At 44.4% G+C, this 60,948-nt stretch overlaps 3 protein-coding genes and 1 non-coding gene across 13 annotated transcripts; 1 reads left to right on the top strand and 3 right to left on the bottom strand.

Moving 5' to 3' along the window:
• The first annotated feature begins 1,889 nt into the window (after nucleotides 1-1,889).
• Nucleotides 1,890-1,961, top strand: trnaq-uug (transfer RNA glutamine (anticodon UUG)). The gene has a single exon. It is a non-coding gene; the product is annotated as a tRNA-Gln (tRNA).
• A 7,543-nt stretch (nucleotides 1,962-9,504) lies between these two features.
• Nucleotides 9,505-25,174, bottom strand: plpp2b (phospholipid phosphatase 2b). Of its 2 annotated transcripts, XM_077024514.1 has the most exons (7): nucleotides 24,725-25,174; nucleotides 24,553-24,623; nucleotides 13,620-13,771; nucleotides 13,010-13,272; nucleotides 12,860-12,917; nucleotides 11,649-11,825; nucleotides 9,505-11,220 (listed from the first exon to the last, which is right to left on the bottom strand). In XM_077024514.1, the coding sequence occupies exons 2-7, from the start codon at nucleotides 24,611-24,613 to the stop codon at nucleotides 11,071-11,073; spliced, it is 861 nt and encodes a 286-aa protein (XP_076880629.1). In that variant the 5' UTR covers nucleotides 24,614-24,623; nucleotides 24,725-25,174; the 3' UTR covers nucleotides 9,505-11,070. The 2 variants fall into 2 exon arrangements, with proteins under 2 accessions (XP_076880629.1, XP_076880628.1); XM_077024513.1 differs by having other exon boundaries at nucleotides 24,553-25,174.
• Nucleotides 25,175-25,903: 729 nt separating this feature from the next.
• Nucleotides 25,904-38,808, bottom strand: LOC143528685 (interleukin-6 receptor subunit beta-like). Of its 5 annotated transcripts, none has more exons than XM_077024510.1 (14): nucleotides 38,744-38,808; nucleotides 38,130-38,229; nucleotides 37,892-38,012; nucleotides 37,013-37,170; nucleotides 35,823-35,977; nucleotides 34,866-35,025; nucleotides 34,494-34,576; nucleotides 29,721-29,949; nucleotides 28,530-28,724; nucleotides 28,256-28,357; nucleotides 28,013-28,156; nucleotides 26,698-26,829; nucleotides 26,408-26,504; nucleotides 25,904-26,193 (listed from the first exon to the last, which is right to left on the bottom strand). In XM_077024510.1, the coding sequence occupies exons 2-14, from the start codon at nucleotides 38,185-38,187 to the stop codon at nucleotides 26,127-26,129; spliced, it is 1,701 nt and encodes a 566-aa protein (XP_076880625.1). In that variant the 5' UTR covers nucleotides 38,188-38,229; nucleotides 38,744-38,808; the 3' UTR covers nucleotides 25,904-26,126. The 5 variants fall into 5 exon arrangements, 4 of the variants coding, with proteins under 4 accessions (XP_076880625.1, XP_076880626.1, XP_076880624.1 ...); XM_077024511.1 differs by having other exon boundaries at nucleotides 28,013-28,182; XM_077024509.1 differs by having other exon boundaries at nucleotides 28,013-28,182; nucleotides 28,256-28,355; nucleotides 38,130-38,218; nucleotides 38,744-38,800.
• A 1,663-nt stretch (nucleotides 38,809-40,471) lies between these two features.
• Nucleotides 40,472-59,019, bottom strand: mier2 (mesoderm induction early response 1, family member 2). Of its 5 annotated transcripts, none has more exons than XM_077024518.1 (13): nucleotides 58,114-58,264; nucleotides 57,615-57,787; nucleotides 47,662-47,787; nucleotides 47,156-47,270; nucleotides 46,881-46,981; nucleotides 46,639-46,708; nucleotides 46,406-46,557; nucleotides 46,076-46,157; nucleotides 45,663-45,757; nucleotides 45,322-45,452; nucleotides 45,036-45,137; nucleotides 44,566-44,705; nucleotides 44,090-44,227 (listed from the first exon to the last, which is right to left on the bottom strand). In XM_077024518.1, the coding sequence occupies exons 1-12, from the start codon at nucleotides 58,160-58,162 to the stop codon at nucleotides 44,609-44,611; spliced, it is 1,293 nt and encodes a 430-aa protein (XP_076880633.1). In that variant the 5' UTR covers nucleotides 58,163-58,264; the 3' UTR covers nucleotides 44,090-44,227; nucleotides 44,566-44,608. The 5 variants fall into 5 exon arrangements, with proteins under 5 accessions (XP_076880631.1, XP_076880632.1, XP_076880630.1 ...); XM_077024519.1 differs by having other exon boundaries at nucleotides 44,566-44,691; nucleotides 45,037-45,137; nucleotides 58,114-58,263; XM_077024516.1 differs by lacking the exons at nucleotides 44,566-44,705; nucleotides 58,114-58,264 and adding an exon at nucleotides 58,929-59,019 and having other exon boundaries at nucleotides 40,472-44,227; nucleotides 45,037-45,137.
• Nucleotides 59,020-60,948: the final 1,929 nt, after the last annotated feature.

Here is a 60,948-nt window from a genome sequence, read left to right on the forward strand (position 1 = left end):
GAAAGGTCTTTCCAGGTGATGGCAGGCTGGAAATGCAGGCTACGTTTTCTTTGCCTGGCAGGCATTTTCATCATAATTAGCAGCCATAGTTCTTGCAGAGTTTGTGTGACAATGTATTCTATATTTGCGACAGTACGTGTTAATAGTATGCATTACCAGTAATTTGTTCTGCATTTGTTAGACCATGTTGATAACTCATTAATAAAAAACTGCATTCAACAGTAACACGGTGTTCATTTACATTGGTTCATATTTGCTGTCATTACAGAATAGGAAAGAATCACCATAGCAACACAGATGCTCTTTCTTGTACAACACCACCAATCTAAATGTGGAGACTGGTAGAGGCTATAGCATAAGGAGAAGAATCAGTAGTGGTTTACACTGGCCTTAATTTAGCGAATGATGTCAGTTTGCTTTGAATGTCAGATCTCACATCCAGATTTAGGTTACCACACTGTTTTACTATTTGCTCTGTGTTAAAGCCAAGCCTGTTGGTCATTGGATGTGGATCGAACAAATGGATCAGTGTGTTTCCCTTATGCAGTGTGAGGTGTAAACACAGGCCTACAGTGCCGTGCATGGCTTCACCCTTCAGCATCTAACAGTCAAACACATTCAAGTTGCCAGCGTACCTAATCTCAACGTGGTCACGGACTCTCAGCAGTCAGGACGAACATGACCCTGCTGCGGTCTCATCGTCCTGATGCACGTAGCACACAAGGTTCGGACCGTCCAGGGGCCACAGGCTGGAGGTTTTGAAGATCATCACATTGTTGGATATGTTTGGTGGTTTTCAACCAGACCTCACTGATAGCGTTAATCCTGAGAGACTTACCATAACTCTGATTCTCACCGGGCTTAAAACAAACATAAACGTTGTCTATGTCTACGTCTATATTAACAAATATAAATACGATTCACATCTGATAAATGTATTTTATGAAGAAGCAGTCTGTCATTATGGCGAGACGAGTTCTTGGATAATCTGAAAAAAGTGCCAACAATGTTTTGGTTACACCTTTGTCAGAAGCAACAATCATGTTTACAGCTAAACATCAGATATATGAGGTCATGTCATTGGTGATCTTGTGAGATTTCTGTTTATGAAAAGGAGATCCTTTAGTCTGTTTGAAAGTTGAATCCTAGTGACTGCATTTAATCCTACAGTTTGGGTTAAGATGAAGAGCAGTGGTGTTGACAGGGTTAGGGTTGAGGTTTAATGTTACATTGAAGAGGAATGGTGTTGACAGGGTTAGGTTTTAGGCTCAGGGTTACAGTGACTGGTGATAGGTTTAAGGTTAGATTTTTCTATGAACAATTTTAAATTGAGTCTGCAATTTTATTATGTCTGTCATGAGAAAGGCGACTATATACGTTATTATAATAACCGTGAAAACGAAACTGAACGGTTAACAAAACAGTCTGAACAGGAATTCCAGGGTAATTTCTGTGGTAAATTGACAGGAAAATGGCCTGACGTGCAGTTAAAATGACGGTCTGCTCATAAAAGGTGATTCATATATTCATGTATGCCTTTATATACTTAATCCAAAGACCTTGAATGCGAAATAAAACTAAGAGCTCTGACTTTACAAACACCTGGGGGTATTACAGGCAATGCAAAGACGTTTCATTGTATAAATATGGATTTCTTTTTCCTTGCTTTAGTGTCCATAACAAGAAAAACATACTGGTAACTTTAATTCTACTCTGTACACAATGCTATATTCTATTCTGTATAGATTTAAGCTCAAAATATTTAAGCTCTGCATTCGGCCTTGGCTATGAACAAAAGTTACAGAACAGATAAGAACAGATAAGTTACCGAATAGATGAATTGCCTCTTTTGTACAAATATTGAAATAATGGCTGCTAGACCAGGAAGTGGTTCTATGGTGTAATGGTTAGCACTCTGGACTTTGAATCCAGCGATCCGAGTTCAAATCTCGGTAGAACCTTCGCTAAGTTTTTCCCCCCCGATATGTGCATGTGTGAATCAGTGTTTAAACGTTAAAAAAACGTTAACTTTATCGTAAGGATCTTAAATTGAGTCTCATTTGTGAGTGATTAATAAATTAATGTTCCGAATTAAGCCACTTTCAATTTTTTATTTCGAAATTTTAAGATTTTTAAATTTGTGTTGCAATGATTTCCCCCACTTCCCAGATGCGTCAGTATATCGCAAAAGTAAAGACAGTAATTTGAATAGAGAAATAATTCCGCATAAGGCGAAGAACACCAGACGATGCTGTCTCAAGCCTTTAAAAAGCATATGGACATTTTTAGTGTCATTTATCATTGCAGAACAAACCCATTCGCAGCACTTCTGAGATGGCCATGTCAACTGGACATCAGAGACCCACAGCAGAGGTAATTTAAATATAAATGTGTATTGTGTACAAGCAGGCATGTGTCTTTATGGATGTACAGGTGCAAAATGGCCCAGTGGTGTTAAATCATCCAACCAAACCATCTGGAGCCCTCTTGGGAAAAAAGATTATGTCAAAAGGGAAAGGACCAGAATAAGAGGTAAACTGTTCTCACTTTCGAGATGAGTTATGAGATGTAACCGAGAAAACGAGACTCTGTAAAGTCAGATATGAGTTTTTAAATATAAAGAGACATAAAACTAATTGTAACACTTGTAAAGTCATTTGTTTCCCTTGTGTTTTTATAGGACCGTAATAATTTGTCATGTCCTTCTTCCTAAAATTAGGTCAGCTGTTTGGGGATCATGGGGCTGCATAATAAAAATGTTCGAGATGGCTGCTAGCTGTACTCAAGTCACAACATGGCAGGGGAGCAAGTGTTGACAGGCAATGCTGAAAACAGCTGTACATGTAGGTTATGTCAAGGCACTGTGGACATTGCTCATCTCCTTGACAAAAAACACTATGCCTCACAACAGAGACAGAGGCTGTGTTCGAAATAGCCTACTACATACTACTCGTGTACTGATACCAACCCCAAATCATTATGCCATATGCAATTGTGACCACATTTTTTTTTTCAGTATGCAAAAATTACCTGGATGTCATACTACTTTATATTACTTAATATATATTATATATACTATATAATATATACTTGATGTATACTTAATATACTAATTAATATTCTGGTACGTGACCAGGGATCTGTTGGAAAGAGCCTACTACATACAGTATAGTGCATACTGCACCCAGTATATAATGTATACTGAATACTGGTTCCTGAAGCACCATGCAATATCGTATCTGGCATGTGACAAATGCAAGCCATACTACGAGGTGACATGAAGGTTCCTCCCACTTGGAAGAGATTTTCCACCACCGATGCATGATGAGATGCAGTTAACGACAAAGATAACTCTGGTCATGTACTGGAATCTTTGAGGTAGTACATCATCCAGGTATCTTTTACGTGTTTTTCACAGAAAAATGTATTTTGGTTGCATACTGCACATGTCCCCGTCAGTACGCAATTAGCTTGTAGTAGGCTATTTCAAACACAGCCCATAGCTTTATTTGTGGTTTACTGGATCCTGTCATGCAACGGTTGTGAAGTATGCAGTATATATATTTCCAACATTGCCATATCAAACAAGACCTTTTATACTCTATACTTTTTATCGGCTAACTTTATGTAGTATTTTAGTCATAAATGTGGTCTCACAAACACAGTAGAATTTGGAACACAGTGTATTGATTTAGGAAAATGTCCAGACACCTTTTAAAATGTGAAAAAATAAAGATAAAAAAATATTTGGGGGCGTGGCCAAATAGATAAACACTAGACTAAAAGACTAAAGCTACTGAGAAAACGGCCAAAGAACTAGACAGCCAAAAAAAAAAAAACACACACGAACATAGGCTATATTTTCACATTCCGACTGCTCAGGGTATTTGAAGTTTTTCCAACAAGTCCTCTGAGCACCACCATCGATCTTGATTGGAGGCACCATCTCTCTCGATTGGCTGATGCATGCCGCAATTAACCACGAGGTTTAAAAACAAGAAGCGCAGGCAAGCAGTTGACACAGACGACTGTGACAAGAAGCATGCTATGGGGAGTTTGTTAAACACACGTTTGACACATTTATTACCTCTGATCCTTAAAGTCATCCGCCATCTGCTGGTGAGGTTGATACCTGCAGACCAGGACCCCCCCCCCCCCCCCACCCCACCCACCCACACACACACACACACACGCACCCAAAACACACACACCCTAAACACATACACCCTAACACCCTTAAGGGTGGGCATGTATAAATACACACAAGAATCTGTTGACAGTGTCAGAGGCAGACGTGGTTGAAAGCCAGACATTGCTGCTCCTCAAGGGAGCGCAGCGTTGTCTGGTGCACGCTGGGACCACACGCTCCTGTCCAGGACACGCGGGCAGAAGGTTGCTACCCGTGCGCCTGTTTACCTTCGTCAGTTTAACGTGTCTCACGTGTCTGAATCATTTGTACCTGCAGCAGTCCAGAAGGACAGTGCAGTCGCTTCGTTGCCCCGTTGTGTCATATCACTAACCCCACATAATATTTGGTACGGTTAATCTGGCTGCCATGGGCGTGGTAGTGGGGGGGAAAGTGGACCTGACTACCCAGGACCCGAGTAGGGAGAGGGGCCAATTTTGCTCATGTGCCTCATTTACTGGCATTTATAGGGGCCCACTGACATTGAGAGTGTACAGGGCACAGAATTTGCTGCAACGATCCTGCTGGCTGCCATACATGCACATCAAGGTAAGTGGATTTAAATGATAGTGTCTTCACTAAAAACCCTTAAATGTGTCTCAGAACACTAGGAATGTTTTTTTGTTGGGAGTTAATGAACTGGATATTCATATCTCTCCACTTATCTTCCACTGAAATCCTCCCCTTCCTTCTCCCATAAGAGAATTCATCCGTTTATAAAAAGAAAGATTGAAGGCTGGGAACATAAAATAAGATTGGGAGAAAATAGTTGCCATATATCTTTATAATCCCTGTGTTTGCTTAAATTTGCTTAAAAATGTAAACATATAACAGCAAAGGTAGAATCGCATTAAATATAATATATAGGGGCCTAGACAATAGAATCGAGTAATATTTGTCATCTCGGGTAAGAACCCACATTCATAAATCGTAAAAGTAAATGTAGAGTTACTCTTCTGAATTCAAAACATGTATAAGCGTTCTTCAAGGTATTAGCAAAAATAGATAACAGGTTCTAAGATAAACATTACTGACCAAACGCCTTCTCACTATAAATATACCAGCAGTTTTAGAAATGTTATGTTCCTAAACTAATTGTATGCATGTCTCACTCAGACATGGGCATGTACCTCATTTAAGTTTTCAGATTAGTATTTTAAAGTATTCTGTGTTTAGATCTCAAATGTAGCTTTTAAAAAATTTAAAATATTGTTGGGTGGTAAAAAATGAATGTAATTTAGATGTTATACTTAATTTACAAAATGGATGTTTTCTTAAGTGCAGTGGTGTTTTTGAATAAAGTACAGTTATATACTGTTAAAAATGACCTGAAATAGAGGAACCACACCTGGAATTCCATGTCTCTAACTAAAGTGCTACATATGCCCCTTCATACTGAAAAGCCACACCAAATTCTTTCTGTAACGACCCACAAAATGCGGTAGATGTTCTCATGATCTTCTTTTATTCTTTCTACTTTTAAGGCTGGAGTTTGGACATACACCCAAGGTTAGGTGGCAGCCCGTACTAACCACATTACAGTGTCTCCAGCCTGACATCCACTGTCATTTTTCAACATGTTCAAATTTGGAACATTTCAAATTTGTCTTTTGTCTCCAGAGTGGCGTGTACTTGTGCGTGCAGGGGAGATTCACTAACGGGGGTTCACGGTCGTCTTCGAACAGTTTCTCACATAAATACCAAAAGCCCCTGTAACTGTACACCGGTGTAAATCGTTACGGGAAAGCCCCCAAACCAAAAGTGAACGAAAGCGAAACTCAGGCCACAATGACGGTGCTCCACCGTCCCAGTAGGGAACGCAGAGGGAGGACGCGCACAAGGCCCGTGGTGGAGTTCAGCCAGGTGGCCTGTGGAGGTTGTGCTACTTGTGGAGGTTGTGCTACGTGTGGAGGTTGTGTTATGTATGGAGGTTGTGTTATGTATGGAGGTTGTGCTATGTGTGGAGGTTGTGCTACGTGTGGAGGTTGTGCTGTGTGGAGGTTGTGCTATGTGTGGAGGTTGTGCTACCTGTGTAGGTTGTGCTATGTGTGGAGGTTGTGTTACGTGTGGAGGTTATGCTACGTGTGGAGGTTGTGCTACCTGTGTAGGTTGTGCTACATGTGGAGGTTGTGTTACGTATGAAGGTTGTGCTACCTGTGGAGGTTGTGTTAAGTATGGAGGTTGTGCTACGTGTGGAGGTTGTGCCATGTGTGGAGGTTGTGCTACCTGTGTAGGTTGTGCTACGTGTGGAGGTTGTACTATGTATGGAGGTTGTGCTACGTGTGGAGGTTGTGCTACATGTGGAGGTTGTGCTACGTGTGGAGGTTGTGCTACCTGGGGAGGTTGTGTTACGTGTGGAGGTTGTGCTACATGTGGAGGTTGTGCTACGTGTGGAGGTTGTGCTACCTGGGGAGGTTGTGTTACGTGTGGAGGTTGTGCTGTGTGGAGGTTGTGTTACGTGTGGAGGTTGTGCTATGTGTGGAGGTTGTGCTACCTGTGTAGGTTGTGCTACGTGTGGAGGTTGTGTTACGTGTGGAGGTTATGCTACATGTGGAGGTTGTGCTACCTGTGTAGGTTGTGCTACATGTGGAGGTTGTGTTACGTATGGAGGTTGTGCTACCTGTGGAGGTTGTGTTACGTATGGAGGTTGTGCTACCTGTGGAGGTTGTGTTATGTATGGAGGTTGTGCTACGTGTGGAGGTTGTGCTATGTGTGGAGGTTGTGCTATGTGTGGAGGTTGTGCTACCTGTGGAGGTTGTGCTACGTATGGAGGTTGTGTTACGTGTGGAGGTTGTACTATGTATGGAGGTTGTGCTACGTGTGGAGGTTGTGCTACCTGGGGAGGTTGTGTTATGTGTGGAGGTTGTGTTACCTGTATAGGTTGTGCTACGTGTGGAGGTTGTGCTACCTGTGGAGGTTGTGTTACGTGTGGAGGTTGTGCTACGTGTGGAGGTTGTGCTACCTGTGGAGGTTGTGCTACTTGTGGAGGTTGTGCTACTTGTGGAGGTTGTGCTATGTGTGTAGGTTGTGCTATGTGTGGAGGTTGTACTACGTGTGGAGGTTGTACTACGTGTGGAGGTTGTGCTACCTGTGGAGGTTGTGCTATGTGTGGAGGTTGTGTTACGTATGGAGGTTGTGCTACCTGTGGAGGTTGTGTTACGTATGGAGGTTGTGCTACCTGTGGAGGTTGTGTTATGTATGGAGGTTGTGCTACGTGTGGAGGTTGTGCTATGTATGGAGGTTGTGTTATGTGTGGAGGTTGTGCTATGTGTGGAGGTTGTGCTATCTGTGTAGGTTGTGCTACGTATGGAGGTTGTGTTACGTGTGGAGGTTGTACTATGTATGGAGGTTGTGCTACGTGTGGAGGTTGTGCTACCTGGGGAGGTTGTGTTATGTGTGGAGGTTGTGTTACCTGTATAGGTTGTGCTACGTGTGGAGGTTGTGCTACCTGTGGAGGTTGTGTTACGTGTGGAGGTTGTGCTACGTGTGGAGGTTGTGCTACTTGTGGAGGTTGTGTTATGTGTGGAGGTTGTGCTATGTGTGGAGGTTGTGCTATGTGTGGAGGTTGTACTACGTGTGGAGGTTGTACTACGTGTGGAGGTTGTGCTACCTGTGGAGGTTGTGCTATGTGTGGAGGTTGTGTTATGTATGGAGTTTGTGCTACATGTGGAGGTTGTGCTACCTGGGGAGGTTGTGTTATGTGTGGAGGTTGTGTTACCTGTATAGGTTGTGCTACGTGTGGAGGTTGTGCTACCTGTGGAGGTTGTGTTACGTGTGGAGGTTGTGCTATGTGTGGAGGTTGTGTTATGTGTGGAGGTTGTACTACGTGTGGAGGTTGTACTACGTGTGGAGGTTGTGCTACCTGTGGAGGTTGTGCTATGTGTGGAGGTTGTGTTATGTATGGAGTTTGTGCTACATGTGGAGGTTGTGCTACGTGTGGAGGTTGTGTTATGAATGGAGGTTGTGCTATGTGTGGAGGTTGTGCTACGTGTGGAGGTTGTGCTACGTGTGGAGGTTGTGTTACGTGTGGAGGTTGTGCTATGTGTGGAGGTTGTGTTATGTGTGGAGATTGTGTTATGTGTGGAGGTTGTGCTACCTGTGGAGGTTGTGCTAGGTGTGGAGGTTGTGCTACGTGTGGAGGTTGTGTTACGTGTGGAGGTTGTGCTATGTGTGGAGGTTGTGCTACGTGTGGAAGTTGTGCTACCTGTAGCACTGCAGTGTTAGAGGGGTCAGAGAACCTCCTGAGGCTCCACGGTTCACAGCATTTCCTGTGTTGGAGGGTTGCTGTTGGATACCCATTTCTTTTTCCAGTTAACTGTCATTGGCTCACTTGTTGGTTTTGGAAAATGAGAACAGCTAGGACTGGAAACATATTGATTTTGACCCGAATTCAGTGGGAAAATTGCACTTGTCTTTTCTTTTTCTTGTATAGTATAATAATCATGTTTCTGTTGCTTGCCTGCACTACAGCACGTAATGTGTAAGTAATTGGGAACACACTACATCTGAAGCCAGATCTGAGGAAAATGTTAGCATTGTGGAGAAAAATGTTGGGCTAGTTAGATTCAATAACTGATGAAGTTTTTCATTTACTTACTCTCTTTACTCACTAAAACAGAATTTGTCCTTGCTCACCTTAAACATGAGCACACGGCCACCTCAAGGTTATTAAAAAATAAATTCAACAGAAGCTCTGCAGCTGAATAAACAGCTCCCACTTTAGCCCCCCCCCCCCCCCCCCCGTGCATCCGTTAGTGTACAGATTCAAGGTCAGTGTAGTACAGCCCAATTGGGTATCTCAGTCCGGGCTTTCTTTGTTGAAGCCAGAGATACTGAATCTTCTTTAAGTTGGGCTGTACTCTAAAACAAATATATATAGCTAGAATCCAGTTTGTTCATGTCCCAAAATATGGAATTTTATTTCAAAATATATTTATTTCCACATATATTTTGCTTACTTCAGATTAAGGGTTCTTTTCTAGATCTCAATACAAATCAAAAGTAAACTTTATTGCGAAGGCAGAAATCAGCCCAGGGGTCTGTGGTGTGTAGTGAGCGTCCAAGGCAGGATCCCACTATGTTGGGATTTGTCTGAAGGTCCCCAAAAGTGATATAAATCAAGATGGGTGAGGTGATAATTCAGTCCCAAATAGTGATGCAACTATTACCAATTGACATTTTGGTACGGTACAGAGATACATCTACTAGGATCTCTTTCCATTTCTGTCTACCAAAAAGAGTTGTTGTTAAATTATGGTTGTGTGTGCATTGTCTGTGTTTTATATGCAAAGTTTTGCATAATGAAGAATGAAGACATGTTCCAGGAATACCAATACATTTATTGCAAAATCAACCAATCAAATCTAAAACACCATATTCACTCTACATAAACAGAGCATGGCCTGCACGTCAAGGTCAGTTTACAGAATCTTTTAGACAACATCTGTTCCCAGGTCAGTTCTTTCAGATGGGAGGAACTCCGCTAAAGTGCCCAGTACACAGGTTTGGCTTTCCTCCCTCATCTAGCTGCGGCCAACACGGAACACCCCGACGATAAATCCGGCCCCTTAGCAGGGCTCTGCTCATGAAGCACTGCTCTCAGAGTCCGCGCGGGGCCGATATCGGGACGTGTTGCGGGCCACAGCTAGAAGCCAGGCTGAAGGTGAACCCGAGGCACAACAGACAGCTCCCCTACTCATGCAGCTGTTCTGAGGTCAGCTATACACCCTAGCACATGTGAAGCAAAGCAATGGGAATGCATGTACACACAACTGTTATTCATGGAGAACAAGTGAATCTTGCAGGTTTGGCATTTGTGGTTTCACATGTGCATAGAAGTCTAAATATCTGAATCAAAATACCATCCAGAAGTCCTAAGGCAATCAGAAATGTTTAGCATGAGATTTCAAACGAAGCAGGTTTCATATTTTACAAAACAAACAAATAAGGTAGGATATCAGCACTACTGAAAACATTGTTTTTTTCTTGGGTTTTTAATGAGAAACCTTTGCCATTTTTATTGAACAAAATTATATAAATAAGATTACAGCTGCATATATGCAGATACCAATGCATTATTATTTTAGGATAAAAACAAAGACATGACAGTCACACTCACTGGCTTTGTTCTGCAGAGTACATCTGACATTCCGTCAACATAATATGCAAATGGTCATAATGAACACTTTAAACCAGACCAAGCGATTTGACAATATATGAAGTCAGATTAAAACATGCTGTATAGAAGGTGAAAGAGTAGTAACTCAAGAGACTTGAGCAAAAACAATTTAGTGGTATTAATCACGCATCAATCAGGTCTTTGTCATTCTGTTCACGCGACCCGACCGACTACAGTCCAACTCACCAGCTTCAGTCAACCCGACCACGGCGGGGAACAGAGGAAGCATTTAGTGTTGCTGGCGAGACAGCAACCAGAGCTCTGAAGGAACACTGAAACCAGACGGGCCCACATGCAAAGCCCTGCAAAGCAATTGCCCCAGGACGTGTCCATACACCCCCCCCATTCCTCTCCACCTTCAAACTTTGAGTTTAAAGATGTTGGATAGATGTGAGCCAGGCTCCAGCAGAGAACTCCTGCTCCAGTCGTTGAATTTAAGCACTTTTCCAGTTGAATTAAGGTAGTACAATTCAGCTTATCGTCATGACAGTTCTTAGGCACATGTTAAGACCCTTTTTTAAAAACTAATAAAAATAAAAAGGGCAATAAAGAAAATTATTGAAGAATTGAATAGTTTGCTCTCACACAAATGCACACAGTATAAGACAAGAAAGAAGCCAGTGCACCCCAATGATAGGTGTGTGTAGTCTGCTTCAAGCCCAGTGGTTTGTGGGAGACGTAGTCCAGTTTGTTAAGGCAGACTCTCTCATACAGGTCTACAGTAGCCGTAATGGTTGTTCTGTTCCACTTCTACCACCTGGACACTGGGTTTTCTTTCCAACATGTCGTTCTCAGCAGTCTCTGGACTGGAGCACCGAACGGTACGGCACTTAAAAAAGTCCGAAACAAAGCGTACCTGGATGAGACCATGACACACACACACACACACACACACACACACACACACACACACACACACACACACACACAGAGAGAAAAACAATGAGAGATGAGAAACAACCAAACATTAGACTCTCGATGTAGATTAGCAGAAATATTGAGAATACACCAAATCTGCTAAAAGGCAAAGACTATGGCCAATGCTGTTAAAATGTTGATGAACATGTGTATAATATATACCCATTTACATCAGCATACATCAGGTAAAATGGATCTAGATTTTTTAATAATAATAAATAATAATAATAATAATAATGTTGCCTTCACACTGCTCTAAATCCATTTTACCTTGATGTAAATGGGTAACTCCTGTGTCAGATCAGCCCAAAAGATGCACTCTAGACACACAAGAGAGGGTGTCAGGTGAGCACTTTCTATACTCACAGTGAGTATAGCGACCAGTGCCCCCTGGAGGAGCCCTACCAGGACGTCACTCCAGTGATGCTTGTAATCAGAAACTCGGGTGTAGCCGACATACACAGCAAAGGCCACTAAGAAAAACTGGATGGTGGGTCGCAGGAGTCTGGCCCATTTGGCCTTTAGCCGAGCCTGGACATACAGCTGTGGAAAGGGAGACAGCAGAAAGGTGAATATGGATAATTGTTAGTTGCACTTTGCTCGTGTTTTTTCAAACCCTTACTAAGTGGATTAGTCTTTCTCTCAGAGTTTTGGAAACCAGCCCTTTAATCATTCCATATTCCAGTGTCCTGCCCCTTTCTTAGTCAGGCTCATTTCAAATACGGAAGTGTTGAAGTGGGGCCCAGCCCAGCACAGTTTACTTTGGACAAAAAAAAAAATCTAAAAAAAAAAGAGAAATATTAGAACTGGAAATGTACTGTAATGTCTGGCAAGCAGCACGAGTGTACTCTGAGGCCCTGCCGACACAGACCCAAAGGCTGGGAGCATTCTCTCTCTCTCTCCCCCACACACACACACACACACACACACACACACACACACACACACACACAGAACTGAGTGTTCAAACACACTACAGAAGTATCTTAATTGACATTTCCAGAATATTTGAGTGGCATTTAATACAGTTAGCATAGTACGGAAAAGGTATTTACCTGGCACTCAAAATTAGTTCAACTAGTTATAGACAGAGTGCCAGAGTAAGACTGTAAAATTCCTGACCCTATTTGCATTACGGCAAAATAATGAAAATAACCTAAGGGGCCCTTCAGTGCATATTTGTACATGAACAGAACGCTTCCTCAATCTAATAATCTTATCCATCACTAGAAAAAATATGAAATCACTGTTATTCATAATCAAATGCTAACATCTGAATTTTTGTAGCTCCATTAGTTTAGATATTTTTTGTCCATTCATTTTTCCAGGTAGTATTTTTCCCTATGCTCATTTCATTTTCACATTTTATCTCCATGCCTGAATTACCAAAAACATGGGCAGACAGCAAATGACAATGTAAAATAGACCTGACAACCCCCTCCCAAACAAACCAACCAAAAAACCCCAGCAAGATTTGAAAACTGTGTGTGCTTCTTCAGAAAAAAATCCAGCAACAGCTACCAGAATGTCCCGCAGCGTTATGAAAGGCCTTCGGGATGTTCTCGCAGTAGACTCACCGCCAGAAACAGCATGCAGTACATCCCGAAAGACGAATGACCGGAGTAGAAGGACAACCTGGGGAGGTGAAGACCACATTCAGCACATTTAACCGAAGGCAAAACAACCTCCCAGACCACGCTCTTCACACACATATGCGTTTGCGCTACCTGGACTCAGTGACATCGTTGGAGTTTCCCGTGCAGTTGATTTCGGACATGTAGCCTTTGCACGTTTTGGGCGAGCAGACAGCAAAGAAGTGTGGGCGGGGCCGGCCGATGGTGAACTTGGCCAGGTCCGTTAGCGATTGGCTGACGGCGGCTCCAAAAAGGAAGGTCCCGAGTGCCTTGTACAGAGCGGCCACGTAGCAGTTAAATACGGAGTTCGAGTGCAGCTTCTTGCTGTAGACCAGATAAGCCTCACCAGATGTTATCTGAGGGAAGATTCATGGACAGAGAAGAAAATAAAAAGAAAGGAGAGAGGAACGTGCCCAGATACAGTTCTAGTCCGGCAATTCTTGTGACACGCAATCTGTGATACTACCACATACTACGAAGTGATAAAACAACCAATGGGATCTGGAATCTTAACATGTTCAGTGACATAAAACATGTTCTGAGTCACACACGTTTTTATTCAAACACAGAGGCTAAGTGAACTGCCTCTCATGAAAAGGCTTTTTGTCGACATCTGAAGTGTGACGTTTTGACCGGCTGTACTAGGAAGACAGAGTGATGGAAGAATGCCTGGATGAGTAGAAAGCATCTGGGAGGGACTCACGATGATAACCGTGCAGGAGATGGTGACCGCCGCCATGAGGCCAAGGGTGATGGTATCTGGCTTTAGGGGGTACTTGATACTCTCGTCATCACAGTACACCCCCCGCTGGTAGGGCTGATAAATGCAGTTCAGGATTATGAAGGGCAGAGCGGCTAGGAAGGAAAGAGAGAGAGAGAGAGAGAGAGAGAGAGAGAGAGAGAGAGAGAGAGAGAGAGAGAGAGAGAGAGAGAATTTATGTGTGCTGAAAATTATTAGGGAGACATTTTGAATTGCCCCAATCTCTAATTTCAGAAGAGCCGAAATCCTCAATCTCTTCAGTGGGTGAAAATAATTTGAGAGATGTGGTTTGCATTAGATAACACTGATGGCGTGATGAGGGGAACACATCGCAGTCATCAGACTGCAGTCAGGCAGGAGGTGCAGCCTGTGAAAAACATCACGTACTTCATAAAGACCACGTGGCTTGAATTTCAGAACAGTAACAGATACTATTCATCCCTAATGACTCACAGCACAAGGCAAGCTTCTCAACAGCTTCTCAAATTCTACTGAAATTGTGCTGTGCAATTCAACATGGATCCGTTTTATATATACTGTACCAAGAAAATTTCCCAGCATCCATTGCCAAATTATTATTATTTTTATTTTTTTTTATCTTGGTGCCAGGACATAACCAATGCACATCATGTACAGCACAGTGTTACACCTTCAACCATTAAACCAAAGCAGGGAAACATAAATCTCAAAGTCAAAGCCTGCAGACACCATATGTAGAGTCAGCTATTTCATAAACACATTCCCACGTCCCAGACACCCCTACCACAAGCCCACAAAACACCAACCAACGTGGCTGGCTGAAGATACACACTAGAATAAATATAGTCTCTACAGGCTTGATGAATGGAGTGTGTTCTTGAGAAATGAAGACACAAGACCGCCCCTAAGACGGCCCGACCCTCGAACATAAGGATTTCGGAGCTTGAAGCTCGAGCCAATGACTCGAGGTAGAACGCTGTAGTTCATATCACAACACAGCATCTGTTCAACACTGCTACCATCTCACAACTGATTTGACCAACGATCACACCGGTGAGCTCTACAAAAACCCAGGCGGAGCCGAACGCTCAGGTTTGAATGCCAGATGAGACACGTACCTCGTCCGACCGTGGGTCCTTCTGAAGAAGGATGGGTGGAGTCTCATCCTCTTAGTGGGTGTGAGGATGTGTTACTCAACAATGTGGCGAGGCCAGTATATCTAGAAATTGACGTTCATACGCAATACTTCATATGCTACCTCTGATGTCCTCGTGATCTTTGCTCTCAGAGACCGGTGGTCGACATTCTTGCTTTGCTTAATGGTTGGGTGGGTCTGTCCCTAAGCCTACTGTACATCTTAAGCGAAGTAAATGAATTTCCTTTGGGGATAGATGTTTGAGGGCTTGGTTTTCTGTGTTCAATCATATAAATGCCAAAGGATGTAGCCAAATCAATGACAAATCATATGGGCATGACTTACTAATTATATAGTTTCTCTTTAAGAGTCCAAGGATGCAACTTGTGAACAAGGAAGGTATTTGCCTTCGTTATGGCAATAATCAAGGATTGTTCCATTCAGATTGACCGAATGTGACAAACAAGAGGTCTCGTGACCACATACACAAACCCAAACAACAAACACACACAATAACAATCAACATGTCAGAGGCAGAGTCATGTATAACAACAGAATAGGTCACTAAATCCTGATGACTAGATGCCTTCATAAATTCACATTGTAAAGTGAAAAGCTACATAGGGCCACTGGGTCCCTGCGATCGTGTTCCAAACGCACGCATGTGTGTAAGGCAAGCTGCCATAGTGGTGGTGTCCAACAAACTTTTGTGGGTTGTAGTATTAATTGTTAATTATTCAGTTTTTTTTAACAAATTAACATGCCCAAATACATTCTTACAATTCACCAACTCATGAATAAATTAGTTTGCATGCACAGACGTGCCCTGAAGATACGAAAGTTTCATATCAGATCCACCAGCATCATAATGCAAACATGATAAAAAAAATAAAATAAAAAATAAATAAAATCACACAAACAATACATGCATCATCTATAGTACACACTGGAAAACCCAGTTTGCACACAACACCGTAAAGGACGCACTTTGTGTATGCTGAAATAAAATCGGTCTTCACCATTGTTAGCCTCCGATTCGCATCATCTGAACAGCTCGAGTTCAGACCCAACACTCGCCCACACTCAGCTGACGCTCTGGTCTTATATTAATTCCAAAGCATCTGGTGTAGCAAGACCAGCACATTGGCTACACCCATTGTTCTCTTGGAACCAATCCAGACCTGCAACACTTCTACAGTTTGCCAACCCATGAGGAGATTCACCAACCAATCTGGAACTGGAGGACCTGTCGTCCTGTGGTGAGACCAATCAGGCAGGAATTTGGCCAGCAACACTCCATATGCATAAATTCTGGAAAATCCTCATATGAGGAGATTATATTTCTTGGTTATATAAAGGACATGATTTGTTCTGTACATTATTACGTACAGATGTGCCACCTCTCTCACAATTGTACTGTTCTTATTGTATAGAAATCTTTATTATGAAGTACCATGCATGTTGATGAGCAATGGCAATTTTAGTAAGAAATGTATTTCAATTCTACTTCACATAATTAAACAACTGAAATATGCATCTAATATGCATAAAGGTTTACAAGCGTTTTGCATATGGGTCAGTCAGGATTGTTTTGCAAAGCAAATAAGGGCCAGTAAAATATTCCTACAGGAAATTAGTGTGTGTGTACAGGCATGCATTTGAGTAACAGCACTCAAGTATGAAATCCTGATTTTTATATAATTTATATAATTATAGCCTTTAGTCTAGTTTTTTTAAATTGACAATCGTTCAATCAACTTCAATCAGTTATTGACAACTTCAATCAGTTATTTTATTTCAGATAATCAACATCAATTGATTTTAACATTAATCAGACGGACAAGTGTGGAGGGCCCTCTCTGGGTCGGGAGCGAGTCCTTGCCTCACGTGGACGAGTTCAAGAATCTCAGGTTCTTGTTCACGAGTGAGGGAAGGATGGAACGAGAGAGAGACAGGCAGATCCGTCCTGCGGCTGCAGTGTTGTGGACGCTGTACCGGACCGTTGTGGTGAAGACAGAACTGAGCCAAAAGGCAAAGCTCTACGTTCCGAATCTTACCTATGGTCACGAGCTCTGGGTAGCGACAGAAAGAATGAGATCGCAAATACAAGCGGCCGAAATTAGTTTTCTCCGCAGGGTGTTCGGGCTCTCCGTTACAGATAAGGCAGGGAGTACGGTCATCCAGGAGAGGCTCTGCTCCAGCACAGAGAGAGGAGCCAGTCGAGGTGGTTCGGGCATCTGGTCCGGATGCCACGTGGGGAGGTGCTCCAGGCATGTCCAACTGGGACATGCCTGGCTGTGCTGGGAATGCCTCGGTATCCCCCCAGAAGAGCTGGAAGAGGTTGTTGGGGAGAGGGAAACCTGGGCCTCTTTGCTTAGGCTACTGCCCCCGTGACCCGGACCTGGACAAGCGCATGAAAATGGGTTCTAGTACAGGTGGTCAAAAATGGATGGATGGATTAACCAGTTTGAAACCTCGCCTACACTGATGCTGTCAGACGACAAGACGGTGCGAGTTCCCAAGAGTCTTCCAGCAAATCAATTCACTTACCAGATCATTCACAATGGTAGCACATCTCACACGTATTCAAAAAGGAGCTACATGGAGAGTGTCGGCCGACTCTCGTGGTGGGTGTTTAAGACCGATAACAACAAAACATTTCAGCAGGGATCAGGCACGTGAAACCCAATCCTCCGTGTAATGAAGCAGCTTGGGAAAACCAGCATATCAGGAAAAGCCATCTGCAAAGTGTGAGGTGCCTTGCACTGTCGAACCTGTTAAGGTGTTAAGTCTTATGGTAAGAGTTCTAAACTACCGAAGAGCAAGCCAGTAAGAAGACAGCCGTTCCATTTAAAGCATCCAATGGAAATATCCGCCCCTTTTAGTTCAAAGTAAAGCAGATTGGCCACAATACATGTCCATCAGATGCGAGGCTCTGCCCATACAAACAAAGCCTATTTTTTTTGTCATGTTCATTTCCGTGGTCTTACCCTTAAAAAAAAAAAAAAAAAACAAAAAAGCTTCTGTTGTGGTTTTATTTCAGACACTGAATTTTTTCTGCCCCTCATGGTCGAGACCATAGACACAGTGACGCACCAGACAGGCCCAACGTTGCTCTGTACCGAGACTTTACTGTACATTAGAGAATGAACAATGGCTGGAGAGGACGCTTTGTGTTTTGCACATTACTGCTTAGCTTGTTGAGCAAACCCACAACACAGCAGTCCTTTGACAATTGTATACACAAACATGCCTTGACACAGCATCAGGTCCATATCCTACACTGAATGGAGACCACCCCTCCAGAGAAACAAAAAAAAAGCAAAACTCGTGTAGACTTCTGAAATGAATCAAGACTGTCCTTCATCGCTGGTCAAACATCATTCACTCTGACCCAGACGTGAGGGGGAAGCATCATCATCATCATCTCTCACTCCGTTACCCAACCGCCGGGGCGCAGACGAGAGCAGAGAAGCACAGGTCAATGTGGCGAGCACAGAGCCTTTCGACAACAAAAGCAGACAAATCTTTGATCTCTTTGAAGTCGGCTCAACTCGGAGCGTGCTCAAACAGAGTGAGGCCATCTGCTATCCATTTAAAGTTGAAGTTGTTGACATTTTTTTGTAACGCAGTAAACAGCACTGATGGAGGGCTCCTATGCTCAGACCCCATGTCCGGTTCTGCTGTGCAGATCCCACGATGATGACCGAGCCCTTAACACCAACGGCCCGGTGTCACAAGGCGGCGTTCTGCTACCATGGCATTTCACGTGCCAGCTGGGCAACTTACACAAACAAAACAAACACCCCCCCCCCGGACCCCCTTTAAGGCTTGATTGGCACATGACGTTAGAGAACAGTGAGGATGAAAGTTGCTGAAACAAAACCATCTCCTTCAGACACAACTCTTGGTACAGGAGGAATGTTTTCCCCTGCGTAAGCCGTTAGCCACCGAGGCCGACATAATTCGGCTAGACCGTTCATTCGTCAGACAGCGAAGGATTTATCCCTTTGTGATGCAAAGCTGATCACTGGCTCAGTTTAGGTCTGTATTTTTTTCAGCTAACACGGCAGACTGGACTTGTGCAGGGCAAGCACAGAGCACGCACAGGACATCATCTTCAAAGGCTGCGTCAGACATGCGGACGTTAAGCAGTGGTTTAATTACGTCTGCACCTGGGGAGATCCAGATCATCTCACGCAACGCAGAGTTCCTGAGGGGACGCGAGACGCCCTTCACTGCGAGAGGGCTGCGGTTCACAGCCAGCGCATCACGCCACCTGGGCCGTCTGTCAATGGGGAGGGGCCTGCTCAAACATACAGACAACACAGGTCCATTAGAAGTGTCTGATTCTCCACAACAGCTGTGATACGCCCAAAATTACAGGAAGGTGAGTTTCTCGAGATTTGGCTCATCCATTTCACTAGTGTCACTGAAAGAGTAATCCCCCACCCAAAAAAAATAATAATAATCCCAACAATGTGCTTAGTCATGCCAGCCTCTTTGTCTCCATTTTGTACACAACCTCCCACACACACTCACTCACTCCCTCTCACACACACAAAACACCAGAAATATCCAGGGTGGAATTAGGCCTGCTTTATTTAGTGCAACTGAGGTGCAATTACAGCATACAGCCAGCAATTTAGGTAAAACAGAGGAAAGTGGGGGCAGACGGCTTCACTCCTCCTGGTGGAAGTCGGCCAGGATCATTAAAGAATCCAGCAATCTTTCTAAATTTCCCCTTGAGGGACACAAATCTAAGAGAGTTTAAGGCTGTGAGGACTATTCTAGCTCCTGAGGTGCCGACTCCAACCCACACTTCAGAACCTCACTTTCACGCGTTCCTGTTATAGTGGTCGTGAAATTCAGGTGTCGGAAGGTTGTAAATACTACACACCCACACTGGTTGCTAAAAGTAACTTTGTGTTGGTGAGATTTTGGCACCTGCTTCATCTACACGGCACGGTCACAGGAAGCGGAGGATTCTCCAGTGAGTGGGACTTTGATCCTGAGGCGAGTCCCTCACCACACCTTGTGATTTGATAGCTAATTTATTGTTCTATAGCTGTAGTATACAGAGTATATGGGCACTGCCCTGAAATTAAGGCCACTGTTCTCAAAACCTTATTCTGTCAGAGCACTAGTGTTCCGAGACACACCCATCATGTGTCACCGAACCGGCCTGCTGCAGAGGCGGAGGTGCTGGTCCGGTCGGGCCTGGCTCACGCAGAAAGTATGTGCCGAGCGTGCAACTTCAGCACGAGAGTCTGGAATCCTCCTTCATACAGGAACGCCCTCATCTTCCTCCTCCACCTCTGCTTTCGGTCCTTTCAGAACCTCTGACTCTCAAAGAGGTCCAGGTGTCGCAGAGACAGAGGTGTCAGAGTGGACACGTGGTACCGAGCCGGGGATGCGTGTCGGCACAACAGGGAGAACGATGGAGCAAACACAACAACTTCTCCAATCCACATCATCAGAGAAGACCACAGCGGACACCGCAAGAACCGTACTGAGCAGCAGGTTCAGGACAACATTCCTGCCATCCCGTAGCTGTGTGACCTGCATCACATGCATCCTTCCTCTTTCCAGTCTAGGTCGAGGGGAAAAACGCTGTAAAATAATAAAGGGGAATTTTACTGCAATTCGGACCTTGAATGTTCCACCACAAATTTCTACTTCCACGCGGTCCACTTCCTGGTTTCCCCCCCCAAAAAAAAAAAAAAAAAAACACAAAACCAGATGTGATTGTGACCGTTTACAGTTGAAGTGTGTGAGCAAGTTCAGCCCGTAACAACCAAGTCAGTCAGTATGCTGGAAAGAACGCAACAGACTGCAGTTTTTTTTTTTCCTCTTGCAACATATGAATAACGATCACATTGGTCATCATATTTACCACAAAAATATTTGGCAGTGTACACAGAAAGCCCACTGTGCTGCACCAAAATGTAAATGTTTCCGTTTGACACAGAATAATCAAATATGAATACAGAATATTTAAGCGCACGTGGAGACACTGTTGCAGGGACAAAGGCCACATTCTTTCTGCAGCATTTCCCCCTGCGAGTAGAAACCGTATGAGAACACGTGACAACCTTTCCAAAGCCATGCCTTCATCACGCGAATCACTCTGAACTCAAGAGCCACAGCTACGTCCAAATATGCAATGTGATATTCCAAGTGCATGAACATAAAGATCTCTAGTGCAAATGGTTGTATAAAGACACTCAACCTTTTTCCTCCGATTTTTCTTCCAGGCTCCTGACCACTGGTGACGGGGCGCTTAGTGTAGATCCTCAACTCTACACGCCTGTACGCCTCTACCTTCTTTCACAAAATAAAGTTAAAAACATATTTCAGGTACATTTATTTTAATATATATTTATTTATTAATCTAATCAGTTCATGTAAATGTATTGCTTTATAATTCAGAGATCAGTGTAATCAATTCTACTCCACATTCCAAGGCTTAGGCTAAAGATGAACTTCAGTATTCATTAGCTAAGCATTGCTAGACTCTACACACATCAATCTAAACTTTTGAGACCAGGCTAAACCTAAACCAAAGTCCAACAGCTGGTCAGTGCAGTGAGCAACGCCCAGTCAGTGTTCTGGGCAGACAGCAGCATTACGCAGACAGTATGAGCTAGCTTAAGGCCAAGAGTCTCTTTGAGGGCTTCAGTAAGGACTTTGCTGATGGACTTTTGAGCTTGTTTTCAGGTCCTGGACTGGAGATCATAAACCTTATCAACACACTCAATGAGATATTATTGGCCGAGGCAAATGGAGAAAGTGACCAAACATTGTGGTAATGGTCCACTGCAGTCTCTTTGAATTCTGGGTAATAAGAAGTGTTTTTGCATCCCGGATAATGACAAATTGCAGTACTAAGTTTACTTACTTTGACAAAATAATACAATAATTAGAAGACTTGAACTTGGAGGTTACATCTTTATTAAAATGCCAAAGAAAATGCTCACACATCACTTTCCAGGAAGTAATTATTGTAGCACATGCATTTATTAGTTGACCGGTCCTTTAGAAAATGCACCTGAATCTGATCTGGGGTCTGGATTTGTGAACACATTGGAATTTAAGCCCGCCTTAACCATCTACTCCTGGAAATGTCCTTTTTGTGTCTGGATTCACACAAACTCTGAGCTTGTGAGAGTAAATAATGTCAAATTGTTCTCTTTTGCAATGCAAAACAATGGCTGTTGGGTCACTAAATACCAGAGGTGGAAAGAGTACTGAAAAATTGTAATTGAGTAAAAGTATAATTACTTTGCCTAAAATCTACTCAGAGTAAAAGTAAAATTACCCATCTCTAAATTTACTCGAGTAAAAGTACAAAATTACTTCATTTAAAATGTAATTTGAGTAAAAGTTACTTAGTTACTTTCAGTTATTTAATGCATGGATGAATCATGAACAAAATTCAGCAAAAGTTGTTTTAATCAATTTCAAAGTGTATTTAAGTGCACATCCACACTTGCAAAAAGATCAGCTGGGCTCAGTAACATACTTCCTCACAGCACAAGGACACAACCTGTACCATAAAGTGCAAACAATTTTCAGTCCTGTTGTCCAACGGACAACACCATGATAAGAATAAAGAAATTTAAATTACAAATTATTCAAAAAACAAAATGCACACAAAATTAAGTGCCCACAAGATGCCACAAATCTAACTAAAATGCAACAAGATTCCACTACTCACAATAAAATGCCCACAGGATCCCACATCAAAAATAAAAAAAATGCTCATAGGATCCCACAATTTAAAAGTAAGTGCTCACAGGATCCAACTATTCAAAATACAGCGGATCCCACTATTCACAATGAAATGCCCACAGGTTGCCACAACTCAAAATAAAATAAAATGACCACAGGATCCCACATCTCAAAATAAAACAAAATGCGCACAGGATTCAACTATTCAAAATACAGTGCCCACAGGATTCCACTTTTCACAATAAAATGTCCACAGGATGCCACCGAACCTGATAGATAGAAGATTTAAAGATAGAACAATCTCATCCTTTTGAAAAAAAAGTGCACCAGATTACGACCTGATTATGAGACAATGGAAAGGGCGCGCGCTAGGCAAGGCCATGCAATTGGCCTTCAGTTCTGGGACTAAATTTCTGCCCGCATTTAATTTTTCACCATCAATATTTTTTTACTCAGTAATGTGAGGGTGTTCAAATGTAGTGAAGTAAAACTACTTGGGTCAAAATGTACAAGTAAAAGTAAAAATTACATATTTCAAAAACTACTCAGAAAATTACAAATTACTCATAAAAAGTACTCAATTACAGTAATGTGAGTAAATGTAATTAGTTACTTTCCACCCCTGCTAAATACCTGGTGATAGCTACTCCGGACGAACACTTCATAATGTTACAGTATGTACAGTGAGATTTTCAGTGCTTGTTTTCCATCTACTACACTTCATCGTAAAATCTCACCTTTCTCAAACATCTCTTAGTTCTGTTTACTTGACTGTTTACTCAACAGAGCATCAGAAGGGATCAATATCAGACCCAGTTTAAACGCCTTCTTCCTAAGCCAGTACACCTGGCCAGTTCACTATTGCTCCAATTTGATGCCAGCCAATCAGATACATGGTATGTCATGTGTAGAGATTTAGACAGTAGATGTGTTTTGAGTGGTTGCTGATCTTGAAGGAAAAAAAATGGCTGGTTTCATGTTTCACATTAAGCACACCACCATCCTCACCCCACCCCTGATTTTGGTAGCTATTGTGCGATACAGAAGTCACCTAGTGGCTGGGTATCTGGCAAACTGGGTAAAAACAAAAGCTACAAACAGAAACCGTTTAGAAACTCCTGAAAATAACAGGGGGCATCTGCAAAATGTTCACATTGATTCCACTTCCCTCATTGAGGTAAGCCACCGACTAGGCAGCAGACAAGCACACAACAGCCTTTACGTAAAGGCTCTTTCTGAAAGAACCCAAAACTCACAGTATGTGCAGACATCATCAAGCACTAATCATTTTATAATTGACGGACGGTCATATAAAAGAGGCAGAGAGAGGGGAAAAAGAGAAAGTGGTATGACACAGGGTTTGAGTACTAGATGCAAAAGCCCAGAAGTGCAGAGAAACGTTTTAAAGGAAACAGTGACCGGTCTGGCTCAATGTTTCCATAAACAAAAACGTTTCCTGAAAGCCCCAGAAATCCAGTTGAAGTTGGTGTGAACAACGTTAAAAAACCCAGGAGGTCAAAGTGAACCGATATTTTCCTTGCAAGAGTCAACACGACAGCAACAGCAACTGAACACACCTCTAAATATAATTTGCTCACGTAAAAAAGTTCCAGAGGGACGTGGTTGCTGGCACTGACTTAACATGGGTCCATATCATTTTAGCCTCACCACTGATTTTATTCATAAAGTTATTCACAATACATATATTTTTTAATAAAGACGTGTGCCGAAAGAACATTTTGAAGACACAGGTGAATAGTTTAAAAAGATTCACAATGCCACAATCGTTAAGTTTACAGGTATGACTAGAGATGACGCGACACATGTAGTCAAAGGTCACTATGGATTTTTCATCGACCAAACTGGTTTAATTCTGTACGTTTTGGGTTATTATGAGGCAGAGCTGTATTAAAAAGACGTTGTTTAAACATTGCATCTTGTCATAGATTTTAAAAATAGACTTGGCCGCACACGGACGGACGCTCGCTCGTGTTACTGGACCACCTAATACTCGGAACATTTACTTACCCACGACGACGGAGAACACGTCCACCAAGACGAAGAGTTTCATTTTCTTCTTGTCCTTCATGGTTGCCACACTGCGTCGCCGAACGTATCGATTAATCGATTAATTCATTTGCTCAAATGCACAATGCACTCAACCTGCACTGCGAGTTTTTCCGGCTTTTGCTTTGGTTACCTGGCCAGATCTGTGTTAGTCTGAGTGTCCTATATCCTCACCACCTCAGGTGTAGCTGTGGGAATGAGGAGAATCCCTTCCTGCATCCTTTATATCTCCCACTAAAGTGCAGCTTCTCCAGTCGCGTCGACTTCTGTCGAAAGTTGATATTAGTCTCCTTTCTCCCATAAACCACGCCAGAAATCCCTCCACTTCCTCACCGTCTCCACACCTTAAGATGACGCCAACACAGCAGAGTCTCCAGAAAAAAAAACCAAAAACCGCTTACTCCATGTTGACATGAGTGCGAGACTTGAGGGAAAACTCCAAATTTAACAGCTGATCCGTGGGAGGGACTTTTCATATAACGTTAAATTACTTTACAGTCCAATTTCCCACTCATATCTAAACAGGCTACATAGAACATATTTAACCGCCGTTCAGGAGTCCAAGTGGAACAGATGCGGAAGCATATGTTGCAGATGCTTTCAGTCGGACAAGATTCCCGAACTGGGTCCATAATCAGAGGAATATCTCCAAATGACAACTGAATCATTTCAAATTGGGATGCTTTTTTCAGCACACGAAAGAAATAGCAGAAACAGAAATAAAGTGTCAAAGATCATGTCAAATGCCTATATTTATAAAAAAGTATGGATGGATATATTTTATTTTTGACTTTCAAATGTGCACAAATGCCATCGATGTAGACTGCTGATTAGTGAACACCGAGTCATTTACTCAGCTGTGTGTGTTGGTACGGCACAGCCCTGTCTTAAAACGTTTAAAAGAGGTTTCATACCTCCCAAACAGCAATGGCTCCAACTTTAAAAAGAAGGAACCTTAAATTAAAATGACAAAGAATATATCAAAGTTATAATTTACTGTGGTTCGTGGCAATATTTGTGAGTCAATTGCAAAAGGCCTGATCAGATCCTCGCATTAAAATATACGCATTACAAAACAAGATCTGCGTTATATATACACACACACACACACACATTTACAATTATATACATACATATATATACACACACACAAATACACACATTTTAGCTAGTAATGTATTTTCTCTTTCACAGATAAGCACAACCCTTTAGTTTTCTGCCCCCTTGTGGACGTTTTCTTGAACTTCAAATCTTCATACATTCACTACTCTGCATAGGTTACACAAAAAGTTGAATAATATCTCGTATAATATAATGCTGTAATAAAGATTTAATAATATACTGTAAAGAAAATGCAAGAACAATCACATTGATTGGCATTCTTGGGTTCATTATCAAGCACATATTTACCATTTCATGTGGCAAAATAACCCGTAAATTTTTCATATGATACCAATAGAAGCAGATAAATGTCCACAACTAACAAACTAATGTTCAGTCATCAGTAAAAGTAAAGACAGGATATGCATCTTTGTCTAGAGCCATTTGGAAAGGCTGCTGTGAGCTGGGCTAGGAATGACAGGCCAGAAATGTTGCTTCATCCTAGAGCAGACAGAAACACACACACGCACACGCACACACACACTTTAATGATCTTCATAAAACTGACTTATGATCATTTTAATTCTGTATGATATGCAGTCATTCTCGGTTTAAAGTAACACCTGGTAGCAGATAACCACTGTGTGTGTGTTCATTCGACTCTGTGCCCTAGATGTTAATTTGAAGCTGCAGTTTGTGCTGTGTGTTTTTGTACCTCTGTCGCATTCTCCAGCAAATACAGAGTGCTGCTGAGAAACCTGCCATAAACATGCAGCCAAATAACACAAGAGGCAGCTCAGAAGTGCACGGGTCTGTCAAAAGATGTGAGCAGAAGGGGGGGGGGGATTGAAATTAAATACGAGTGAGGGAGGTAGAGAAGAAATGAAAAAGAGAATGAGAAATTGGCAAATGATGAAATATTTCAGTGCTGTGAGAAATGGTAAATAAATAATGACACGAGGTGAGTGAGGGTAAATATCGGCCTGGAATTCTGCAGTCAGTCACCAATGAACAGGGACAGAACGGGTCCATTCGGTCCCCCTCCTGCGTCTGTGTGGGCCTGCACATACATCCAACACCGGCCAGAGACACCAGCAAACCTGTACTGCTGAGAATCGGCTGAAAACTGAAGCTGTCCTGAAACACACACACACACACACACACACACACACACACACACACACACACACACACACACACACACACACACACACACACACACACAAACACAAACACACACACACACACACACACAAACACAAACACACACACACACACACAGGAAATGTAAAAATATTCAAAGTCAAAATAAAAACAACACAAACTAAGAAACAAACCCAAAAAGGTGAAAGCTAGAAGATGCCAGTGAAGGTATGTTCCTGAGATCTAAAACACTGCCTACCGAAACATTTGATTAAATACGTTCTCAGTGGGACTAAGGACACATGAATGGGGCGATGTGTTCCTTTCTTTAGTGAGATGTCTGGCAGATGAATCAGATGAACTTGTATGTTTTTTTGGGAAGAGACTATAATACCTTGCTAAAAGAAAGAAATTTAGAAAGAACTCCAGACTGCTAAAACAGAGACCAGAGTTCATTACATTACATTACCGAGGACACAGGCAAGACTTTTCAAGGACTCTAAAGTCCAGGTAGACAGCAGGTCACCGTCTCTCGACTTTCCGAATAAAACATTCAGCTGCAGGACGTCTGTTTGGTGAGGGCATAAAAGAAATCTACACTATCATCTGCATAGCTGTGACGTTCACTAGTCAGTGTTCAATAGTCTTGTGGAATTTGGCCAAGCATGTGAGCTGACTAAATGCAGCCCGAGAACAGAGCCCTGGTGGACCCCACAGCTCACAGGCATCTGCTCAGATCCATATCTGCCCTTTTCAGCAAAGCAGTTCCTGCCCTGTGGTTATGACCCAAACCAGTGATAACATAGGACCGTTCCTGAGACTCTAACTTCATTGTCAAGTCTATCCAACAGCATTTTGTGGTCTATTCTGTAAAAGGCAGCACTGACATCAAACATATTATGAATATATTTTTCCAAAACATGTTTAAAAACCTTTATAAGAACTGCCTCACTCCCATTGTTGGGTCAAAATCCAAAATGAAAGTTATTAAATAGCTTAAAGATAAAATGATTGTGGCAATGAAAGGTAGATTTGAAATCAGATTGTAATAATAAAAAAATGTATTCCACAAATACCCCGGGTCCCATTAGTGTGTGCATATTTGGTGAGAATAAGTTTGCATATTTGTGAATTTGGGCATGCACATACCTACTTGTTTATTATGGTATGTACTCACGTGTGGAATTGTCTTCACTCTGGTAGTGGAGAGTGTATTTGGTGATAAAACCATTGCGGAGGGGCAAGGGAACAGGGCTCCAGCGCAGGACCACATAGGAACAGCCATGTTCAGAGACATGCAGCTTTGGACCAACAGAGGGCGCTGGAAAACAGAAACGCAACAGAGCACTAGCGATTCAAACATTGCTAGAAGAACAGAGCACTAACGAATACAACTTTTGTGTATTGTTTGTGTGTCTACCTGCTTGGTGGCTGTAGGCTAGCGCTGTTAGCCCAGGTCCAGACCTGTTGCCACGCTGGGCTTTCACACTCACGGAGTAGCACATGTTTGCCTGCACACCCTCTTAACGCACACAAACAGCACAAAATATACCTCCCAGCTACCATTAACCCCATACACGCTTGTCCACAGGGCAAATTAACAGTTAATATTACAGCGGCTACGCTGGAATGTCTGGATGCAAATAAACAGGCGCCTGGTATGTAAATACGAATGAAATTATTGAATTCTGTACCTATGATAATGGTTCCGTTTGTGGTTTGCTCCACTCTTTGCCACTGAGGCGCTCCCTGGCAGTGTGTGTTCTCCGTCGTGATACACCACTCCACCACAAAGCCAGTGAGGGTGAAGGACTCCAGCACCGTCCAGCGCACCTTCAGACGGAAACCACCCAGGGGAGTCACTTGGACTGTGTCCAGCAATCTTGGCTCTGAAAGAACAAAAGTTGCAACTTTTGAACGTAAAGGATAGTGACTAAGTGGTTTATGATGATTTTTAAAAATTGGCTGGTTTAAAGTTGTACTACTGATTTGAAAATTGCAGCTTTTAAAGTAAGTAAAGGAAATGTATAGGCTATATTTGCATGTGGATGCAGGGGTGACTAGTGAATTTCCCTTAATACGATAAACCACTGCAGAAACTGTATTTTTGCCATTTTTACTGGATTAGTGTCATCATAATGATGTCCTAACAACACAGCCTACAATGCAACTGTAGTTTTGAATGGTGTAAAGGACACCACGAATGGCCTCTGTAATGTTGTAAACGTATTCTGTGGAGAGATCAATCACGATGGATGAAACAGACTGTCAGGATGACACGAGACAGCTACCTGTTGGAATACACAGTGCCAAAAGTGAGGTTTGGTAAAGGAGGGATAATGGTCTAAGTTAATTTTTTAAAGGTTTGGGCTAGGGCTCTTAGTTACTGCAAAAGGTAATATTAATGCAATAGCATCCAAAAAAGCATACAGCCTGTTTGTATTGGAGCAGGACAGTGCACAAGCCAGGTCCATAAAGAACACATTAAACAAACTTGTATGGAGGAACCCCAGTGGCCTACACAGAACTCGGAACACGAGTTGCAAGGTAATGTGTCTTTCCTACATCAATGCTAGACCTCACAAATGCTCCAGGATCTTGTGGACAACATTCGCAGAAGAGCGGAGCATGTTACAGATGTGAGAGGGTCTTTTAATGGGACGTCCCACAAATTCAAATTAGTGTGATGGTCAGGTTCATATGCTCCTCCACATAATGCATTGCTTGTCTACATATTACGAGGATGAATAAAGATCTCTAGCACACTGAAAAATGCACCGTTAGACTCATTCCTACAGAACTAAAATGACTTCCATCTGTCAGCAGTAATGCTTATGATATTATAAAAAAAATCTAACATTTGGCCAGGACACCTGGAAACATACCAGTCTCCCATTGGCTGGGTATCGTGATTATGGCTGAGGGGGAGGAGCCTGCAGAGTTGGACATGCTCAGTGAGCAGATACATGTCTGGGCAGGGACAGTGAAGTGACAGGAGGTGTTGGCTGGTCCTAGGTCAGTGCAGTCCCCTATATCCACTGCTGCATTGGGATCCTCCAGCTTGCAATGCACAGTGTACCACAGAGCTGCACACTGTGCCTGTGTCAGTGGTGCCTGTGACATAAAGGTGGAGGAAGAGCCATTACAAAGTGGAGTTGGACTGAAACGGGCTGATGAAAACTGGTTTGGGGAGTTCAGATTTGAATTTTGGTTTGTTTCTGGCAGAAGTCAGAAAACTAAATTCGAGATACATAAAATTCTTTGAGTACTTTGAGTAATGAAAAACTGATTCCAATACTAAGTGATGCATATTGATTAATACACACACATATATATACATACATACATACATACATACATGTATACATACATAAAAATATGTGTACATGCATTATGACATTTAGACTATGAGTATTTATCTATGATTCAGTCTCTACACTGTAACACCACAATGAGCAGAACAGTTTAACTTGGAGGGAATTTACATCTATGCAATTTAACCATGTTACATCTATTTATTTTAAATTTACATCTATTTATTTAACCATGCTTAAAATAAAATCTGTTTTTGTGCAACCCCCCCCCCCCCCCCCTTCCCAGGTCCACCTCCAATTTTATAGAAGCATATCTTATTTGTAATTTCACATTAATCAATCACAACCTTCAGAACTCAAGTGTCACTCTAGTACTTGGTTACAAATCCTTGTCAATGCTTTTCAATCGATATATGTCTGCTCTGATAAATGTGCTTGGCATCTTCTCTAGTAAGGCCCTTGCTAGTCTGTAGTGTAGCCATTTATGTTTCCAGCTGTTTCTGGTGAATCTTTGCCTTCAGTCATGTCTTCAGTAAGAGAAATGTATTCTTAAATGTATTCTTAAATGTGTTTTTAAATGTATTCTTAATGGCATTAGCGGAAATTGGACTACTGTTGGGACGAGGAGGAGAGGGGGGAAGAGGGTTCTGAAGATGAAGGAGAGGAGGCAGAGCAGGAGGGTGGAGGTTAGAGTTGGTACGTTGAATGTGGACTCTATGACAGGTAAAGGGAGAGAGCTAGCTGATGCGATGGACAGGAGGAAGATAGATATACTGTGTGTACAGGAGACCATGTGGAAGGGGAGCAAGGCCAGGAGCATTGGTGGTGGCTTCAAACTCTTCTATCATGGTGTAGACAGGAAGAGAAATGGAGTAGGGGTAATCCTGAAGGATGAGTTTAGTAAGAGTGTAGTGGAGGTAAAGAGAGTAAGTGACAGGGTGATCTGTGTAAAGTTAGAGATTGATGGAGTGATGATGAATGTCATCAGTACTTATGCTCCTCAGGTAGGTTGTGATGTGGAGGAGAAAGAAGAATTCTGGAGAGAGTTAGATGAAGTTGTTTTGCAGGTTCCTAAAGAAGAGAGAGTGGTTATTGGAGCAGATTTAAATGGATATGTTGGTGGAGGAAACAGTGGTGATGAGGAGGTGTTGGGTAGATATGGTGTTAATGTAAGGAATACGGAAGGACAAATGGTGGTAGATTTTGCTAAAAGGATAAAGATGGCTGTAATTAACACTTTACGAAAAAGGAAGAGCACAGGGTAACATATAAGAGTGGGGGAAGATGCACACAGGTCGACTATATACTCTGTAGGAGACGAAACCTGAAAGAGGTTAGTGATTGCAAAGTGTTACCAGGGGAGAGTGTAGCTAAACAGCATAGGATGGTGATATGTAGGATGGTTTTGGAGGTGAAGAAGAGGAAGAGAGTGAGAGCGGAACCTAAGATCAGGTGGTGGAAGTTAAAGGATGAGGACTGTGGTGTAAAATTCAGGGATGAGGTGAGGCAGGTACTGGGTAATGGTGGTGGTGTTCTGGATACCTGGGATAAAACTTCAAATGCAGTGAGGGATGTGGCTAGGAAGGTACTTGGTGTGACCTCAGGACAGAGGAAGATAGACATGGAGTCGTGGTGGTGGAATGAGTAAGTTCAGGAAAGTTTGAGAGGAAAGCGGTTGGCTAAAAATAATTGGGATTTTCATCGAGATGAAGAAAGTAGACAGAGGTACAAGGAGATGTGTCGCAAGGCAAAGAGAGCAGTGGCAGAAGCTAAAGAGAAGGCATATAGCAAGCTGTATGAGAAGTTGGACACTAAGGAAGGGGAAAAAGATCTGTACAGATTGGCAGCAGGTTAGGATGATAAAGGATAAAGATGGTAATGTGTTGTCTGGTAAGGAGAGTGTCTTGGGAAGGTGGAAGGAGTATTTTAAGGAACTGATGAATCATGAGAATGAAAGGGAAAGAAGGTTAGAAGAGGTAGAGGTTGTGAATCAGGAAGTGCCCCAGGTGAGCAAGGAGGAAGTAAGGGCTGCAATTCAGAGAATGAAGTGTGGTAAGGCAGTTGGACCGGATGATATTCCAGTGGAGGCATGGAAATGTTTGGGAGAGACAGCAGTGGAGTTTTTGACTGGGTTATTTAACAGAATCTTGGAAGGTCAGAAGATGACTGAGGAGTGGAGACGAAGCATAATGGTGCCGATTTTCAAGAATAAGGGTGACGTTCAGAGCTGTAGTAATTACAGGGGAATAAAGTTGATCAGTCACAGCCTGAAAATCTGGGAAAGAGTAGTGGAAGCTAGGCTTAGAGGAGAGGTAGAGATCTGTGAGCAGCAGTATGGTTTCATGCCAGCTAAGTGCACCACAGATGCTATGTTTGCTTTGAGAGTGTTAATGGAGAAGTATAGCGAAGGACAGAAGGAGTTACATTGTGTGTTGGTTGACTTAGATAAAGCTTATGATCGAGTACCGAGTCAGGAGCTGTGGTATTGTATGAGGAAGTCAGGAGTAGCAGAAAAGTATGTGAGGGTGGTGCAGGATATGTATGAGAACAGTGTGACAGCAGTGAGATGTGCGGTAGGAATGACAGATGGGTTTAAAGTGGGGGTAGGACTACATCAGGGATCAGCCCTGAGTCCCTTCCTGTTCGCAATTGTCATGGACAGACTGACGGACGAGGTTAGGCAGGTTAGGCAGGAGTCCCCTTGGACTATGATGTTTGCTGATGACATTGTGATCTGTAGTGAGAGTAGGGAGCAGGTGGAGGTGAGCTTGGAAAGATGGAGATATGCTTTGGAGAGCAGGGGAATGAAAGTGAGCAGGAGTAAAACAGAGTACATGTGTGTGAAAGAGAGGACAGACGGTGGACAGGTCCAGTTACAAGGAGTTGATTTGGTGATGGTTGACGAGTTTACCTACTTAGGGTCGAGGGTACAGAGTAATGGATGAAGTGAAAGAGGTAAAGAAGAGAGTGCAGGCAGGGTGGTGTGGATGGCATAAAGTGTCTGGGGTGATCTGTGATAGGAGGGTGTCCGCTAGAATGAAAGGAAAGATCTATAGGACAGTAGTGAGACCTGCTATGTTGTATGGACTGGAGACAGTGGCACTGACAAAGAGACAGGTGAGGGAGATGCAGGTGTCTGAGATGAAGATGTTGAGATTCTCATTTGGAGTGACGAGGAAGGATAGGATCAGAAATGAGTTTATTAGAGGATCAGCACATGTAGCATGTTTTGGAGATAAAGTTAGAGAAGTGAGATTGAGATGGTTTGGACATGTACAGAGGAGGGAGGAGAGGTATATTGGTAGGAGGGTCTTGAGGATGGAACGTCCAGGCGAGAGGAGGAGAGGAGGAGAGGTAGACCTAAGAGGAGGTTTATGGATGCAGTGGTAGAGGATATGAGAGTGGCTGGTGTGTCAGTGGAGGAAACTCAGGACAGGGCCAGATGAAGGAGTTTGATCCGCTGTGGCGACCCCTAAACAGGAATTGCCGATAGAAGAACAAGGAGGCAGATTTATTCAGGCAATGTGCCCCATAATGATGAATGAAAATATTTTCTTTGGATGTTTTGTAAATGTATTACAAATAATATACTTAAATATTAAGTCTATAATAGACAATTTCAATAATAGACTTAAATACAGTATTTAAGTATTCAAACCTTTTGTTTTGGTACACAATTTACCTCTGGGGCCTCCTGCATATCATATCAATAGTCCTTAAAATGCTCTATAACTTAATTGCAGTCCTCTTAGGACTTAACAAATTAATTGCACATATCTATGAATAGTCCATAGGGATAGGGACTGGGACACTTGTCAGGAGAGAGGTGGACACAAAAAATTATATAGAACAATCTTGGGTGAATATCTTGAATATCTTTTCCAGAGTGCACAAGATCTCTGGTTGGAGCAAACGTTTACGTCTAAACAAGATTTCTTGGTAAAGCATATTACCAAGAAAACACTGCTATGTTCTGGAGTGGCCCAGTGTCTGGACCTGAACTGGAAATGGTTCTGCACCAGTGCTGCTCGTCCAACCTGCCAGAGCTTGAAGGACTCAAGAAGAACTGGTGGAAAACCTCCAAAAGAACAGTGCACCATACACTGCTGCCAAAGGTGCTTATTCCAAGTACTAAGTGAAAAACCCAGATACTTGTTTACAGATAATATTTGAGTATATCTTTTATAAATTCCTTCCGAAAACCTGTTTTTCATCTGTGTGAATGTTGAGGAAATTTTGCTGGAAAGGAGCTGCACTTAATTGCCTGAACATATGAGATCAAGCTGGCTTGCAGCTTACTCCATGACTCATTCAGGGAGACCACGGAAAGGTCAGGCACATCACCTTCCAGAGTAATGTCACAGGCCTAAATCCCTTCATATCTGGCATCTGGATAGCTCGCCACAGCTGTGGGGTAGAAGAGGGTGCTGCAGGACACACACACACACACACACACCAAGAACCAACACATTACCTATTAAGAACATGTCACCCCTATTCCATACGTCAGGGGTTTTCTTCTCCCTCTCCTCCCCCCCTCCCAGTAGAGGGTTTCTCAAAATCGTATGATTATTTTAATTATTATTGCAGATGAGAGAGTGGACAGGCGTGTGCGTGCAGAGGTGCAGTGTTCGAGCCCAGGCCTGTGGTGGGCGGGCCAAGGCCTGTGGTGGGCGGGCCAAGGCCTGCGGTGGGCGGGCCCAGTCGGGGTCGTACCCTCTGCCGATGTTCTCTGCGTGCTGCTTTGGCTCCACCCACTCCAGTGGCTCAGGGCGTGGTTGTAGCGGAGGCGTATCCTCGCCCTGTACGGGGTGCAAGGGGAGAACACGCAGTGCACTTCCTCTCGCAGATCCAGGGCCAGGCTCCGCGGTGCTGGCTGGCGGCAGGGGAGACAGGCACGTGAGACAGGCTCGTGAGACAGGCATGTGAGACACAGGAGAGATGGCGTGAAGCACGGAGGAACCTGCTCAGAGAAGCCCGTGAGACTGAGACCGATCTTCATATATGGCAGTCAGGGTCGGCATTATGTGATCAGGATAACAAATGGTAACGGTATTACGTTACACTTACAGAAAAAAAGGCAGTTATACTCGACAAAATGAAAACAAAAATACTGATTACTACAAAAATGCTGATTGTGTTACAACTTTGCAAGGATCAGTGATTCCTTATACCCTCACCTCCCCTTTTAAAAAGGTTTTGATCAAGTTCTTCCCTGACTGGTAGTCTGCATTTTTTCCAAGGTTTAAAATCTGCTTCAGAATGTCTGGTCTTTGATATTCTCAGCAATACTGGGCTTCATGGGAAGGGACCTATTATTTATATGAACAGCTGTTACACGTCTTCTGAGTTGTCTGTAAGTCCATACAGACAAAATATCAAAGGTTGTGGGAGCTTGTTGGACATATCAGCTTCTGAAACTTCAAAAGTAACAGAAAGTAATGAGATTGCTGTAATCTACCAATACTTTGGATTAGTTTACAGATACCTGTGAAATAATCAATCAATAACCTATGATGTAATCTATTATGTAATCTATCTTTGTATCTGTCCCAACCCCCCCCCCCCACTAGCACGCACACCACCCACCATGGTGATAATTCATAGGAGTCACATGTGTATGTGTTTCTCTGTGAGAGTCTCTTAATGTGTTTTTACAAATAGGCCATTGACCTGATGTGGCGTGGTGTACTGCAGTTCATAAAGCAGATAACCATTCCGGATACTCTGATTGGTTAAGGGAAAGTTCTTCGGAGCAGACCAGCGCAGCCTCATGCATCTGGGCCTATTTGGAGACATCCAGAAGGAGTGAGGGGCGGGGAGCTGCGCTGTGGCCAATGAGCGGATGGGGGGAGGGGGGGTGGGGTCCAGAGGGGAAGAGATAAAAAGAGAAAAATCTTACTTAAATGAAACATTCTGTACTTTGTATAGCGTGTGTCTATAATGTCAAATAAAGCAAATGGGGAAAAAGCTTCTCACAGAAAGTTAGATATTACAATTTCAGATTCAGATGATTTTCAGTTAACATGTTAGTGCTTCTTTAAATTGTAATACATAATGACCCCTAAGTACATTAGAGACCGGGCCGGCACCGATTTGAGCAGAATTTTGATATATCCACATTTGCTCCCTTTGTGTCCCCGGGGTGGGGCCGATATTAGGAAGAGGGTATTTTCGCTTTAGCATGTGATGAAGTTGGAATATATTATATACATGGGTCTGACCCTAACAAACATCCTACAACACCATGAATAGTAAAGATCCTAAGTGTACTGACAAGGATTTTGATATTTAATTGGCATACAGATATTTGGGGATATTAGGGCATTCTAGTTACCTTATTTGTAACTTGTGTATTCGTCTGTATATTTTGTTTTTGTGTAATTTGTGTGTTAACGGGCCGCCCAATGGAGGATGGGTTTCCTTTTGAGTCTTGGTCCTCCCAAGGTTTCTTCCTATTCCCCACCATCTAGGGAGTTTTTCCTTGCCACTGTCGCCTTTGGCTTGCTCATTAGGTATTTGTACCCATAGTATTGTTTACCTTGTAAATCCTGTAAAGCGCTTTGTGACAACATGTGTTGTGAAAAGCGCTATACAAATATATTTGATTTGATTTTGATTTGATTTGATACAGAGCAGTATCTCACACCACAGGTCACCCATACAGTCCACTCCACATCTCTGCTCTGTTGCTCTTCTAAACACACTCATGGGCTTTAGAATTTCTTTCAAGTGTCACAAGGACTGGACTGATGATCTCTGGGCAATACAGTGATACTTGATACACAGCCTCTTTTGATAATGATTCATACATTCATAAGAATGCTGTATTTAAGAGTTAGTTGCAGTTCTACAGGAAGTACCTGCATCGATACCATTCAGGCAGAGAGTGTCCGAACTGGCTGTTTCCTGCTGACTGATGTGAGCTAAGACTCGAATGCAATATGGCCGGTTCAGAGAGCCCACCTGCACTGAGCAGTGTGTGTGGGGGGAGTGACACAGTTCACTCTTTAACCCAGTTCTGCAAATAACACAAACAACCAAGAAACACACACACACACACACACACACACACACACACACACACACACACACACACACACACACAGGCGTGATAAATAATTTGGATGCTTTCTTCTCTTTCATGGTGTTAACAGCATTTCAACAGTTTCAATAGGAAATGCAAAAACATATTTGCATAGCTCAGTAAATCAACTCTGACTCCCCCGTGCCATGCCGACTCGGGTTGCCCATGTTTAACTAATCTCTGGTCACCCTTTGGATTGATACCCTCATGCTGATTTATTTACCCGTCCATTTCTACATCCACCTTCAGCAGCCAGAGGCATTTCTATCTCCTGCTACAATCAGAGCACCGTATGTATCTGCTCCATCAGGCACCCAGACGTGATCTCTAGAAACAACCAGGTTTTCACATCCTGTTCAAAGCTACCAGGAGGGTAAGATGGGGAGATATCATCTTATCAGTACTGTCGAGACTGGGTTGCAGAGTACTGAGAAAGATTTGAAGATCTTCCCTTCAGTTATAAACCATCATCTTTCCATTTTGCTGTTAGCAATTGATAAATGTTCACCAGAGAGCCATTAAACTATTGATATTATTAAAACACTCAAAAATAGGTACAGGTGAAAGATATTTGTCATATTCTGAAAAGGGCGGGTGTGTTGTGTGTGTGTGTGTGTGTTTGTGTGTCCGTGGCTGTCCATGTGGCCACACTCACAGGTTGACTTGCAACGTGTAGTTTATAACAAGTGGAGTTTTCACTCCAGGCTTCCAGTAGCAGCTGACATTTGCATAAGCAAAGAACACACAATGGAGCTCTCTGGGTGAGAAAAGTGACTCTGCAAAAACACCACATTATGTAATATGAAATATGGATCATCAATGTCATTTATTTATAGAGGGTTTTAATAAGTCAAACTAAATATAGAAAAAAATATACAATGAAATAAACAAACCTGATGCTGCTAGCCTTCCCACGAGCAGAGGGACAAACAGAAGAATACTGCAGTCCATTGAGTGGCTTGATGTGTTTTGATTCTCCAGTCTGTTCAAAGGCTCCAATAAAGTACAATAAGAGATCCAAAGAGAACATAAATGAAAATGTTCAATCATATGTCGTAGATAGATATTGTGTTTAGAACTGCACATAAAGTAGTACTCCATCAGATTCTATAACTGAATCAGCCTAACCCCAGACTCCACACAGATTATATTGAAATATAGTTTAGTTTCTTCAGTGGATTCAAAGGATCATTTCAATATCTAATAATTACAGATCTAACAGCCGGAACAGCTAGAAATGGCTCCTGTTGTAAAGGAAACTAGTCTGTTCAGTGTTTTCAACATTGATTTAAACTCGCAGACTACCAAGATGTTTAGATCTGCAGTAGCTGTCACTCCCAGCTTTACATCCAAGATATTTATAACTGCACAAAGAATTGCTGTAACAGTCCAAAATAAATGATTAACTGTCCATCTGCAACAATTTAAAACAATTTTTAAAAGTTAACCAAATACATCCACAGATTAAGTAATTTCTTTGTGAAATTCATTTACTATTATAAAATACCTGTCTTCATAAACTACCACTTTCGTCCAGTTTCAAATCAGTTCGCTTTGCTTCCAGGGTTCTCAATAAATCAGCAGTGTGTTCTTACAAGTGCCTGTTTCTCTAGTGCTTATATTCTCACAAAACGTCCAGAGACCAGCCCCTAACAGGAAGCGATATGAGAGACACATTCATGGACGCACACACACACAAACACATGTACGGCAAAAAGGTCAATGTGAAACTGCAAAATGTTGCAGTTTTTTTTTTTTGAAAATTGGATCAATCATCGTTAACTACCTATATACTTATCCTGTGACATCCATTAATGTTCTATTTAACTCCTCCCTTCTCAAAGATAGAGCTAACCCGGATTTATGAAAGGTTCCTTTCCAGCAAGCGTCACATTCACCAACAACATGGTGTGTGACAGCCATCTTGTAGAGTTACACATCTTCAAATAATGACTTTCACTGCCTAACTGCATTACCACTCCTAATGGAGTCCTAATGAATAACCAGGATAAGAAAGTGATCAGTATAAATTTGGCTGCAAAATATCTCCAGGGTGTTTTTAGTGAAGACCAGGGCAGTTCCCATCACCAAACCCACCATCGTCTTATTTGCTGAAACTGAGATTCTGTTGAAATGCTGACAAGCATCAACCCAATTTCAATTTACAAATGTACAGGTTCCACAGATTCAGCCGTAAAATACAACAGTCACATTGCTGTAGGCAGGCTAGACTTTTACAAAGGTTTTCCATCCATAAGATCTTAGTGCCAAGTACGTGGTGGTGGGAATTATTGTGGCATCCACACACACCAAATATCCCAGTAATCAAAGGCAGTTTTATAGTTTCTGAAGGTAACTGGAAAAAAAATAGCAAACAATATCTTCAGCTGGGTTATGCTCGCTGACAAACCAGTGTGGCAGAGAGCATCAGAGGATGGGTGATGTGATGTGTGAAACCATGACCTACAACTTCTAGTCCCTACACCAGAAAAGCACTGCTTACAGAGCAAATGATGAAACAAGGCCTCCAGCGTCTGGAAATAAAAACCTGCTGCAAACCTGCCCTCCATTGTGCTAAAAGGTTTGGCTGGTGACTAAATTCACTAGCTCCACCCATTAGACCAAGACATATGCTCTCAGATTAGTATACATGATGACGTCGTTCTTAATCACTCGACGAGTGACGACTGACACTAGTAAATGGTTTAAATGTTACGCAGTGAACCTGAGACATTTCTTTGTGTAGCTTTAGTCAGTACACAACCAATTACCACAGCGCAGGCAAGAGTCATCTCCCTACTCCCTCAAGACGAGCACACTACTCCGATTAACCAGACCTCACAACCTTCAGCAGGAAGCTCAGCTGAGAGACACACTCCTGCAATTTGTTAGTCTCTTACCGTCACCTGTTCATGTTCACTAAAATGAGAAAGCTATTCATATGCCCCAAGACTCTGCCATAAAGGACTATGTACATGGTGTACTTCCAACAAGGAATTCCTGGGTAGAGAAGCTAACAGATTGCAGGTCTTCACATTTTTGCCCAATTCAGCTGTTACTTAACATTCACCATACAGGATATGGCACTGACTAGGAACGATTCTCTGTTATTTTAACTGTGTTTGCAGAAGATATATAGTGTTTAATAGATGTTTAATATGAGAACCATAACCTATTAAAGAATTTTATCTCAGGTCACGGTCAGATGTTTAAACATTAAATTTGAGAGTTTTTTCCTAAACATTTTTTTATTTACAAAATATAATAACAATAACAGCAACATATCAATGTATAAATTGCTTTGAAAACAAAAGAATAAAAAAGCAGTGTCTCTAATCCCTTTAATAAAACTGAAATATTGAAACTGTTCCAAACGGTACAGCTTCCAGAAGCAGAGGGCGGGACCAAGCAGTACTAGAGGGTTTTCAGTGGTGAGAACAGGATCTGGTCTCCTCCTACTAGACCCGCGACCCGTCCAGGAGCGACCCTGAGATGAAAGCTTGCGTTGCCTTGGTCTCGCACCGGCGGGACGTGGCTCTTTCAGGATCCTCCAGGTGCTGGATTGTGGGAGTGGATGTGACACTGCTTTTCTTTTATTTGCACACATACACACACACACACACACACACACACACACACACACGCACGTAGGCAGAGGGACTGTCCAGAGCAGGGACTGCCTGCAACCTGAGTAACTGTATGCAGTGAGCCAGACACAGTAGCATTAACCAAAACTGACTGCTCAGGATGCATTTAGTCATAGACCATTAACAAACAAACAATCAACTTTTTAAAATATTTATGATCAATAATTCCAGACCATCAGAAGAAAAAAAAAAATCAATGTCCCTGAAGAAAATGGGTTTCGTATTGCACAAGGAAAACCTAGCATGAGGAAGCTGGAACCAGGTGGATAGGACAGAACCAGTCAGGAGATGCAGCTGGATGTTCGCACGCACGCACGCACGCACGCACGCACGCACGCACGCACGCACGCACGCACACAGCGGCTTAGTCATCTCCATTTTTTGTTACATTTCTCCTAATATGCAATTGGACACTTCAAAATTCTACAAAATTTTTACCCCCCAGAAAGCATGTTTTTAAAGGCATATGCACAAAGGAAATATGTAATTTATGATTAAAAAGTGTGAAAAACTGATATTTACCAAGAGGTCCACCATCAAACACCTCAAAGAAGTGCACATTCACGAGACCTCAACTTTATCATTAAACAGCAATTGGTTAGCTAGGAGGTTTTATTTTGACACTCTCTGAACAACCAGTATTTCCAGTTGCCAAGCAACTGAATTGTCGCTTGGTGTGATGCTGAAATCAAGAATCATAGTATAACCAAAAAGCTTATTTTACAGCAGGTGTCACCAGCTCTGGTCTTGGTGGGCCAGCGTCCACCATGGTTTGGTGATTTCCCCACTCGGACATAATGGCTGAACCTGGTGACCTGGTGTGGAATCAGGTGTGTAAACCTGGCCAATCGAAGAGAGTTGAATGAAATTCAACTCAGGTGTGTGAGAGCAGGGAAGAGTCACCATACTGTTCTGCACTGCGCCCCTCCAGCACCAAGAACAGGAAGAGAAGCAAAATAAGCAGGTAGTAGAAAACAGATATACAAAAACATCAGGAAAGACATTTATAAAGTGTGCTCTTTTGAAGTAGAAATTGGGGTTCAAAGAACTCTTCTGCTAATACTTAAGTTAGCCCGATCAAAATCTCCTGCTAGGTTTTCCAAACCCATTTTTGACGGCAGTGGATTGATGACTGTCAGGAGGAATACACTGCTGATCACATTTGGACCGACCCTGACAGTCCATCCCTGAAGACTGGGGCCTGCAGCTTGTATCAGGAAAATGCAGAAAATGCATCGTATGCTTATTAAAACGACCCCACAAGAGAAGACAGTACTGCATTAGGGCAAACGCCCCTTCTCAGTCTTTTACGGACAAGAGCACAAACCAAAGGAACAGGAGGCATCCACTAGAAGGCATTGAAGAAGTTAAAAAAGAACGAAAAAACAAAACAAGAAAATGAAGCTCCATGTTTTCCAAATATCCAAGAAGATATCCAAAAACTGAAAGAACCACAACTTCTCAGTGTTCTATACCATATACTTTGTTCTTTTGCTCCTTTAAAAAACAAAACATTGTCAATCAAAAATTCAGATAATTAATAGTTAGAACAAGCAATTTAGAGTCCTCTGCATCATTTAAAATGCTGGCCAGGCCAATTTCACATGTAACCTCCAATGTTACAGACTGGAGTCAGTCACATTCAATCCATAAACCAGATCCACAGAAACAGAGTGAGCAGCAGCTTCCTCCACGCATGTCCTCCAAGGGTTCCTGCGTGGTTCCTCCAAGGGTTCCTGCGTGGTTCCTCCAAGGGTTCCTGCGTGGTTCCTCCAAGGGTTCCTGCGTGGTTCCTCCAAGGGTTCCTGCGTGGTTCCTCCAAGGGTTCCTGCGTGGTTCCTCCAAGGGTTCCTGCGTGGTTCCTCCAAGGGTTCCTGCGTGGTTCTCCACATTTCACATCACACCTGTCCAATATGGGTTTGTTCCCCCCAGCATGTCAGTCTAAATACAAAAACACACTGGTGTATTTATTCATACAGATCCACATCCTGGAACATTGTGTGCTTGCTTAGATTTTAAGCTTAGATAAATAACCAGGAAATACACACTACCCTGCTAGTGTCACCAGGTCTTTCTTCCTTTAACAAACATTTCCTTCTGGTTCGATCATACGTGATCAACACCGCCTTCTGATTGGTCAGTAACTTCCACCTGTGTAGTGCCAAAGACCTTTGTTCCTGATTGGAGCTTAACTCACCACTACACACCCCAGCCTGATCTCCAAAAGCCCCACCCATGTTCACTGTGGCACAACGGACAGGTTGAATGGGGCACAAGGCAGCAGGTAAACATGGCTCTTGCCTATAGGTATTGAGATTTAACATCCACAGTACACCTGCCCAACAGATAGCAAAGCTTCAACAGTTCTATTAACTTTTTTTTTGTTTTTTTGACAGCGCAGGACATGGTAAAAGCCAGAACACAAACCCCAGCTGAACACGGTCACCACACAGAAGAAACTGAAGACTCTAAAGAGGAGGTATGGTCGATAAGGCTGGTCACTGGATCACGTCACGACCATCCTGTCACTCCTGCTGGGAGTTTTGGTATCATACAACAAAAACATGAACAAAACCACCTGTTTACAAACAAAAGAGAGCCAACTGATAGGATATATGAGAAAAAGCAAACACCAGAACTGGATTAAAAAACCAAGCGTTCACAGGTGGACATAAAGGTCTTTGAGATAAGCATTCTTTTTCTCCACAACAATGCTTCTACAGTTCATGCCTTGTTCACCTGAAGGCTGTGTGAGATGCCATGTTTTAGCAAAGCAAAAATGAAGATTAACGAAGATTAAAGCAGGTCCCACACCAACAGCAGCGGGGGGTGGAGGGTTTGGGGGGTTTGGGGGGTTTAGCGGTCTCTGGCTTAGACTCGGAATGTTGTCCAGAACAGTCAGCATGCCCGTCATCACTGCATGAGGGGGTGTGGCTGCTGGGCGGGGCAGAGGGCGGAGGAGGGGCACAGCAAACCGCCCATGGCATCGAAGTCCGGGACGGCGGTGGACGGGGTAATGGCGGGAGGCGGAGCCGGTCTGTGGGGGAAAGAGAACCCTGTCTGGTGTGGCCCCGAGGGTCTGATTGGAGAACAAGCAGGTGCACCGTTTCCAACATAAGAGCCCAGGTGGATGTGGTAGAGGCCGGAGCCCAGATAGTCTGAATCCTGCTGGGGAGGGTGAGCGCAGGCGTAGGGGTGAATGCACGGGGGAGCCGCCACGCTGTCCGGGCTGAGACGGTCCACAGTGGGCCTCTGGGTTGGAAAACAGCTGTGCAACTGCTCCCTCTGCAGGCTGGAGTGTGGATCTGCACACAGCTCCTTCTCCCTGATCTCCCGCTGAGCAGCTGAGGAAGGAAAGAGTGGAATCCTGGTCTGGTGAAACTGGTTAAACTCTGACCATCACACTCCACAGCTTAGACTACATACTGTATTACAGAGACCAACCTCAGATAACCAATCATAAAACAAGAACTTTGTACTATCATTAATATTTAAAATCATCCTAGATAAGGATGCCCCTCCCACCAACTTCAAATTTATCCAGATTTATATGATTTTTCTCAATTCAATATACTGCAGAAGTCATTTGGCTAAAAGGCAGCTTAATGTATTTCAGAAAACGTTGGACATGAAGGTTTGAGTAATCCGCTCTCAGCCCGGCACTTGCTGCCTGTGTGTTTACCTGGGGGGCCCTCACCGGTACGTGTGGCCTGTGTGCAGTGAACTCAAGGCTTTAGGAGGAAACGGGGGGTGCGTTTCCTTCGCGGTCGGCCCTGCACCTGAGCCGCCAACCTCAGGTTCGCCTCCTCTGGACAACCCCCCCCCCGCGCGGGGAAACAAAAACCACGCAAACAAACAAACAAACAAACAAAAAGGCACAGAACAAATGGGACACAATGGGCAAAACCAAGCCAATGGAGAAACAGATGGAGAAAATCAGAATTCACAGCGCAACCCAGTAAGCGTGTGGGATTCCACAGCGAGTTGAGGCTCAACGATGTGGGTGAGGGATGATGAAACAGAGGAAAAACAAAGGATTTAAGAGCAGGGTGAGGAGGTGACCGGTAAGTCATGGGTGTGGTGGAGGTGTGGTGGAGGTGTGGTGGAGGCAGTAGGAGGTTCGGAGGGTGTTAGGAAGGTGCAAAGTGGGTACCTTGCTGCTCCACCTGCAGGGCAGGAGGTGGGGAGGGAGGGCGGAGCTGCAAACTGGATCCATCCACCTCACCATGTTCAACATCTCCATCTCCATCCTCCCTGACACACACACACACAATGTCAATGGATTAAGCTCAGACAGGCTCAATTTAACACTAGACATGGGAACAGAAATGTAGGTGTTTACTGAACAGCCATCATTAAGCAGGTTTATGGGACCAAGCTAACCGTCACGGCTAGTGAGGGACACCAGCATTGGCTGAGAACCTACAGCACCACGCACATGTTTCCTGACTGCAGAGCGTACTTTCGGCGTCCCAGCTTGGTGGACTGCTGAGTGAAATACTCGTGGCGCTCGGACTTCTTCCACATGTAGTAGTACTCCACACACTCGCCTACGGAACGCGTGCGCACCTGAGGGAGAGAGGGAAGGAAAGAAAGAGATAGAGAGGCAGGAAAAAGAGGCAGGGTGAGAGAGGGAGGATGAGGGGGAGCAAGGAGGAGTGGAGGGGAGACAGAGGGAGACAGAGGGAGACAGCTCGTGTAGGACGCAATGTTCTTCTTAACTGGATTTATTATCAAAGTGATTGTCAGTGTGCTTCCACATATCGCATGGTCACTCACCTTGTTGGCCTGTATGAGGTGAAAATTCTTCCCATGGACACGGTAGCCATGTTCAAAGTTTCGACACTCCTCCTCACTCCAAGCACAAAGCTCCTCTGTGAAAGGAACCAGGTTAGCTGGCAGTGAGCTGAACTCCTGCATACACAAACCCCTCACAAACACACAGGAGCTTCAACCACAAACGACAGCTGGATTCAAGAGCTTTAACACTGCAAGAGACAACACGAGGCCTCTTAGCTGGGCTCAAGTTTAAGTCAACATGCGTCTTTGCAGACCACCAACGCAAAGAAGAATGTCTCCAATATAGCCTAGCGGAGTTAAATAAAGGTTGCACAATACAAACATGGGCTAAGACGGGAAAAGCTGATCTACAGATTACGATGGGAATGCTACTCCGAACGAGGCTCCCTCACCACTGAACACTTTCACGTTGAAGCACAGTCTCCTCAGAGCCTCCTCAGTGTTGAAGTTGCATTTCACCAGCTCGTAGAGGGCCTTGAAAAACACGCCAGATACGAGAAGAATGAGGCGTTAGTGAAACAACGCGCCATTTCCAACCCATAAACGATGGGCTACTGTAGAATGTGTGTTACTGCTAACAAAACTCTTTCGTAGTTTGAATAACAGGCATAATATGTATAGGGAAATTCCCTTTGATTAATTCAGCAATATTCCTTTGCAAATGTGTGTTGACCATTTTAAAAGCTCACCATAAACCTCCTCCATGAGGGATTTGGTCTCACCTGCTCATTGTCCTTGACTGGGTCCCCTGGGGTGAGGGTGTCCCTGTCCACGTCCCCACCCAGACGCCTCTGCGCCTGCAGCAGGAACTCCTCCACGGCCGGGGAGGACAGCATGGCCGGTGTCCACAGCAGCTGGTCCTCACCCTCGCCTGCTGGCAGGACAAGGCGGACACGTGTGGGGAGCCGTGTGGGACACGGTGCAAAGGGGGCGGGAAGTGGAGAAGCAGCCTCACCTCTCTCACAGCATGTGGTTGAGGAGAGCAGGGGGATGCAGGCCTGGTACTGCGGACCCACCATGATGTCCTGGAGGAGAAGTCAACACTGAACAGCTCAGTTCTTCACCAGCTTAGTATTTTGGTTATTCAATTTTTTTTAATCAAGTTTGCACTACTGAAAGCTGTATTTGCAATTTAAGTGCAGTCCCCAACCAGGGAAAGGTTCAAAAAACGAGTTGGTGCGAAGTACAAAAACCTACCTTGCGTCCATCATTGGAGGGGATGGACGTGCCGTCTGAATCTTCTTCTGAGGAGCTGACTGCTGATTCCTTGTCTTCAACCGGAAGGTCTTGAGTGGAGACTGACACACAAGAAGACGCTCAGATAAATGGGATGACTGTGGTGTAGGTTTCGGAAGTTAAGCGATTCAGGCCACATTCAAAATATGGAACCGCATAAGAAATTCACATATTCACCTATGATGTGCCCAGGCAGTCATAGTGTGACTTCATCATTGGTGGATGTGACATCATACCTTTTATATGGCACCGCACGAGATCAGCAGCATGAGAGGTGACGGAGGCCGTGAGGTCATCAGCTGAAGACCGTGTGTCCTCGTCCTCCTCTCCTGAGAACAGATCCTTAGCGATCTGAACAAGCAAATTGACTCCATTAGCCAATCAGAAATGGAGTTACAGCCTCGCTACGGCTCTTAGCATTGTCCTAAACAGCACAAACACAGCTTTATTCTGGCAACACTGCGAGATTGTTTCGACACACAAAACCACTAAATGACGATGACACGTGACATCTCAAAGTAAAATACACACAATGATATTGTTAACACTGTTAGACCATGTTACACATCAGAATGAAACCACAACAAATATGTTAAAACCATTAGGGTCTGTTAAGACAACAGAGTCTAACCATGTTAGACAGTGCTAGAACATGAAAGTTTGGGGGAAAAGGGGGTAAAAACTATGACATTGATAAAAATTTCTAGTCACTACGATGGCAGAGGGCCCGGCTGATTCTCACTTTGTCCACTGTAGTCTCGGGCAGCGTGGTGGCAGTCTGGCCGGCCTGCGGCTGCTGCTGTAACACAGGGTGGGACATGTCGTAGCCATAGAGGGCCAGCAGCTCCTCTAGAGGCAGCTCACCACCCTACAAACACACACACACACACACACACACACACACACACACACACACACAGATCTTCATTCAAGTCAAAACAATAAGTAATGAATCATATTAAACACAACACACACAAACACTGAAAGGATTGCACAAGGCCATATCTGTAGAAAATGATAGAAAAATGTAGATTGATATAAAAATGTAGATTGATAGAAAATGTGGATTGACTCTTAGAACAAGGGCTAGTTGAGGTGTAGCAGGCAGAGCAGGTGGAGGTTTGGCATCCTGCCATTTGAGGAAAACCACACAACTGTGGTGGCTGCATTTCATAACAGAATTCTGTTCAAGTGCAATATGACCAGATCAAAAGGCCCTTCAGTGCCTTTAAGACAAAAGGGTTTCTACGGGTCTCCATCAGCCTCATGGTCAGCCACGGACTATAAACTCAAGGACCTGAGCACCATTGCTATTCCACTTAGGACCCAAGACGGGTGGTGTAAGGGCATGTAGGCGGACCCTCACCCAAGACGGGTGGTGTAAGGGCATGCAGGCGGACCCTCACCCAAGACGGGTGGTGTAAGGGCATGTAGGCGGACCCTCACCCAAGACGGGTGGTGTAAGGGCATGCAGGCGGACCCTCACCCAAGACGGGTGGTGTAAGGGCATGTAGGCGGACCCTCACCCAAGACGGGTGGTGTAAGGGCATGCAGGCGGACCCTCACCCAAGACGGGTGGTGTAAGGGCATGTAGGCGGACCCTCACCCAAGACGGGTGGTGTAAGGGCATGCAGGCGGACCCTCACCCAAGACGGGTGGTGTAAGGGCATGCAGGCGGACCCTCACCCAAGACGGGTGGTGTAAGGGCATGTAGGCGGACCCTCACCCAAGACGGGTGGTGTAAGGGCATGCAGGCGGACCCTCACCCAAGACGGGTGGTGTAAGGGCATGCAGGCGGACCCTCACCCAAGACGGGTGGTGTAAGGGCATGTAGGCGGACCCTCACCCAAGACGGGTGGTGTAAGGGCATGCAGGCGGACCCTCACCCAAGACGGGTGGTGTAAGGGCATGTAGGCGGACCCTCACCCAAGACGGGTGGTGTAAGGGCATGTAGGCGGACCCTCACCCAAGACGGGTGGTGTAAGGGCATGCAGGCGGACCCTCACCCAAGACGGGTGGTGTAAGGGCATGTAGGCGGACCCTCACCCAAGACGGGTGGTGTAAGGGCATGTAGGCGGACCCTCACCCAAGACGGGTGGTGTAAGGGCATGCAGGCGGACCCTCACCCAAGACGGGTGGTGTAAGGGCATGTAGGCGGACCCTCACCCAAGACGGGTGGTGTAAGGGCATGCAGGCGGACCCTCACCCAAGACGGGTGGTGTAAGGGCATGCAGGCGGACCCTCACCCAAGACGGGTGGTGTAAGGGCATGCAGGCGGACCCTCACCCAAGACGGGTGGTGTAAGGGCATGTAGGCGGACCCTCACCCAAGACGGGTGGTGTAAGGGCATGTAGGCGGACCCTCACCCAAGACGGGTGGTGTAAGGGCATGCAGGCGGACCCTCACCCAAGACGGGTGGTGTAAGGGCATGTAGGCGGACCCTCACCCAAGACGGGTGGTGTAAGGGCATGTAGGCGGACCCTCACCCAAGACGGGTGGTGTAAGGGCATGCAGGCGGACCCTCACCCAAGACGGGTGGTGTAAGGGCATGTAGGCGGACCCTCACCCAAGACGGGTGGTGTAAGGGCATGCAGGCGGACCCTCACCCAAGACGGGTGGTGTAAGGGCATGCAGGCGGACCCTCACCCAAGACGGGTGGTGTAAGGGCATGTAGGCGGACCCTCACCCAAGACGGGTGGTGTAAGGGCATGCAGGCGGACCCTCACCCAAGACGGGTGGTGTAAGGGCATGTAGGCGGACCCTCACCCAAGACGGGTGGTGTAAGGGCATGCAGGCGGACCCTCACCCAAGACGGGTGGTGTAAGGGCATGTAGGCGGACCCTCACCCAAGACGGGTGGTGTAAGGGCATGCAGGCGGACCCTCACCCAAGACGGGTGGTGTAAGGGCATGTAGGCGGACCCTCACCCAAGACGGGTGGTGTAAGGGCATGCAGGCGGACCCTCACCCAAGACGGGTGGTGTAAGGGCATGCAGGCGGACCCTCACCCAAGACGGGTGGTGTAAGGGCATGTAGGCGGACCCTCACCCAAGACGGGTGGTGTAAGGGCATGCAGGCGGACCCTCACCCAAGACGGGTGGTGTAAGGGCATGCAGGCGGACCCTCACCCAAGACGGGTGGTGTAAGGGCATGTAGGCGGACCCTCACCCAAGACGGGTGGTGTAAGGGCATGCAGGCGGACCCTCACCCAAGACGGGTGGTGTAAGGGCATGTAGGCGGACCCTCACCCAAGACGGGTGGTGTAAGGGCATGTAGGCGGACCCTCACCCAAGACGGGTGGTGTAAGGGCATGCAGGCGGACCCTCACCCAAGACGGGTGGTGTAAGGGCATGTAGGCGGACCCTCACCCAAGACGGGTGGTGTAAGGGCATGTAGGCGGACCCTCACCCAAGACGGGTGGTGTAAGGGCATGCAGGCGGACCCTCACCCAAGACGGGTGGTGTAAGGGCATGTAGGCGGACCCTCACCCAAGACGGGTGGTGTAAGGGCATGCAGGCGGACCCTCACCCAAGACGGGTGGTGTAAGGGCATGTAGGCGGACCCTCACCCAAGACGGGTGGTGTAAGGGCATGCAGGCGGACCCTCACCCAAGACGGGTGGTGTAAGGGCATGCAGGCGGACCCTCACCCAAGACGGGTGGTGTAAGGGCATGCAGGCGGACCCTCACCCAAGACGGGTGGTGTAAGGGCATGTAGGCGGACCCTCACCCAAGACGGGTGGTGTAAGGGCATGTAGGCGGACCCTCACCCAAGACGGGTGGTGTAAGGGCATGCAGGCGGACCCTCACCCAAGACGGGTGGTGTAAGGGCATGTAGGCGGACCCTCACCCAAGACGGGTGGTGTAAGGGCATGTAGGCGGACCCTCACCCAAGACGGGTGGTGTAAGGGCATGCAGGCGGACCCTCACCCAAGACGGGTGGTGTAAGGGCATGTAGGCGGACCCTCACCCAAGACGGGTGGTGTAAGGGCATGCAGGCGGACCCTCACCCAAGACGGGTGGTGTAAGGGCATGCAGGCGGACCCTCACCCAAGACGGGTGGTGTAAGGGCATGTAGGCGGACCCTCACCCAAGACGGGTGGTGTAAGGGCATGCAGGCGGACCCTCACCCAAGACGGGTGGTGTAAGGGCATGCAGGCGGACCCTCACCCAAGACGGGTGGTGTAAGGGCATGTAGGCGGACCCTCACCCAAGACGGGTGGTGTAAGGGCATGCAGGCGGACCCTCACCCAAGACGGGTGGTGTAAGGGCATGTAGGCGGACCCTCACCCAAGACGGGTGGTGTAAGGGCATGTAGGCGGACCCTCACCCAAGACGGGTGGTGTAAGGGCATGCAGGCGGACCCTCACCCAAGACGGGTGGTGTAAGGGCATGTAGGCGGACCCTCACCCAAGACGGGTGGTGTAAGGGCATGTAGGCGGACCCTCACCCAAGACGGGTGGTGTAAGGGCATGCAGGCGGACCCTCACCCAAGACGGGTGGTGTAAGGGCATGTAGGCGGACCCTCACCCAAGACGGGTGGTGTAAGGGCATGCAGGCGGACCCTCACCCAAGACGGGTGGTGTAAGGGCATGCAGGCGGACCCTCACCCAAGACGGGTGGTGTAAGGGCATGCAGGCGGACCCTCACCCAAGACGGGTGGTGTAAGGGCATGTAGGCGGACCCTCACCCAAGACGGGTGGTGTAAGGGCATGTAGGCGGACCCTCACCCAAGACGGGTGGTGTAAGGGCATGCAGGCGGACCCTCACCCAAGACGGGTGGTGTAAGGGCATGTAGGCGGACCCTCACCCAAGACGGGTGGTGTAAGGGCATGTAGGCGGACCCTCACCCAAGACGGGTGGTGTAAGGGCATGCAGGCGGACCCTCACCCAAGACGGGTGGTGTAAGGGCATGTAGGCGGACCCTCACCCAAGACGGGTGGTGTAAGGGCATGCAGGCGGACCCTCACCCAAGACGGGTGGTGTAAGGGCATGCAGGCGGACCCTCACCCAAGACGGGTGGTGTAAGGGCATGCAGGCGGACCCTCACCCAAGACGGGTGGTGTAAGGGCATGTAGGCGGACCCTCACCCAAGACGGGTGGTGTAAGGGCATGTAGGCGGACCCTCACCCAAGACGGGTGGTGTAAGGGCATGCAGGCGGACCCTCACCCAAGACGGGTGGTGTAAGGGCATGCAGGCGGACCCTCACCCAAGACGGGTGGTGTAAGGGCATGCAGGCGGACCCTCACCCAAGACGGGTGGTGTAAGGGCATGTAGGCGGACCCTCACCCAAGACGGGTGGTGTAAGGGCATGTAGGCGGACCCTCACCCAAGACGGGTGGTGTAAGGGCATGCAGGCGGACCCTCACCCAAGCAGACAAGAACCCTACAGGGACAGCTAAGGAACTGGAGCCGTCTTTTGCACTTGACACCATCTGTGTTCATTAGCTAAACACAAAGTGAACATGCTTGGTGTTCATGGGAGATCTGTTCCTGCTCCCAAGAAAAAGAAGAACAAAAAAGAAAATCTCACTGCTGTCACGTGGATGAACTGTGTCTCTACTGTAACAAAAGACCAAAGATACACAATAGTCTGTTTACAGACTTGTGCTTAAACAAAACACTGCATGTCATCACCAAAACCTAATCCTAATTGTGATGGGGAAGGAGGCACAGTGGTGTGGGTATGTGGGTGGGCTCTGTTCCTCGGGCCCTAGTCAGCCAACAATCACCACAATAAAATGAGAATCAAATCAAGGTTGTATAGAGCGGAGAAAGATTGTCAGAAACGACTGTGACCTAAAACCGAAAAGAGATTGGGTCACACAACATGACGATCCACAACGTGGGACTAAATTAACAACAGCACAACACAAACAGAAGGAATCCTGCATTTTAAGCATATTAAATGAATTCCGTGTTTTTCCGTGTTTCCAAGTCATAGTCCTGACCACACTCCAATTGAAATACTGTGGGATGATCTAAAACAGGCGATTCAAGCCAGATATCCCAAAAATATACATGAGCTGAAACTGTTTTGAGCAGAGGCCTGGGACAAAAAGCCTCTTGGCTTAGCAGGACTGTTCAGTAGCTGAAGGAAGTGTGTGCTTAAGGTTCCTGTCAATAAAGGACGCTCCGCTAGTTACTAAATATGAGGTGACATACTTAATCCCATCGATGACGGTGACTTTTGAAGCAGCTTGTTGAGTAAAGACATGACACTGTAGCATACTCCATGTATATATATTTCATGTTGTTTGTTAAATACTTTAAAGACATTACTTGGAGATCAGAGAGCATGTCAAGAGTAGAGCTTCAGATATCTCTGAGGGGGGTGCAAACTTTATCCTCAAAGCTGCAGACAACCTGATAGCATGCAATGTTATTACATGAAAAGTTTGAACTCGCTTGATAACATGCCACCATTTTCTGCCCCGCCCTCTATTGTCCCACAGACCCGGGCCCTGGTAAAAATAATCATTTAGATTAAAGGCTAAGATATACTTGCTGTTAACTACGCGTTCGCGTACGCATCATGGCTGCTTCGCGTATCCTGCGTCGGTTTGGCGCGTAGGTCTTGCACGTCCTCCAATAGTTAACGCGACGCGTACGCGAACGTTGTCTACGCGAACGCATGGGCAAACAGCAAGTATGTTTCCAGCCTTATCCGACCCATCTCATATTCTTCTTAGATACCAATAGCTGCTATTTAGATAAGTAAGGTTACCTGACCATAACAGGCATCTACCTGACATGGAAGATATTTTGGAGTAAAGCTGGCAATTACAACTGGAAAGCAACACTGTAACAATTCAGACATGTTATTGTACTTGGGTGTCATTTTGTGAAGATAAGGACTTTTTCAAAAGTCCTTGACTTTTGCATTTTTGATACTTTGAGCACCTTCACATTTTCACTTCAACAGCTTTCCAAAACAGCAGATGTATTAGAAGTAAAAAAACAAAAACAAAAAAACCCCACTTTTTTAATAATAAAAATTATATTTCTAACTTTGAAAAAAGTTGTGTGTGTATGGGGGGTGGGTGTTGTAGGGATTGCAGTTTTGGCCTGCTCAAACAAGCACAACTCCTCCATGCTATCCCCCCATGTCCCACCATGATGCTGGCCTGAAACGAGTCTGACCTGAGGCTGATGTCTTTTGACAAAGGAACATCAAGACAGCAAGTTACTGTCTCATTAAGTGCAACACTGATCAAAGCACCATTATCTAAATGAATAATTCATTGTTAAATTAGGTGTCAAATGTATTTTGCATGAACATATCACACCATCGCTGACAGCATGCCTCTCTATGACAGTAATCTCAATTTAATGAAGATGGGGTCTTTAAACAGACTGTTTGTCTAGAAGCTTGTAAAAATGGTGATCAACCAATAAATTTTTTTTCTTTTTTTGAATTATTGTCATTTTTGTGCTGCTTTGTTACAAACCAAGAGGACAATCCAGGAAAACAGTAATTTAATTTGTTTTCTTTGGCAGGCAGAACGCTCCCAGTGTTGATAAAGACGACATGATCTTTTCTGATCTTACTCTGACAACATGAGCCACTTTCTCTTATTTCACTTCAAATATATAAAGCGTGCATCTTCTTGTAATCCTAGACAGACTTAATGATGCTGCGATCAGGGCTCTGTGGGGGTCATCGCATCACTTCCAGGACTACTTGTTCTTCTTTATGCCGATTATGGTTCTTATGACACTGGCTGTACATTTGGATTTATATATCTGCAAACAAACTGCCTTCTGTTACAGTCAAGCATTTCACATTTAGACTCATCACTCCAAAGCTCCTCCTACAGTTACTATGCACCCCACGTCCTATATTATCATGGTTGAGTTGCTTGGTCTTGTTTCCCCGTCTTTTTGGGTGTAGTTCTTCCAGAAATACCAAACGTCTCCAGACAGTACTTGGGTGTGCCTGGATCTCATGGACATATTCCGATATTCGAAGTGATGCAAGCATGATATGTCCCTCATCTGAGGACAACGTTTCCTTGGCCTACAACTGCATCTACAGTCCTCAATATCGCCCATGTCTCTGCTACTTCAAGTGAGCTTGTGTAGCATAGAACGTGTACAGACCAAGAGAGAGTGCTTTGAAACTTTGGCCTGGGAGAGTCCTTGCTGATGCAGTATGAATAAATACCTTGTATCTCACTGCTGTGCTCAGTCTTGCCATGGTGTATGAAACCGTCTTGCACATTTGATTTGGACTTCTCCTTTGTTCATTCACTTTGCAGTTTTAAACTAAAATATATATGTACATATTACACACACACACACACACACACACACACACACACACACACACACACACACACACACACATATATATATATATATATATAAGAATGAATGAAACATTACTGTGGTCACAGTGATTTGATGTGTGTATTATATATTGTGGTTTTTCTCCAGTGCTTTGGGTATTAAGAGGTTTGTTGTTTTTGTGGTTAGTTTACACCACCACAATGCATGAAGAGAATTACTGAAGACAATAACAATGACTGAACCCTATGAAAGACTAACTCAAGCTTTTTAAAGTATTCAACCACTTCATTTGAACCTTTTAGGCCCATGGTCTAAACCTCAAATCTAAATACCAGTTCTGGACTGTATAATTGTTGGTAGTTAACTGAACATCTGGATAATCAGAAGATAGAAGTTCTAGAGGTGACTTTCAGGGATCTGATTTGACTAAATCTATTACATATTTTAAGGTACCAGCAATTGCAAAACCCATAACTACATTTTGCATTTAAGATTTTGCAAATGTTTAATACATGTTGACTTCATTTTATTGAACCAGATATTTGCAATTGCTTCTTATTTGGCAAATATATTTAAGTTTGTTCATTTGCAGTACCAATGCATTCATGTCACGGACAACATGAGGGCCAAAAAAGAAAAAACTGTGTCAAAACAAGTCAAGTTGACCATCAGAAGGCAGAAAAAGCAACTGGATAAACAGCCAAAACGTTTAAGCCGCCAACCCCAGCTGATATTCCCCAAGAGCAGAGGACCTTACAGAACAAGAAAGACTATTACAGCTGATGACAGGACATTTTAACTTGCAATCTTTTGAATGCTGATCCAAGACACATACTTACGTACACCTGGATCACAGGTAAAGACGTGTTCCAGAAACTTCAGCATCAAAAATACTGAATTACAATTTCTGAGGGAAAATCCCAGACACAGTCTGCTTCAAAAGTATGTTTTCCAAAAACTGCCCTGCTTGACATTTGCTTGCCAGTCAATCAGCATGGGTACGTAGTATGTCGAGGTGCAAAATGTTTTTTGCCTTTCTGAATTTTTTTGGACATATCTGCAAGTGTACAATTCCCTTGTGGTTACGAAAACTAAGACAGAAAAGGGGCCGGTCAGCAAAAATGCAAATGCACCATGAATATATCTCAGTGGTCTGCAAAAATGCCAAGGTCAACAGAGAACCCAGGCATTCAAGTCAATCAGAGACTCTCCCATCGAAATCCACCAGCAATCCAGAGGATAGAACAACACTATTGATGACTTCAGTTGGGGTCCATGTCCAGGACCTCCAGACAGATGTTCTATATCGCTAAACGCAAACGCAACAGCACATGGATTCTACAACCAAACGAGCCACTACACTCCTGAGATGTAGCTCATCCTGACCACTTTTCTGCTTGTGAAGAGCAATTCGGCCTTTTCACTATTTGCGATGGTCACGGGTGGTGCAAATTTTTTTATTCAAACATGAAGCCCTTTGATGCACTTCAACTGCAGTTTGGTTATTTGGCCTTAATGTAGAGCTCTCTTATTAGAGAGCTAACATGTACACCTACTGTATTTTTTTTAGAAAGCTAAAAAAATGCCTATGCTAACCGGAATGTTTTAAAAGTGGGCCTTCAGGGTTCAAACTGAAGGTGCAGGGCCCAATTTGGCCTGGTCAGATCACATTCACACGTCAGCAGAACTCTGGACTGGATATTGTAGAGGCTAATTGCTGTAATTGGCAGTTGGCAACTTAAAATAATTTATCAAAATGAATCAGATTTTATTAGTACCGTTACTGTGATTTGTACATTATTTATATTGTACTCAAGGCACTGGGCTTTATTTTGGAGAACACAACCACAGCAACAGACAACCTTGCCAAATTTTCAATATGACACTCCTGATATCAAGAGCCTCAGAGTCTGTTCACACATCCGATTAGTTCCTCACTGTGAACTATAATCTATATCAACTGCAGGAAAAAAGAAATCGTTGTTGTTGGGTTGGCAGTATGAACAGTAGTGACTGTTGAGAAGACACTAAAAACAACCACCATGGCAGCCATTTTGAATTCTGCAACTAGTACTTCTTAAAACATCCATTAAACTCAAAAACAATCGCAGATGATCCAAGGTATACAACATTATTCTTGACGCCATGTTGGAGGTAGTGTGTAGTGGCCTTGCCATGCATTTCATCAACAAGCTGACTTTCCTTTACTTACTGCCAGTGGTAACAGCACGATCGTTTCTGAAGCGAGCCTATTCAGATTTCTCCACAGGACAATGAACCAGAGGGAGACTGCGTGCCTCCAACCACTTCCTTTCACCTTCGCGGCAAACGCAGCGGCCCGTCTGACCGCCTAAAAACATAAAACCCACTGACGAGTGACCAAAAAGGCAGGACGTTTCTACTCACCGAACGGGCTCTGGCGGCCATGGTGTTGGGCTGAAGGTCCCGGGCCCCCGGGGTCCTCTCCTGCTCCTCTAGGGATGCGGGCAGCAGAGGGGCCAGCTCCATAGGCGTGGCATAGCCCAGGCAACCAACGCGTGCTAGGCCCTGCCTGTGATCTGTGGAGCCCATTCGCACAGCTGGAACACCACAGCAAATGATTAAAAGACTCTCCATGAAAGGGGGAGAACTTAAGCATCATGCCAGATATCAAAGTTTATAAAGTGTGTTGTAATGACCACAAACAATAGCTGGGAATCTTCTACCACACAACAGCAGTACTTAAACCATGGAGCAAGAAGTAACGATATGTTTTTAGAAGTTCACTGTAACGTCACTGCATAAAAGAATCAAGAGTTTGGGGCGGATTTAAACTTCTTCTAGCTTCTCGTCCTCTTTACAACGTTCTTTAAAATGTAAAAACGGGAAACAACACATGTAGCCTAGCAGTGCTGGCCTATCAAACCTGGGATCCTTTTCAGGTCCACGAAAGTCTTTGCATTGCACAGTGGCATAACTACGCTTCGATGGATCGATCCACAGTTCAATCGACCCGCGGGGCCTAGACTGCTCTGTTAAGATAATCAGTAGAAACCGAGATAAACGTCAACGGGCAACTGTTAGGCTGAACATCTCAGAACGTTGAAACTACCACGGCACGGCATCAACACTCACTTACAGTGCGATGGAGTTCGTTTAAAGTGGAAAACTCCCTATAGATAGATACAAGACATGCAGTTGTAGATAAGTTCTCGGCGGAGCAAGGCTGCGTGGAGGAGGAGGAGGAGATGATGAGATGATGACCAGGGCGCTTTCCTGCTCAGTGGGTGCTGAACGCTCCTCACGCTCTCAACCGCTGGGACAAGGAAATAGTTTTGGAGGGGGTGGGGGGACCGCGTGAATCAGAGAACCAGTGACACTGTCTAATCACGTCTCTATTTGTTTCTATGAGAAACTTCAGGAACCGTACCCGCTCCCGTTGGGCGTGTAACACAGTTCAGCACCACGGTAAAGCCGGCGTGTGCTGGTGGTTCCTACAGCGCACGATCACGCAAACTGGGAAGGGTTCTTCAACGCAGAGGACGCGGCGAGACGGAGAAGAGTACACACTTCTAACTTCCTCATTATCTCTACGGAGGCCCGCCGTGCTCTCACGCGATCAACTGGTAATAGTGCCATCGTCGTAAGCCGACGCATTTTATGAAACACGCTTTTAAACGCATTACAGCACAAGGATCATTTAATCGTTCTTTTCCTCCTCAAGCCCCTTCGTTGACTTACCTCCGCCATTCCGATTCTGCGCAAGCGGTGGAATGCCCGGATGTTGTGTAGGACTACTTCAACTTCTTGGTTTATTGTTGCAACGTTATACCAACAGTGATGAGAGTTCACGATGTTTTATCATAAAGTATACTTAGCCCATTTATTAAGTTATTTTAAATTCTTTTTCTATTATAATTTATTTTTATATGTGATTCGTGTCGGAAAAGTAATAGAACTCATCAAAAGTTGAAAAATCATACTTTAACATCTCTTCTCAAAGTAAAAAGTTTGGGTTATTGTTTGTCCCCCTTTTAAAAACAGATATCAATACATTTACATTTTTTCGTAATCTACGATATAATATAAGCAGGAGCTTTTTCAGTACTGGTATTTTACAAAAGAAGTTGGATTTCTAGTCATTTAAAATCCAGCTACAGAAGGCATCTTAAAACCACCTTCAGCAGTAGCCTACTGTTAAAAAAATTACAATCAGGTAATGATCTGGTGCAGTGTGTTCAGTTAGGTGACAACAAAAGAATGGTTTACTATAACTTAATAAACAATATGTAACTTACTATTGAAACTGTACAGGTTATCTGCACATAGCTGTCACACGCTAGCAACACATTCAGTGTTTCTGTTGAAACCAACAGACAGAGTAGACATGACGTCTGTCTCTTTACACGTGTCCTTGTAAATGGTAGTTTGACCCATGGTTTGTGTCTACACTTAAAGAGGAGAACATGATGATTCATGTGCAGGGAACTCACAATAACAGTGCTGGCACTGCACACCATTTAACCTAGCAGTCACCCACAGCCACGTACAAGCAGGATAGCAGGGGAGGGGCAAGCATGTATCTCTCTGATAAAGTCACCAGGTCCAGATACTAGCAAAAGTGGCAGGTTTGCTGATCTTTGACCTGCACGTGCATATATACCCCCAGTTAACTGCTTTATCGGAAACTGTAAAACTGATTTAGGGTCAGTGGGAAAGGACTGCGGTTAGACTGCTTTTAAAGAGGCAAGTTTTGGTCAACATAGAGAAAATGCCAAAGCACAAGACATTCCCCAAAATATAATGAAAAGTAAACGATTTGATGGAGATACAGGCTATGACTGAGATGCAGACTGCCTGCAGAGCTACACAGATTTGCTGATCAAAACTTCTTTATTTCCCAGAAATGTCTTTTGAGTTAGGTGTACCATAACATGATCTTAGGATCAGCACAAGCTGTGTTTCTCAAACGTGAAATGTGCCCACAACCTCAAACAGCCTTGTCACATCTTGCGATTCTGCGAATCTTGTGAATCTAGTGTTTTTCACGTGTAACTTGTCAAGTGGCTTGTTTACTGCTCGTCATACGCACGCCCACATGGCCTACCATTGGCATTAGAACAGGAAGTAGCTACTGTCACTATAGAAAAGAGTTTTCCTAGATTTCACAGTTAACAAGATATCATTTCACATTTAAGCAGCACACACATGTTCTTGTTTATCGTGTACTTCATTCATGTTATTATATCCCAGTAAATTACAAAATTAAGATTTTGTTCAGTTTTCTTTTCTGTATGTTCAAGGCTCTTGATCAGGTACGTCACTGAAGCCCAGAGATACACAACGCTCATTGTTCTGTGCTAACCCAAGAGATTATTTAGCGGGCTGATAAATGTAAATGTACATGCATGGAAATCTCTTGAAGACAACAAAAATTTTCACTTTTCAATTAAAACCATTCACAGTCCCTTACACAAATTATGAAAAGTCTGTGATGCATCTGTTCATGTAAGCACATCATGGAACCACACTCTTGGCAAGTCCAGGTTTTAAATATTGCTTTTTCTTATACCACTGTTCATTCTTACACTCAGAATTCTAGCTATGAATTTGCATAAGGAAATATGTCTATAACCTCTTCCTTTACTATTTTAGAAGTATTTCCCCTGGTGTTCTGCATTGCACATTTCAAATTTTGCAGCCTCGTTTCAACACCATGGCTTAAGTGTTTTCCAGATAACGTAGTCAGTCCTTCGTTCTG

Source organism: Brachyhypopomus gauderio, chromosome 12 (assembly GCF_052324685.1).
Source record: "Brachyhypopomus gauderio isolate BG-103 chromosome 12, BGAUD_0.2, whole genome shotgun sequence".
Taxonomy (NCBI): Eukaryota; Metazoa; Chordata; class Actinopteri; order Gymnotiformes; family Hypopomidae; genus Brachyhypopomus; species Brachyhypopomus gauderio.

Bases quoted from the DNA above. Each gene is read 5' to 3' on its own strand.
- plpp2b (XM_077024514.1), bottom strand. From the start codon at position 24,613: ATGAAGGACAAGAAGAAAATGAAACTCTTCGTCTTGGTGGACGTGTTC. The intron at 13,273-13,619 runs GTGAGTCCCTCC...ATCTTCCCTCAG, and splicing joins TCTCCTGCACGGTTATCATC to ATAACATCTGGTGAGGCTTA. The intron at 12,918-13,009 runs GTAGCGCAAACG...TCACCTCCCCAG, and splicing joins AACGATGTCACTGAGTCCAG to GTTGTCCTTCTACTCCGGTC.
- LOC143528685 (XM_077024509.1), bottom strand. From the start codon at position 38,187: ATGGACTGCAGTATTCTTCTGTTTGTCCCTCTGCTCGTGGGAAGGCTA. The intron at 28,725-29,720 runs GTATGTTTCCAG...TTGTTCTTTCAG, and splicing joins ACCCAGCCAATGGGAGACTG to AGCCAAGATTGCTGGACACA. The intron at 26,505-26,697 runs GTGACTGACTGC...ATCTTTTGACAG, and splicing joins CGTTCTGTCCCTGTTCATTG to ACCCGTGCACTTCTGAGCTG.
- mier2 (XM_077024515.1), bottom strand. From the start codon at position 58,162: ATGCCACTGTGCAATGCAAAGACTTTCGTGGACCTGAAAAGGATCCCA. The intron at 46,709-46,880 runs GTAGGTTTTTGT...CTTCTCCTCCAG, and splicing joins CCTCCAATGATGGACGCAAG to GACATCATGGTGGGTCCGCA. The intron at 46,558-46,638 runs GTGAGGCTGCTT...TTGTCCTGCCAG, and splicing joins AACCACATGCTGTGAGAGAG to CAGGCGAGGGTGAGGACCAG.